Genomic DNA, 72,089 nt, shown 5'->3' with positions numbered 1-72,089 from the left:
GGGCGAGCAGGAGACAGGCGCCGTGCAGGGCAGCCACCGCGCACGCTGCCCGCCATTACCGTTATACTATTAAGTATGATCCTCCTTATGCAGGGATCATTTGCGGAGGGGGGGCGGGCCGGCGGCGCCATTCGACCAATCGGCGCCCGGAGCATGAGCTCCGGTGGCTCCGCCCTCCCTACGCCTCTGAAGGGGTCCCCCCCTCCGGACTTACCTGACCAGGCTGAAGCCTGGACCCCACGCTGGGTTTTTTTTTTTAATTTATTTATTTTTTCTATTTTTTTTTACACCTTGCAGCCTGCACGGATCTGACTGATCCGTGCAGACTGCCAGAAACATTCATATTAGTGGCCGTATATATGGCCAGCTAATACGAATCATTACACCATCGGAGGGTTACAAAGCAGTCGTATCTGACTGCTTTGTACATTCCCCTCCGGAACACGACTTTGCATACGACTGAAACAGTCGTATGCAGTCGTAGGGGAAATACCAATACGAAAAACTAGGTTTTTCATATTGGTAAATTTCCCCCATAATGTCTGTACATGAGGCAGATTGTTCCCTGACAGTGCATAATAGCTACAGTATAACCATGGCCAGCCTAGAAAGGCTGACCCTGGCTAAACTGTAGTTAATATTCTGATTGAAAGGTAGTTTCAGTTTGTGTCCATTTGAAATAATGGAGAATTTACAACACGCAGACAGCAGATTTCGAAATCCCGTAGAGTGTTGGAAGGTTTATTTGTGAGTAACCCTCCCCTTTCTACTAGGCTTTCTTGTCAATAGTTATAGTATGACAGGTGTTAGAAAATGCTGCAGCTTAAGATGTTTGTGAATGTGTGTGGGTTGAGGAGAATGGCAGGCAGGGGGTATGAATAATGTTGATCATGCAGTTTTACATCTGTTATCTAACTGCTGTGAAATGATATAATAATGAGTAGGATTTAACATTTTCATGTAAGACTGCACTTATTTATGCCAGGAATAAAGTGCAGAAGAGGTTATATGCTCAGTGTGGAGGATACTAGAGCTGTGTGTTCATTGCAGGACATTTGTAGTACTTATTGCATTGCATTTTTTTATTAATTGTATCAATGCACTTTTATTCCACGTTTGTCTAAATCACTATAGTTTAAGCATTATTTAGAATATTATATATTTTTACAAGGGCCATTTGTATGGGGAAAACATCCTGAATAGGACGGACAGTCTCCGGCTGCTGTTGATTATGAGGAATCTCACCAGGGCCGGCGCTACCCGCTCAGCAAAGCCTGCAAAGCAGGTAGGCGCCGGACCTGAGAGGCGCTCCCTACTCCCTGCCGAGTGACAGCTTTAGGGGGCACCTGTTTCATTTATTGTCCCCAGATGCTTTATAAGACAAGTAGAGTCCACCGCATCTCTACCTTTTTCACATGACAGCGGCACGGGCACCTTCCCTTGCTGCCCGCACACTCACTTTTTATCCTCTCCCGGCGGCTCCTCAGTCAGGCATGCAGCACAATGCAGCCTACAGAGTGCCAAACCTAGGACACAGCGGGGGAGCGCCGATCAGCATCAGCGTGGAGCTCCCCCTCTGTGTCCTAGGCTCGGCGCTTTGCAGGCTGCACTGTGTAATGTGCCTGACTGAGGAGCCGCCGAGTTAGGAGAATAGAAACAGTGAGTGTGCAGGGAAGCAAGGGAAGGTGCCGGTGCCGCTGTCCCTGCATGTGAAAGAGGTAGAGCGGCGGTGGACTCTGTGTGCACTGTGCAGGAGGTTGACGCAGTGTCACCGTCACTGCTTGCGGAGGAGGGAGAGCAGCTGTGGACTCTACTATTAAAGCAGGGCGTACAAGAAGGGTGGAGATCTGCGGCAAGGCATCACAGCTGGACCCCTGGTAGGTCTCTGTCCCTGCAACCCCCCCCTGGTCCCTGTGGCCCCCCAGTCCTTGTCCCTGCGCCTCCCCCCTGGTCCATGCATCCTACCCTAGACCTGCATCTTCCTGGTTCCTGTGTCCCCCTAGTCTTTGTTCCTGCGTCCCCCCAGTCCTTCATCTTCCCCCGGTCCCTGTCCCTGCGTCATCCCCTGGTCACTGTCCCTGCATCATCCGACGGTCCATATCCCTGTGTCATTCAGCGGTCCCTGTCCCTGCGTCCCCCCCCCCCGGGTCCCTGCGTCCCCTCCGGTCCCAGTCTCTGTCTCCCCCCTGTCCCTGCATCCCCCGGTCCCCGTCCCTTCATCCCCCCTGTCCCTGCATCCCCCCTGCCCTGATCCCTGCCTCCCCACGGTCCCTGTGTCCCCAAATTATATGTAAAGTATGGCTTAATCCATGTGGCAAAACGTGAATTTTTTTTTAGATCCATGTAGCATAACATAAATTTTATCTCAATCTGGGTGGCATGCAGGGGAGCCGAGAGGGGGGGGGGAGAGGGTACTAATTACCTGGGCCCGGGCTTACTGGAGGGGCCCGGCAGGGGCCCTGGTTTGACCCCCTTCTTCGTCCATCCCGGGCAGCAGCATACACCTCTACTGCCTGCTGTCGGCACAGTACATGCTAAAGGTGTGTGTGCTGCTGCTGCTAGGGGGGGCATAGCCTCCCACGATTAGCCTCCACCTCGAAACATTTTTGAGGCATAGACTCCCGCGATTAGGCCACGCCCTCCACATTTTACCGGGGCCCGGCACACCTCTCGGCTTCCCTGGTGGCATGACCTACATTTTGGCTCAATCTGGGTGGCATGATGTGAATTTTAGCTCAATCTGGGTGGCATGATGTGAATTTTGGCTCAAACTGGGTGGCATGATGTTAATTTTGGCTCACTCTGGGTGGAATAATGTGAATTTTTGCTCAATCTGGGTGGCATAACGTGAATTTTGGCTCAGTCCGGGGGGCATGATGTGAATTTTGGCTCAATCCAGGTAGCATGATGTGAATTTTGGCTCAATCTAGGTGGCATAACGTGAATTTTGGTTGTCGGGGTGGCATAACATGAATTTTAGCTCAGTCCGGGGGACATGATGTAAATTTTGGCTCAGTCCGGGGGCATGATGTGAATTTTGGCTCAATCTGGGTGGCATGATGTTAATTTTGGCTCAATCTGGGTGGAATAATGTGAATTTTTGCTCAATCTGGGTGGCATAACGTGAATTTTGGCTCAGTCCGGGTGGCATGATGTGAATTTTGGCTCAATCTGGGTTGCATGAAGTGAATGTTGGCACTTTCGTTGTGACATAAAGGTGCCCATACACAGAGCGATCCTGTTTTGCGAGGTGATAAGCGGTTCTCCCACATCGCAAAGCACAATAAGTATGCTGAATGTACTTTTTGAACTAGATCGCACTGCATCTATGTCAAAATGACGCTGCTTAAGCGCATCACATATGTTTTAACTAGATGCAACGCGATCTAGTTCAAAATGCACGGAGCACATCCCTCCATGTATGGGCACCTTAACGTGAATGTTTGCCATCCGGGTTGTATAATGTGATTTTTGACTAAATTTATTAGAATTTTGGCTCATTGTGTGTCCGGCAAGTATTATGGGGTCTACTATTGTGTTTTATAATGTGTATAAGAGGTATATGGTGTGGCACACTACACTCAAGAACATGCCCCTTTAAAGTGGCCACGCTATTTTTCTGGACCGTGCCTTCGCCATGCGCATAGCAACATCCTTCACTTTTCCATACCCCCCTTTCAAGTTTCCACTTCAACCCCTGGTGGACATTGTGTGTAACTTGCACTACTCTGGTTGTTATGTGTAAGCCACATTACTATGGGCATTATATGTAAAAGGAACTATTACTGTTGGTATTATATATAAGGGGAACTATTGTGTTGCATAATGTGTATAAGGGACACTAGTGTGTGGTTTAATGTAACACTAACACTACATACAGTGCAATATGAATAAGATTATGCTACTGTGTGCTGTAATGTGAAAAAACACTCTTTGTAAGAACATACCTCCTTTTTTATTGTGCGTACCTCAAGCATGCACTGTCTCTATGATAAGGTATGGGAGGGTGCATATTTATAGTTTGCAGGAGGGAGCCCAACACCCTAGCACCGGCCCTGAATCTCATGAGAACTTCCGAGCTCTCACAAGATTTCCCCTGTACTTGACTCACGACAAAGTCCCTGGGCGGCCACTCAGACCGGCTACGGGGGCCGTATATGGCCCGCGGGCCGGAGGTTCCCCACCCCTGCCGTAGAACAATATATATATATATATATATATATATATTAAAAAAAATTTAACATTACATTTTTATTGTGAATTTTTCATGAAAATAAAACATTATGGGGAGCATTGTTAGAGTATTGGTTAGCATTGTTTCTTCAAAAATTATCTGAGGTCATGGGTTTGATTCACACCATGACCCTAATGCTGGGTACACACCAGGACGACAAGGGCCCGATTCTGTCAATTTAGATCCAATTCCGACCGGTTGTATGCAGATTGTATGTACTATCGTGTGTTTTTGCCATTTATTTGATCCGATTCCGATCCAATGCGCGTACACGCCACTCGTTTGGTCGCATCTTTGGTCCTACGTGCTGCAGGTAGGATCCGGCAATCCCAGGCCGACCGACCGTCAATCGTATGCAGATCGTGAGTGTTTTTTGCCGCCTCCGTCGTCCGTCCGTCGGTGCGTCCGTCGTTTGATCCAGCCTATTTGAGTGGCAGCAGCCTTTACATATCTGCAGCAGACATCCTCTGCCACACAAGGGCCACAGTGTGTTTTTTTGTATTTTTATATGCTGCTACCTGTACCTGCATTACCAGAGGGAGAACAGGATTCTCCTCAATCTGGATAGCAAACTCCATTTATTGCCCTTTTGTCTTTGCCTTTGTATGGGGTACTGTGCGGCAGACATGGTCTCCGCTGCAGGTATGTGATGGCCACTGCTCACATGTCGTACGGCGCACATCAATGGGGCGGGGGCCATTGCATCTGCGCCATGCGCCATGTGGGCCGCAGCCTTTACATATCTGCAGCAGACATCCTCTGCCACACAGTACCTTATCCCTACTGTTGTAAGTGCCTGTTCCAGAAGTTACCAGAGTGTGTTTTTTTGTATTTTTATATGCTGCTACCTGTACCTGCATTACCAGAGGGAGAACAGGATTCTCCTCAATCTGGATAGCAAACTCCATTTATTGCCCTTTTGTCTTTGCCAATAGTATGGGGTACTGTGCGGCAGACATGGTCTCAGCTGCAGGTATGTGATGGCCACTGCTCACATGTCGTACGGCGCACATCAATGGGGCGGGGGCCATTGCATCTGCGCCATGCGCCATGTGGGCCGCAGCCTTTACTTATCTGCGGCAGACATCCTCTGCCACACAGTAGCCCGTACTTATTGGGAAAGTTTAAACTGGGTCATACATACTTAAATCTTTATATATAGTGTTTTTGTACAATATCTTTTATATATGGTATTATAATATATTTGTGTTGACACAATAAATCTATTTACTATTTTACATGTTTTAGCTATGAAAGGCCTAAAAAACCTGTTTCTGTCCTAGGCCTAAATTATAAATAAAAATATTTTGTTTGCACAATAAAGTGTACGGTGTATATTTCATCCTTACCTTGCAATACTGGTACTGCAGCACCTTCACAATGGCTTTGCAGGTCTCCGGGATGATGAGGCCCAAAGCTTGCGGGGAGATGAGGGATCCAAACTTTAGGTCAGCAAGAGACCGTCCTGACGCCAGAAACCTCAGGGTCACCACCAGCCGTTCCTCAGCAGGGATAGCCATGCGATACTTGGTATCCTGCTTCTCGATGTGGGGAGTCACCAGACGCAGCAATTCCTGGAATGTGGCATCATCCATCCTCAAGAAGTTACGAAAATCGTCTGGGTTATTTTCCCTGATGTCCCTGAGCAGTGGCATGTGCGAACGAGTCTGACGCTGAAGTAGCCACTGCTTTGTCCAGCATGATCTTTCTCTCCTGCGCTGGGCTCTCTGACGTCTGAGCTTCAACACTGCATAATAGAGCAGGTACTGTTGCTGGTGACTACCCATCACTGCATTCTCCATAGTGCAGGGTTAAAAGACACTTTGTAATGGCAGGCAAAACAAAGTAATGTGTAAATAGCTATGTCCAGCGTTCAGCAGGTATAAACCAAGCCTCACTAGTAACAAAGCAGAAATACACTGGTTTAAAATGGCTGCTGCTATTCCTATCCCCCTCTGCTAGTCCTCCCCCTCTGCTAGTCCAGCCCCTTCATTCAAATTTCAAAGGCCAATCTGACGACGGTCGCATGTGTTCTTGCAAAAAAACAAAAACCAGCGATCCGACCATCTTAACGACCATTGCGGGCGCATCGGGATCGGATCTGGATCGTTCCGCCAAAAAACCACAATTTTTGCTAATCGTTTGCTGGGGACTGCCTGGGAGCTCCCGCGAAGTCCAAGGGAAATCGTTCCATGGTCGTCTATCGGTCGTGGACGACGGTGGTCGTCCTGGTGTGTACCCTACATTACTGTATAGAGTTGTATATTCTCCCCATGCTTGTGCAGGTTTTCTCCCACAATCCTAAAATATACTGATACAGTAGATCAATTGATCCCAACAATAATAATAAACACAAATTGAAAGCTCCTCTAGGGTTGGGACTCATGTGAATGGACAAATGTTCTCTGTGACGTACAGCAGAATATGGATTGCTATAGAACTAACTGCTAACAATTAAACTTAATATTGTCCTTTTCTTTCCCAGTGTCTGTACACTTTACTAAACAGTAACTTTCTACGTTACTATCATACATGTCGAAAAAATGGCTGCTCCCTCCAGTAAGGGGTCAGCACAGTGGGGGGCATGGTGCAGCAGGAGGCAATGTAGCAGGGGGCATAGTAAGGGACGTGGAAACAAATAGGGGTAGAACCGGGTGTGTGTCACATCATTGTAGCCTCACCTCTCTGCACAATACTGAGATTAAGCATTAGGCAATGCTTACTCTCAGTACCACATTTACACAATACCACATTTACACTGTGTGTGGATCTGAGCCCTCAAACATTGCAATTGACAAGAGAGCAGCTGCCAGGAGGAAAAAACAGTAGCCTTACCATGAAGTGGCAGATTGTGAGCTTAGAAAGTGCAGTACTGGTTCTATTGTGTTTGTGTATTTATTTATGTAGCCTATACTATAGACCATCTGTACTGTTAAAAATTAATTCTGTATTTCACACAGTATCCAGTGTAAAAAAAAGACCAATTTTCAGGGCTGTTACCACTCCCCTAGACCCCTGTACTTACTTGAATGCGTTGCAGAGTGGGAGATTTTGGATAACATTTGGAACTCCCCCCCCCCTCTAAAAATCCAGCATTTGACACTGGGTGGGGTCATGAAGATGCACTGTCACGCCCCTGTTTCCCTACATCCAGTCTCACATCCCTCACACTGGGACCCCTCAGATGCAAGTACCACTGGGAGGTGTGTTGACTACAGGCTGGGAGAGTCCGGCTGAGAGTCTTGCACACTCTGAGGCTGGGAATGCCACATGATTTTTGAGAGCCTCCTGGCCATTTCATGATAGTAGGCAAGTATGAATACTATTTCTAGCTGTACTTATTGGAGATATGTGCTGACCCCTGTATTTTGGTTTTGGTTTTCAGAGCAGCAGTAGCAGCAGCAGAGACCCACAGCTGTTATTTCTATTTAAAAATGTTTCACAAATTAGTACTGAATTAGAGCAATGACCTATAAAAAAAATCATGAAAAGAAAAGTGGTACAAGACATAATTGTCCTTGGGTCCTCCAACCATTATGTTGTACAGTATATTAAAAAAGATCATGTCCATTTTAACAAACCAAGCACTTCAGCAACATGTACAATTCCACACCCAAGAGGTGGCTTCTGTGGTCTTATTTCAGGCATGATGATGGCTTTCTATTTATCTTGGTCAAGAACTACTTCCACTGGTGTCTCATTTACACATTCAACATCCCCATCCTCAACATCTTCATTAATGGCACCAGCTACCCAAATACCCCCCTAATCCTGTTGCACTTCAACAGTGGCATCCTCAATTTCTATGTTACAATCTATACTTCTGCTGGAAGAAGGCTTCTTTATGAGCACAGTATCTGAAATGTAGACACACACATAGCTAACATGAACACAATTAGACATTCTGCAGCACACATCTACCCCACCATGTGGTTTTCCTGTAATGTGTACCTCCGCAGATTGCACACCCTGCTAGCTCTGACCTATGCAGTGCACCAAGCTGGTTGCCTCAGGTGGTTTCTCTGCGGGCAGGATTTGGATCACGTGGATGTTTATGTACAGGGTTTATCATACTAATGCACAAGTATTTGCTTTCCAATGTATGCATTGGGTCCTTGTATGGCTCGCCTCCTGCAGTGTTACCTTCGTAGTGCTCCCACCATGGCTGCATCATCTGGTGCACTTGTGGATGGGATGAAAAATACATGGACCTGAGCATACATTAAAATCACCCATTTTGGGTAATTTCTTTTAGTAGTAGTAGTAGTAGTAGTACATTTATTTACAAGGCACCGCAAAGTGTCCGCAGCGCCGTACATAGCAAACAAAAAAAAAAAATTACAAGGTAACGTACAGGGTGTGTTGAAAAATACAGTATAAATAGGGGTATAGCTGGTAGAACTAAAATCAGCATCAGTTCAGAAGTAGGTGTGGAAATTGTCGAGGAGACTGAAGATGAAGTAGAGGAAGGGAAGAACAGGACAGGAGCACAGGTGAGGTAATGAGGTAGGGTGAGTACGTGAGGAGGGAGGACCCTACTCATAAGAGTTAACATACTAAAAAAAGGGGGGTGGACGAACGAAATACAATAGGATAAGTAGGAACGGAGGGGAACGGAGGCAGGATAGGAGGATCAAAAGAGGTTAGGAGGAGGGATAGGCTAGTCGAAAAAAGTGGGTTTTGAGGGAGCGCTTGAAGGAGGTAAGGGAATCAGATAACCTGATGGGTGGCGGGAGGTTGTTCCAGTGCAGGGGGGCAGCGCGAGAGAAGTCTTGGACACGGGAGAGGGAGGAGGTGATTAGGTGAGAGGTCAGTCGGCGGTCAGCGATGGAGCGAAGAGGACGGGAGGGAGTGTGGATAGAGATCAGTGAAGAGAGGTAGGGAGCTGTGGAGGAGGAGAGAGCCTTGTAGGTGGTGGTGAGGAGTTTAAAGAGAACTCGGAAAGGAATGGGGAGCCAGTGAAGAGATAGACAGAGGGGGGAGGCAGAGGTAGAGCGGCGGGAGAGGAAGATGAGCATAGCAGCAGCGTTAAGAATGGATTGGAGAGGTGCGAGGCGGGTGAGAGGTAGCCCAGAAAGAAGGATGTTGCAGTAGTTAAGGCGGGAGATGACAAGAGAGTGAATGAGAATTTTGGTCGCGTCAGTGGAGAGGAATGGTCTGATGCGTGAGATGTTGCGTAGGTGAAAGCGGCAAGACTGTGAGAGAGCACGAATGTGGGGGGTGAAAGAGAGGGAGGAGTCAATGATGACACCAAGGCAGCGCGTTTGGTCAGTGGAGGTGATCTCGGTTTCACCAATGCTGATGGAAATAGTGGGAGAAGAGGGGATGTTCGGGGGATGGAAGATTAGAAGTTCAGTTTTAGCCATGTTTAGTTTCAGGAAGCGTTGGGTCATCCAGGCTGAGATGGCCGTGAGGCATTCGGAGACCTTGGACAGGAGTGATGGGGATAAGTCGGGGGAGGAGAGATAGATTAGGGTATCATCAGCATAAAGGTGGTAATGAAAACCATAGGAGCTGATGAGGGTGCCCAGAGAGGTGGTGTAGAGGAAGAAGAGGAGAGGGCCAAGGACTGACCCTTGGGGAACACCGACTGGCTGCGGGGTAGTAGGAGAGGAGGAGCTCGGAGTGGAGACGGAGAAGGAGCGATCGGAGAGGTATGAGGTGAACCAGGAGAAGACCGTGCCAGTGATGCCAAAGGAGCGGAGGGTGTTGAGCAGGAGAGGGTGGTCAACAGTGTCAAAGGCAGCCGACAGATCAAGCTGGATGAGGATAGAGAAGAGGCCTTTGGATTTAGCCGATAGTAGATCGTTAGTGACTTTGGTCAGGGCAGTTTCAGTGGAATGTAAAGGGCGGAACCCGGTTTGGAGGGGGGTCTAGAATGGAGTTAGCAGTAAGGTGGCTTAGGAGACGATTATAGGTCAGACGTTCTAGGAGCTTGGAGGCAAAAGGGAGGAGGGAGATGGGCCTGTAGTTGGATGGAGAGTTGGGGTCCAGATTTGTTTTTTTGAGAATTGGGGAGACAAGAGCGTGTTTGAAGGAGGAAGGGAAGATCCCAGAGGATAGGGAAAGATTAAAGAGGTGAGCCAGGTGAGAGCAGACTGACGGACTGAGACGACGGATAATATTGGAGGGGATAGGATCGAGTGGGCAGGTGGAGGGAGAAGCGGATTGAAGGATAGAGTGGACTTCAGCAGCAGTGGTGGGGTAAAATGAGGACAGGGGTTGGAAGGAGGGGAGTGGAGATGGAGGAGGGAGAGGGTGAGGTCATGGCAGCAGTGATGGCAGTCCTGAGAGAGGAGATTTTGGTTGAAAAGTAGGTAGCAAAATCAGCGGCTACGATGGAGGACGGAAGAGTTGGAGGAGGGGGGGAGAGCAAGGAGTTGAAGGTGGCGAAGAGCCTGCGGGGATTGGATGATTGCGAAAGGATGAGGGACTTAAAGTAGGATTCCTTTTAGGGTTAATATATTCCATGCAGGGTAATCCTACGCAGAGCTGCCGCCCCTGGTACCTTATTTGGGTGGAGTACACAACCATGGATGTTATTATTCAAAATGCTGCACCAATCCTGCATTATGCTTACTGTGTGCTCAAGGGTTTGTTTTGTCTGTGACTTGTCTGTTACTGTACTACCTACATCCTTTGTATTGTGTGCATTGTTATAATGTCTGTAAAGCGCCTTGAGTCCTGTTTGAGAAAGTGCGCTATATAAATTAAACTTACTTACCTACTTACTTACATTCTTAAGAAATATGTTACGTTTGTGAACACACTGTTTGTTCTTCAGACTTTTTTCTGCGCTGATTTGTCTGTTTTACCAATAACACCTCTTCAGTGGCGTGCGGTGGGGTGAGGCAGGTGAGGCACAGCCTTTCCTGTCATACTAGCATATATGCCGGCGTTTTGAATTTATAAAGTATGTCAAAAATACAAATAATTTATAACAAAAAATCGGTACTTGTGTATTATCACGGCGCCCCCGATATTAAGTAGCATGACTTTTAATCGCATCGCATGCCATACATCGGATGCACAGCAATGCGATTCGATGCGATTTAAAATTGTATAAGTCCCCTATACGATTTTAAATTGTATAAGCACCCTAATGGGTGCTTACAATGTTAGATGCATCCCTACACCACCCCCAGTATGAACGCCAACCCGAAGCGTGGCGAGCGGCGGCGGTACGCATCCTCCGACCTTTTCATACCCCCACTATCCACGTCGGCGTGGAGATGACTTTATATAGTGTGGCGAGCGCAGCGAGCCACCGAGCCCAAAGTGTGGCGAGCGCAGCGAGCCCCACGAGGGGACGCGTATTACTTTACATGTATTCCGCGGCCCCTCGCCACGCTTTGGGCTTGGTGGCTCGCTGCGCTCGCCACACTATATAAAATCATCTCCACGCCGACGTGGATAGTTGGGGTATGAAAAGGTCGGAGGACGCGGTCCGACGCCCCTCGCGGGCTCGCTGCGCTCGCCATGCTTCGGGTTCACGTTCATAGTGGGGGTGGTGTGGGGGTGCATTTAACATTGTAAGCCCCCATTAGGGTGCTTATACAATTTAAAATCGCATCGCATTGTATGGCATTGTATGCCATATACAATGCTATACAATTTTAACATTGTATGACCGGGGGAAATCGTGTCGCATCGCATACCATCGCATGCCTTATGGTCTGCGATGCGATGGGCGCCGTGATAATACGAAACCATACGAGTACCAAAAAATCTTATTTTTATTATTCTAATCATTTTTATAGTCAAAACTCTGGAGTAAAAAGTATATGGCAGGTGAGGCAGTGCCTCACCTGGCTACCTTTTCTGCACATCTCTTATCAAAACTCAGCAAATCTCCAGCAGTACAGTATATACTGCTTCACGTGTGTATAATGCTGGCATGTACCCCATGGCTCATATATTGTGTGCATATCTGGCTCTGGTACTTGCAGGGCCGGCAACAGAAATCTTGGGATCCGGAACACTGATATCTCTGAGGCCCCCCCCCCCCCCCCAGCACCAAATGCGGATTTTTATTACATTGCATATTGAATGTATTTTTTTTTATTAATAGAGATATACAGATAATAATTATTCACAATGCAATATAATAGGAAAGGGCAGATGGGAGGGCACAGCATTGTGCGTTGTGTGGTTTGGTGTGTTGTGTCATTAAACTCATTAGTACTGTACCGGCAGGGCTATTTTTCAGCAGGCTCCAGCAGGAACTGAGGCCCTTATTCTAGTTCACGCTTTCTGACAAAATATTTCTTAGATGGACAAAACCATGTGCACTGCAGGTGAGGCAGGTGTTACTTGTGCAGAGATAATTAGATTTGGGTGGGGTAAAACCTGCCTCACCTGCAGTGCACATGGTTTTGTCCATCTAAGAAATATTTTGTCAGAAAGAGTGAACTAGAATAAGGGCCTCAGTTCCTGCTGGAGCCTGCTGAAAAATAGCCCTGAGTACCGGTAGCCAGACAGGTGAATACACAGTCATGCTTACAGACCCCGAGTCCCTCAAAGCTTTGGGGCCCCTCAACTGGTCGGGGCCCGGGACCAGTGTCCCCTTTGACCCCCCCTGTCGCCTGCCCTGGGTACTTGCCAGAGACTCGAGTCATTCACCTCATCGCACGTCCCTGCACCTCTTCTAGATGCTGAGTGAGAAAAGTTTGCATCATCATGGCCCTTATTCTGATCTGTGCGGATATTCCCGCATTCTTACGGTGCGGTCCGCACGCCACGGTGTTCTGCCGCGTGCGGCCATCGTCCGTAGAAACGCCCACGGGTCCTCCGCATTCGGACGGACTCACTCTTTAAGAACAGGGCGTGTTTACGGACGACATACAAACCATGCGTGTGCGGGAGAAACACTCAGATTCTGCACGGTATTACAGAGTATTACAGAGTATGCTCGGGAATACCGCATCCGAACGGGAGCCAAGCGGTGCTACCGCACGTAAGCGGAGTATTTACGCCAAACAACCCACTATTAAGTATCTTCTGCAAGACATCACATGACCCACTTATTCAATTACCTATCCTCATAAAAATTATTTATTTTGCTACATTCCTGCCATGTTGTTTATTTTTTTGATTTTGTATTTTTTGGTCATTGCATCACAGTGGCATTGACTGTGACATGTATATAAATAAATTTTTTTACTTTACCCAAAAATGTGTGGTTTCATGAGTACATGTCGAATACACATGTGTATTGCTAGTATTAATATTCTGTCATGTCCATTGTTAGCAGTTTTAAAGTGTCTGACAAGTACAGGATATGTGGGTGTTTAGGAAGGGTTCCTTGAAGCAGCAATGGTTTCAATTAAAGCACTGACAAGCGGCCTATTAGTGAGTAATGAGTAAAGGAGTCGATTCTATTGGGTTCAGGTGTTAATGCTTGTAGTCATTAGGCGTACGTTCGCCTACCGCATGAACGAGTGGTGTCCGCAAAGCAATAGTACACTTGTGGACACCGCACATTTCTTCCCCTTTTGATCGCGTGCATTCGGAGTGCTATCCGAATGTACGCCCCCCAACATAAGTGTACTCCCCCGTGTCCGCCCATGTTTCCGCCCCGTTTTGCCCACTTTGAAACTACGCCCATGTGTCATTCCGCATGACGCCCATAATACGCCCATATTTCCCGACTGATTGCGGGGAACAGTTTTGTACGGGATTTGGCCGAACTGGTACGGAGTCAAGGCGTGGCACATGCGCGTTGCGTTCTCCACGCATGCGCAGACGCCGAAAAGACGCGATCCGTAAGAATGCGGTAAAGTCCGCGTCAATCAGAATAAGGGCCCATGTGAGGTTACAGAAGAATAACTGTTTCAGAACCACCAACTGCTTTGAATGTTTTTCCTTTAACATTGATAAATATTGCTTGCTTTCAAACATTCTTAAACCGTCTATGCCCTTAAGCATTAACTTTAGTAGAAATTGAAGCACTAGTATCATCATCATGACTGGAAAAAAAAAACAGAACATAGCCATGAACACACACACACGTGGTTATATTATTAACACAGTGGCAAGGGGAAGCGGTCATCTATTAGAATGAACTTAGGTCTACAGTCATTAGGTCGACCCCACTAGGTCGACTGGCAGGAAGGTCGACCTGACTTAAGGTCGACATGGGCCAAGGTCGACATGACTTAAGGTCGAATTTGCATAAAGGTCGACATGAGGAAGGTCGACTGATCATAAGGTCGACATGGGGTTTTTCACTGTTTTTTGAGCCGACATGTGCCGACAGGCGGTATTTCATGCCCTACCATCCACTAGGGCGTGGTGGGAGAATAAAATAGTGTGCCGAGCGCAGCGAGGCACCGTGCCCGAAGCATCGCGAGCGAAGCGAGCGATGCGAGGGTCCGATTCTCATTGCCAACTGTGTCCATGTCTACTGTGTCGACATTCGGATCAAAAAACAGTGAAAAACCCATGTCGACCTTATGACCAGTCGACCTTCCTCATGTCGACCTTTATGCAAATTCGACCTTAAGTCATGTCGACCTTGGCCCATGTCGACCTTAAGTCAGGTCGACCTTCCTGCCAGTCAACCTAGTGGGGTCGACCTAATGACTGTAGACCTAAGTTCATTCTGACAGATGTACCGATTCCGTGGCAAGGCACCTACACAGCATTATTGTAACAGTGCAAATGTCTGACCGTATTCTATTTATTATTATTATTATTATTATTATAATACACTCACTGCTCACTCACCTTTATAGCAATGGTGTCAAACTGGTTTCTTGGAAGCAGCTACAACTTTTGCAATCAGTTACAGCACCAGTGTGCACCCAAAAAAATGTTAATGCTGCCCTGTACTACTATTAGTAGCTCCGGACTGCACTGTGGGAGCTCTGTGCTTTACTGTGTGCAACTACAGCACCAGTATAGGGTTCATCCTACCTTTTGACTGTCTGAAAATACCCTGATTGTTGTATCACGGTCTCCTTTTGTAAAGCGCAACGGAATATGCTGTGCTATATAAGAAACTGTTAATAAATAAAATAAATATATAATGCTGCCCCTGAATTAGGAGCACTGGGCTGCACTGCGGGCAGTTACGGGGCTCAACACAAGTGTGACTTGGCACCAATAAGATGATAATGGTTAATGAAATGCTACTTTTTATTATTTAGGAGCTCTGGGCTGTACAATATGCACCAGAAAAAGATTAATTTATAATGCTGCACTGGCTGTCCAGTGTAATCTCTGTCTAACGCCCTGTGTGAAATGGCGCTGGAATTACCACAGGAGGGATTTATGGCAAATTCGAAATACAAGAAGTTCAAAGTTGAGAAGTTGACATTTTGCCTCATTTTTTAATCTGAACACAGGGTTACAGAATAAACTGACTCGTACAACTATAAAAGGGGTTGCTACATATTGTCTTACACAGTGCTGTTCATGTTTTTTTTTAGTGTAGGATTCTGTCATCTTCTATCACACACCTACTTGTTTGAATCCATAAGAGACCCATTTATCTCCCAAAGCCTGGATGAGGAGATCGGGCAAAACCAGTGGTGTAGCTAGGTGCCACGGCGCCCGGAGCAAGGGCATGTTTCGCGCCCCCCCCCCCCCCCCCCAAAAAAAAAAATTTGAAGTAGGTGAGGCTAATGCGCAGTGAAAAGTGGGCGTGGCCCAACATTATACCACACACCATAATGCTCAAGCATACTGTAGTAGTGGTATGGAGCAGGGAATGAGTGATAGGGAGGGTGGGAGTGATAGTGCGGAGCAGGGAGGGAGAGGAGAGGGTGCCTGGGTTTGAGAGAGAAAGAGAAGAGGGGGTACAGAGATAAAGAATCATGGATAGAGAGAGACGGGTGGATGAGAGAAGTGGTTAAATGAAGTGGGGTGAGATAGGGTGTCAGGAATAGGAGGGCCTTATCAGGGCAGATGGAAAGAGAGGGGTGAGAGAAAGGGAAGAAAGAAAGGAGGGGGGGACGAGAGATGGTGTCTCATGATAGAGAGAGAGAGGGGTGAGAGGTTGTAAGGAAATGAGAGAAAGGGGGATAAGAGAGAGGGGGGTCAGATACAGAGAAAGAGAGAGGGGTAAGAGGGGAGATCAAAGCTAGAGAAGAGGTGAGAAAGAGAGGGATCAGGTACAGAGAGGGGGGTCCGACTCAGGTAGAAAGAGGTGAGAGAGCGGGGAGGGGCAGGCAAAGAGAGAGATGAGTGAGAGAGAGAGCATGTCAGGCAGAGAGAGACAGTGAGAGGGGGGTTAGCCAGAGGGGAGGTTGGGGAACTTCCTTGTGTCAAGCGCTGCTGCCATCATGGTGGCAGGATCTCGGAACAGGGCAGTCCGATGGGGAGTTGCTGCTTAGCTACATTGGCCTGGGGTGGCAGCAGGCAGTGCCTGGGTTATGTGGCACACAGTGGTGACCGTGATGGGGGAGGGGAGAAGATGTGAGACAGCCGCAGGGTGTCTGGGTGTGAGACTGATGCTTTGTGGGCTCTGACAAAAAATACAAATAACAAAAATCAGTGCTTGAAGAAAGTGCAGCACTGAATACACTCCAAAAATTCACATATACATGCTCCCATATATGCACATCCCCCCCCCCCCATATAAACGTATATATGCTCCTTCCTGCACATATACACATACCCCTCCCCAATTAATTTATACATCCATGCTACCATAATATCAGCCGGGGTACCTCCATGGAGCTGTGCTCGGTGTCATCAGTAAGGTGTGCTCGGTTTCCTGCACTAAGTAGTGCAGGAAAGGTGATACACAGGGGATGAGGAAGTTGTGGTCAGGGGCTAAGGAGCCCTGCCCCTGCAGCTACTACCAGCGGGCTGGGTGAATAGGTAAAAACACAGAAGGGAGAGCAGGGCAAACGGGGACCTCCAGCTACGCTAATGTACCTCTAGCGCCGCGCGGCTGCAGCTGGTTTGCTGCTAGAGCAGCAGCCTCATCTGTTTGACACGCACTCTCGTCTGGCGGCGAGTGATGGGGAGAGGGAGGCTCGGAATACCTGCTCCGGCTTGAGCATTGAAAGAGCAGAAGTGCTCCTTCAGGGCGCACAGCCTCCGTTGTCTCCCGGATTTCTACCACTACTGGATACACAGGGAGTCCGGGCATGCAGTGTTGTAGCTAGGCGCTGTATGATATCCGGGAGACGTGTACCGTCACTGTGCCAGTGGTGCTATTTAAAATTCACATCTCACGCTGGACCGCGCTAGCCAATAGGCGCTCGCGGTCCAGCAGCCGCCAGTTGATTGGCTGCTGGACCGCAAGCGCCTATTGGCTAGCGGTCCACCGGGAGACGTGAATTTTAAATTGCAGCACGTCTCCCGGACAGTGAGTGGACACAGCGGGGAGCAGGGACGGAGCGGGCGGGCAGGTGGTGCAGGCACGGCTCCGGCGCCATGTTATCTTCCTGCGCCCGGAGCTGGTGCTCCACCGGCACCACCCTTGCTACGCCTCTGGGCAAAACTAAAATGTTATCGATTTTGATCATGATGTTTTCCAGATAGAGTTCAGATCTACAATTGGTGGATCAAATCAGCCCACATTAATTATTTATTATACAGTAATGTAATTTATGACACAGTGCATGTAGTAGCAGGCATCTTTTCAGTAACACATTTGTGAGCCTATTTATTAAACATTTATTGTTTTAGGAGAACTTTGAGGCCCAAGTTTTTACCATGAGGTTATGACTCTATGGGACTCACCTTCCCAGTAGGAGACGCAGAGGGGGTTATTGAGCATTTAGAAACCTCCCCAGCAGTAGAGAAAGCCCAGGAATAATATTACTATGCCCCTCCAAATTGCCATGATTTGCAGGTCAATGGTCAGGGAGTGTAGCAAATATAATACACTTTCATTAGAATGCATCAGTTCGACCCCTCATGCTAATAGAACCACTAATCATGACATTTTGCTGTGAGGGGGTGGGGCTTAGTAATATTGCATCCAGTGTCCTAATCTCCAATATGTCCCTCTCTGCATCCTCCCTCTCACCCATTGCTTCCTTTTTATCTGTAATTCTCCCACGCTGCATCCCCTGAGTCCTTCCTCTACCATGAGTACCCCCTCTCACCCAGTGCCCTCCTCCTCTTCTCTACCCAATATATCCCCTTCTCACCCTGTATCCCTCTCCCACCCAGTGTTTCACTCCCCAATAAGTTTTCCACCCACCCTATGCCCACCCTCTCAAACAGTGTACCTCACGCTCTGCCGTTCTTTTTTGAGAAATTGCTTTTGATTGATCACTTATTTTATTTTTAAAATAATGGAGGTGTGTTATTGTATTTGTAGGATGCTCAGATATTAATTTAGTATAACCTGTAAGCTCTCATGAGCAGGACAATCTTCCCTCACATGCATATCCCACCCTTATCTATGTCATCATAGCCTACCCATTACCAACAATTACCCTGAGCCTTTTGACTCAGCCCGTGCTTCTTTTGCGATTATAATGATTGCCTGTTCAATAGTGATAACATTTCGTATATACCGTGTTAAGCATTGCCATTTGCCACACTGTAAGCCTTTTGCATTTTTCTTTATTTGTTTGCACTGCTTTAATAATGATAATATGGTTCTACTGCTTGTTTCTTATATTAGGGGTTGTATGATTGCTTTGTCTTCATTTATGTTCCTTGCTTGTCCTTATTCTATCTGTCTGCCTCAGCATTCAGCCAACAGGAGAGTGGTAAAACCTAACATTTTAAATGTGCTGCATAAAGAAGAACATTTATTACTCACACTAGAATATTTGCTGTGTAGACATATGCGTGGGTATCATTATAACAAAGTACTATTAGACATTTTTCTCCTTATACTGAACCTGAAGTACTTGTAACATACACAATGGCCCTTATTTAGATCTGATCGCAGTACAAATTTGTTCTCAAAATGGGCAAAACCATGTGCATTGCAGGTGGGGCAGATGTAACCGGTGCAGAGAGAGTTAGATTTGGGTGGGGTGTGTTGAAACTGAAATCTTAATTGCAGTGTAAAAATAATGCAGTTAGTATTTACCCTGCACAGAAACAGAATAACTCCCCCAAATCTAACTCTCTCTGCACATGTTACATCTGCCCCACTTGCACTGCACATGGTTTAGCCCATTTTGAGGACAAAGTTGTACTGCGATCAGGTCTGAATAAGGGCCAATATTATTATTTCAGCTTGGTCTCTATAGAAGATTGCCACAATTTTGATTACAGTTAATTATATTTTAGTATAGTAAATACATTAAATATACCTCGCTACAGGATTTTTTTCATTGTGCCAATTTATTAAGATTTGGGGTGTGTTTACTAAGATGGGAGTTCTATTGAAGATGTGATGTTGCTATGAGCAACAATCAGAAATTGCAGGGTTTTCAATCTGGGATTCCGACTGTTGAAACATTCCAACAGTCGGAATCCTGGCCTGTTTGCGCTCTGCTCAAAAGAGACTTGACAGGCGGAAAGTAGTCATGTTGGCAAAACGGCCTTGGAATGTCATTAAACGGCCGTGAATTCGACAATCCCTGGCCGTTTCCAACAAAATAGTTCCGACTTGTTATGAAGTCAGATCTGTTTTGTCAAAATCCGTCTTCAATGCTGTTGGAAACTGCAGAATTGGCTAGGGGGCGGTTGCTATTTCCCTGTTGAAACTAGTAGTGCCCGACATTGAATACACCCTTTATCTATTATCTTCTCGAAAGTGGATGTTTTTGTAATGGATTTATATACAAATCAGGTAAACACATAAACCTACAGAAGTACTGTAGGGACATCCCCTTTTAAAAAGGCAGTATCAATGACCAAGCATTGGGTGTGTACTACCATGACACTGACATGTAGTCATTCCTGACAAGGGTTTAAAAGAGAAGCCAAGAAATGAATTGTTGCACTGCAGACAACAAATAAGTCTATTTTAAGGGGCCCATAACCCAGCTGAGGGCGATCATCTGACCTGCTGGAAGCTGTGATTCGGTGAATGGATGCACCCATCTGCGAGAACAGTGATCATCAATCTATCTGTAACCATGAACATTAAGCATGTAAAAAAAGGTACTGATGGTACTTGTGTAGTTTCACGGCAGCACTGTGCTGTGCTCCTTCCTTGCTGAGAATACCGTTAAGCTGTGTACACACAGTGCAATATATTGCTCAGTGTCACCCAGTGACGTGCGGTGAGGTCATTGCCTGGGGAGGCAATGACCTCACGGCACGTCACTGTATATTCTATATGGCCTCACAGGCATGGGACACCTCCAGCCTCTCTCCCTGCACGGCGGCCCCAAGAATTACCTGCAACAAGTGGCAGCCCGTCAGCTGCTCGTGTATCAGTGCCAGGGGTGCCGAGAGAGGGGGGGAGCAGGTACAGTTTACCTGGGCCTGGGCCTGTCAGGGGGGCCCTGGTCTGGACACACAGTTCCCATTCCAGCCACCACCAGCAGCAGCAGGTGCCAGTGCCATGTCTCCAGCCCAGCAGTCCCAGACCTTGTTCCCCACCCATGTCTAGGTCACTGTGTTCCAAGGTGGAAGGTGGGTGGCTGGTTGCTCTGTGTCTGCTGCCTCCCTGCATGCTGCTGGGGCTGAGATCCGACTCTGGAAGTCAGCATGTAACCCCTGACAGAGCATGTACTGTAACTCCATGACATCGAGCATGTTAACCCCTGGAAAGCATATAAATCCATGGCAATGAGCATGTTAACCCATGGCAGAGCATGTATATCCATGGCAACAAGCATGTTAACCCCTGGCAGAGCATGTAACACCTGGCAGAGCAGGTTAATCCAATGGCAACGAGCATATTAACCCCCTAATATGCGATGAGCATTACGGTGTTTGGAATAATGTGTAATGGGCATTATGGCATGTGGTAAAATATGTAATAGGTATTACGGTGTATGGCATAATGTGTACTTCCCACTACAGTGTGTGGCATAACATGTAATGAGTATTATGGCATGTGGTATAATATGTAATGGGTGTGTGACATGTGTAATAGACATTACGGTGTACATTTTTGTCCCTGTATCCACCTTGGAAGCAGTGGCGTAAAACAGGTCCGCAGAGGAGCTCTGTCTGTGGGGGCCCCAGGAAGTTATTGTACCGGGGCCCAGGATTTCTCTTGGCGGCCCTGATCAGTGCTGCCACAGATCGGACTGTTCCGGGCCGATGAGGGAGAAACCGGGTTCGTTTGTTGCTGGTGGCCGCTGTGGTGTTGAAGTTGAAGGCGGACGGACAGCTCCCTGGCGCGGGGTCAGCAACAAGTGTAATCTGCGTCCTAGGGTGACTGAGTCATGTCACTCCATGACCGGATTTATCCGGCGGCCTTATCCGCGCTGCAAGAGAGGGGGGGAAGCCAGCGGCCATAGCTCCAGTCACCACCAGCAACAGGCACCGGATAGCACATCGACTATCATGGGATGCTCAGCGGACTATCATGGGATGCCCCCCCCCCCGGACATGGCGGTGCTACATATGCAGCGGCCGCCGGTACATGCGCCCCCCCCTCCCCTCCCACAACCCGGCGGACTCACCTGTCCTCGGCGGTGGCGGCGGCCAGTCCTCTCGGCGGTGAGACGGGTGAGTGACATCTGCTTTCTCCCTGCAGGTGCTCTAAATTCCATGTTAGCAAATATGTGGGGTGGATGGGACATTTTTTTTTTTCGGAAGCCAATCCGGGGATTCCCTGGAATTTCCAAATTGAAAAAATGCCCTGGGATTGGCTTTCCTATTTGAAAGGTTAAGGGGAGCCAGTGTAGAGCCTGTAGGAGAGGGGAGCCAAGCATAATACGTTTGGAGAGGAAGATGAGTCAGACAGCAGCAGTGAGGACAGATTGGAGTTGAGGTTGTTGGTTGTCAGGGACCCTATAAAGGATAATATTACAGTAGTACAATCTGGCGATGGCTAATGAATGGCTAAGGTTCTTTGTAGCATCCATGGTGATAAAGGGTCTGACCCTGGATTTTTCCGATGGAAATGGCAGGAGTGCGAAGGGGGAGGAGTAGCTAGCTGCACTGGCGTAACTATAGCACCGCAGCCCCCGCCACAGCGGGGGGCGCTGTGCATATGGGGGCGCCGGGGGCTGCGGTGCTATAGTTACACCTCCCCCCAATCCCCCGCAGGCTTACCTATTTCGCTGGTCCCGGCGGCTCCGTTCTTCTGCTGAGGACCACCACAAAATGGCCGCCCCCATATAGCACACTGTTCTCTGAAACTGTCTGCTGTATGGGGGCGGCCATTTTGTGGTGCTCCTCAGCAGAAGAACGGAGCCGCCGGGACTAGCGCGAAAGGTAAGGCTGCGGGGGATTGGAGGGGGTTTGAATGGGCGGCGGGGGGCGCCCCCCCCTAACAGCGGGGGGGGGGCACCCAAAACGTAGCTACGCCGCTGGCTAGCTGGCTAAGGGTACATGTCTCTGCAGCCTTTTAAATCCGGAACCCGAGTCTCATGCTGAGTTAGGGCCCTCCCTATTTGCGGTGTTGCCATTCATACACTACCAACCCCATCTATAAAGAAAGCCTGTGCTGGACTGGTTGTCTTCCAGTATGTACAATAAATGCTTCCTTATAAGTATAATACTTCTATAACTTGCAGTTCATCCTCTAAACAAAATATATGACAAATCTGGCTGCACATACACAGTCATGGTGTGTTAAATATGGATCTACCTGTGCACATAGGCGAATCTAGGGGGTGGTCCGGGGGTGCACAGGACCACCCATTAGCCCATTGTAGCTGAGGGATGGGGCTTTCCAACAAGCCCAGCCCTGTGTCTCTAGCCCCCTGGGAACCGGAGATACGGACAGGCAAAGCTGGAACGTTTTCCCTATAGGATAACATGGGACCCACTAATTGCGACCCCCACCCAGTTGAACGGCTGCCAGTTCCCCCTTCCGCATCACTGAAGTTCGAGGTTGATCTCAGTCGAACTCAAATCGCTGGGCCTTCAATCTGATACCAGGCTGAATCCATATGGGTTAATTGGTTCCAGCAATATTGAGATTAAACCGTTTTTTTCATTTCTTAAATGTAATTTCATGACTGTTTATGTTCTTTGAGGGCAGATTTCTCTGGAACCAAACAGCCCAGTTTCACGGGACCAAAATTATTCGAAGCCAACTTAAAAGTTCTTCAATATGATACTGTCTCATGTAAATGGGTCAGTTGGTTCCTAATATATAGCTGGGGGGTAGGGAGAGGGGAGTGGTTGTCTCTCCCCCTTACACCAGAAAATGCAGGGACTAGGCTGGTGTATAAGGGGTCAGCCTGGGAATGTCCCTGCATGATCCGGGGACCATATTCCCGGGTAAATCCCTGCATTTTCTGTTGTGAAAGGGGTATTATTTCAAACAGCCGTGACCGCCCCCCGCTGCCCGGAGTTTTAATGTTAACAGCGGGAGGCACCTCTCCCGCTGCCTCCCACCCTCACATGCAGCAGTGCAAGAAGGTGGGAGGCAGGGGGAGAGGTAGAAATGATGAAAATAATAAAAGAAGATATATAAGAATCTCCTTCTTATTATTATCATCATTATGACAGGGGAGGCTCTGCCTCCCCTGCCTCCCCTGACTGCACGTGCCTGGTGTCACCTGTTCATCAGCGACCAGAGACGCAGAGGGAACCAGCGACTATTAGGAGGCTGAACAAGGGAGCGCACACCTGGTGATTTATCACTGCAGCACAAACAAATAGCTGCCAATATGGTCTCTCCAGTGGCGTGACTATAAATTTTGCTCCCCCCAGCCAAAAAGTTTGTGGTCCCCCCCCCCCTCCAGACTCCTCTTAGCATGTTTCCCCAGCATGTGATGTGATGACGTCACACGCATAACGGAGAAGCTGAAGCAGAAGAGAGACCAGCATACACTGCTGCTTCCCTTGGCTCCGATGCATCCGAGGCCGCCCTAGCAAACCCATCCGCCTGCCCATCCTGTACATAGTAGCCAATAGTCGGCTCTGTGTACAGTCAATTGAATCAGTGGGGGAATTTGTCATCTCTGCCATGGCCCCACCCGCGCTGTGGCTGACTTGCCTCCAGTGCTCAGTCAGTGTGCAGCGGAAGGCAGCAGCATGTCAGTGCTTCGAGCGGGTGCCGGCACCCACACAGACCCTGCTGCTGCTTGCTCCCCCAAGCAGCTGCTGGGGCTGCTTTACAGTAGTTACGCCACTGGGTTGCTCAGCGACCATATTGCACTGTGTGTACACAGCTTTAGCTACGCTGACAGCGCAGCCTTCCGGGTTCTCATAGAATACCATTAGCTATGCTGTCAGTGGAAGCTGTCCATTTTCCATCCATTTACTTTATAAAATCATCTCCACTTCTTTGTCGGCAGTTGGGACAAGAGTCAGTGCAGGAAAGCGGGTCAGAAAGGTCAGGTGACATTGTCGAAACCATTGTGCTGCCCGGAGACCGACCTTCTTCCCGCAGTTTCGATGTGGCAGCGCCATATACTATCCTTTACGTTGAGCCTCATAGGATGCCCATTGACACATGTCTGTGTCTCCGGTAACAAGTGGTGGCGTTGGAAAAACTCCACCAACTCCTCCTCCGTCTGCGGCAGGTTGAAAATGATTAATGCTTCTGCAGCCATAGGTCTGTATTTGTGTGGAAAAGTAGGAAAAGCCATTGCAAAAAGCATAATAACAATACTGGAAGCTGTAAACAGGGAAGACAGAGCGGGGTTTGCAGCTAAACAGGAAAGAAATAGCATAAATTATAGAAAAACCAGCGCTACGAACATTGCATAGGCTTGTATTCCTGACAGGACGTAAGTACTTGTACGTCAATGTAAGCCCTGTCAGGAATACAAGTTTACGCAATGTTCGTACCATTTCTGTTTAAGCGGGTGCTTGCGGTAAAAAAACACAGAAAACTGCTCAAAAAACACTGCTGTTAATGCCAGACAGTGGCGAAAACCGCAAATAGCTAAAATGAGCGGTATGAACATTGCGTAAGCTCTGCTTATGCGCGAACTCGGAAGTAGCGTAAGCAGAGCGTGAGGCCATGAGGCTACACAAGTACCGTATTGATTTTGCTATCCCCATTGGTAATGGGATTTTTGGTTAATTTTAATATCCCCAATCCTCTGATAAGACTGCTAGGGGATCGGGGGATTGCCAGGATACACTGCTGGTGTATGGTTTCATTAATGGCACTTGTGATATTGCAGCAATCCCTGGTAGGGATTGCGGAATTGTGCCTTTTTAGCATGCTTTATATCCACAATCCCCTGACAAGTGGCTAATCATTGCTGCCCGCGCATCCAGCCAGCAGAACAGCAGTGACGGCGGATTACAGTTACATTGAATCATCAGCGCCATTTCCCAGCACTTTACCAAGTATAGTAGCTCTTACTAACTGCTTTGGGGCTCATCTACATGAGGATATGTTATTTTTAAATATTTCTCTCAGATGTAGCAGTACACACCCACACTTCTAGGTGCCACGTTCACAATCTCTTTTCACAATCTCTCCATATATGGAACTAGACACACCCTTTGGGTGGAGCATGACACACCCCCTCAATAGGGCACTGTGTAAAATTCTACTAACAACTATAATCTCCCTGAAACTAGTTTTTAAAAGTAGGCAAGTATGCCTCTCCCTCTAGTCTCCTGTGTGAAATGGTGCCTGATCATGAGGGAGGGACTAATTGTATATGTAAAAAAACATAGTAGATACAGTGCTGGGAAGATGATGTTTTGCCTGCAAATGTTAGTCTGAGGCTTCCACTAATATGTAATTCAGACAGACAGGAAGTGGTTCTTTCTGACATCGCAGACTCTCTTCAAAAACACCTAGGCACACCTGTGTTTTCATTCAGACACATACAGGAAATGACAGGTTTCTGCTCCCCCAATTGCCGGCTTCCTGTCAGTCTACCTCTGTCCACATTGCTTTTATGATCCATATGCATTTTCAGTCGCTAATGCCCATGCACAATGAATAATGTACACATGCACAGTCATTTGATAATTGTTTGATTTGCAAATTCTCTGATTAGTGCTGAATTATGCCCAGTGGCGGATTCAGGGGGGGGGCACCCGGGCACGTGCCCCCCCTGTCATTTATTTTGTAGCTGGGGACCAGGGCTTTCCAACGAGCCCAGCCCCGTGTCTCTAGCCCCCCGGGAACCGGAGATATCGCCTGGCAAACCTGTAATGTTTTTTCCCCATAGGATAATATGGGACCCGTCAATTCCGACCCCCACCCGGTTCCGACGGCTGCCAGTTCCCGCTCTGGCATCACAGAAGCTTGAGGTTGATTTCATTAAATTTCAAATCGCTGGGCCTTTAATATGATACCAGGCTGGTCTAAATCGGTCAATCATTTCCAGAGATATTGCGTGTAAACCGATTTTTTTATTTTTGAAATGTAATTTCATGGCTGTTCATGTTTTTTGAGGGCAAATTACTCTGGAACCAAACGTTCCAGTTTCACTGGACCAAAATCATTCAAAGCCCACTCAAAAGTTCTTCAATATGATACTTGTCTCATGAAAATGGGTCAGTTGGTTACGAAGATATAGCCTGTTAAATGAGATAACTGGTTAAAGGGGGGAGGGGTGGTTTTCTCTACCCCTCACACCAGAAAATGCAGGGACTAGGCTGGTGTAAAAGGGGCCAACCTGGGAATGCATTTTCTGGTGTGAAAGGGGTATTATTTCAAATAGCCGGGACCTGCAGTGCTCTGAATACAGCCAGGCTCTGCCACTGTCAGTGGCTATCACTTCTGCCTGGCGGCGGCTGTCCCCCATTTACCACGAGCATGTATTCCCCCTTGGCAATGAGCATGTAATCCCACATGGCAACGAGCATGGAACCTCTGACAATGAGCATAGAACCCTTGGCAATGAGCATGTAGAGAAGCAGCACTTATGTAGCATAATTTTTAATAGGCATTATGGTGTTTGGCATAACACATAATGGACATAATGGCATGTAACTTAACGTGTAATGGACATTATGGTGTAAATGTTTAATGCAAGCCTTTGGTGGACAATGTCCCTGTTTATGAAGTGTATTGTGAATTTTGGCTTAATCTGTGTGGCATTATGTGAATTCTGGCTCAATCCATGTGGCATTATGTGAATTTTGGCTCAATCCGTGTGGCATTATGTGAATTTTGGCTCAATCCATGTGGCATTATGGGAATTTTGGCTCAATCCATGTGGCATTATGTGAATTTTTTCCCAATCCGTGTGGCATTATGTGAATTTTGGCTCAATCCGTGTGGCATTATGTGAATTTTGGCTCAATCCATGTGGCATTATGTGAATTTTGGCTCAATCCGTGTGGCATTATGTGAATTTTGGCTCAATCCGTATGGCATTTTATGCATTTGGCTCAATCCGTGTGGCATTATGTGAATTTTGACACAATCCATTTGGCATTATGTGAATTTTGGCTCAATTCTGTGTGTGTTATTATGTAAATTTTGGCTCAATCCATGTGGCATTATGTGAATTTTGACACAATCCATGTGGCATTATTTGAATTTTGGCTCATTCCATTTGGCATCATGTGTAAGGGGCAAGTATAATGGGGTCTAGTATTTTGTTGCATAATGTGTAGAAGTTGTATATGGTGTTGACACGCACCCTGTTGAGTGGCCACACACCCTTTTCTGGAGCGCGCCTTTGGCGCGCGCACAACTACATCCTTCACTTTTGTCGCCATGGTGGGCCTGCGTACTTTAAATGCCAGGGCCTATTTTTAATTCCATTACCACCCTCTCCTGCCTCTCTCTTAGCATGTACACTGGCACCACTAACACCGCCCCTCCCCCACCCAAACCCTTTTTTATCATGGTGCCCCCCCTGTCATTTTATCCTGGATCCGCCCCTGATTATGCCCATAGGGTAGTAAAATGTAAAAGGAAAATGTGGCCAAAAATCTGAAAATTACTATTTTTGGCTGCATTTCACATAAATACCATATGACAAAATGCAATACTCTCTCGAGTTTGGTCCAGGTGGGTAACTCCATTTTTCTGTGGCATCACCCAATAGAAGCTTATGGGCTGTTTTTTTACACTAACACTGCCTCTTATCCGATCAAAGATGAATGGTACATAAATTCTGACTTTATTACATGTGTTATTATTCTACATATGATTTTTTTTTTTATCATACTGGCATTTGTGCACCACACAATCTGCTTTCCATATTGAGATTGGAGAAAATGGCATCCCATTACAAAAAGTACAGGTATGTATCTATTTTCTGCTACCAATTTTCTAAGCCTGACTCTAACCTCCCCTCCTGTATCCTAACCCTAACCTTTCCCCTAGTGCCTAAACATAACCTGCACCTAGCCCACCCCTTCTGTCCATGAAGAACGTCAATATTTAAGATGTCCAAATTTAAGATGACTATATTGTGATCATGTTAACATTCTGAAAGTGTCAACATGTGCAATGTCAATATTTAAATAACATCGACTGCATACATGTCAGCAATATAATTATCAACATGACTGGATTCTGGTTATTTGGTAAGTGGAGGTTCTGCTCATGTGTCCACTCTCCCCCACGTTAAGTATCTGCTCTTCTTGCACTGTGAAATCTAACATTGACACATACAGTAGTACTTACCTTACAACACGGGCTTTAAATAAAGTTTGCAAACTCCAAGACATACAAGTCATAGCCAACTTAACACTAATACCCCGTTCACTCTGTAAGCAAATTCGACCCGGAAATTTGCCTTTTAACACAGGTTTTTTTGCAGTGTGAACGGGTCGCATACCCGGAACTCATGCATGGGTAAAACCCTTCTTTTTACCCGTGTACAGGTTGACCTGTTCTCACTGCATAAAAACCCATGTTAAAGGGCAAATTACCGGGTACAACTTTTTCGCCCGGAAATTTGCCTTGCAGTAAGAACGGGGGTCCGTCCCTGCAGTCCCCAGCATTTTAATGCTTGGTAAAAGCTGTATATTTCTCACTCGCAGTGAGAACACGGTATAAGCTAAGTACATATCCTGGCAGGGACAGCAGGATTTCTATTTTTAAGTAAATAACAGCAGTTGAACACAGATCCAGTCCATGTTTTGGTTGAGGTCATAACTGCAGCCAAGTTGATTACTTGCACTTGTTAGCTTCAATTAAGAATGCTATCTGTATACAGGGATAATGCTCCTGATGCTGGATTAGCCGGCCAGGTGATAGGTTGGGTGTGTCGGGGTTACGTCAGGAGCCATTGGAGTTTATACCTTTACTGATTGTCAGAACACGGAATATAATGTTGTAACCTACAGAGAACGACTGTTATAATCATGTGAGTGACCTAACTGCTGAAAGAATAAAACCTGCTGTTTAAATTTTACCTGGTCTTTATAATCCTTCCACAGTATAAATGGATATATTTGTTCCAACATTGGCATGTGATACAGTGTCTTTAGTGTTCTACCTCACATTTAAACTGCATTACTAATGGGCCTTATTATCTATAACTCAATTTCCTTTTGAAGGCATTTCTGGCAAAATAAATGCATATATATATATATATATATATATATATATATATATATATATATATATATATATATATATATATATATATATATATATATATATATATATAGAGATGAGCGGGTCCGGATCCCCGAGATCCGACAGATCCGAATATCGGGGATCCGGGTCAGATCCGAGCCGGCTCGGGAGTTCCCGCCTGAATTCCGGACCAATAACGAGGCCGAACATCATCATCGCACTGTCGGATTCTCGCGGGAGCGGGATCTTATAAAAGACGCACGCGCGCCCCGCCATCTTCACTCCAATCTTGGAGAGGGAAGAGGGTGGTTGGGAAGCTCCGTGTGCTCCGTGCTGTGCTCTGTGCCATGTGCTCCGTGACCTGCCCTGTGCCCTCACTGCCCTGTGCTGTGCTCCGTGCCATGTGCTCCGTGCTGTGCTGTGCTCCGTGACCTGCCCTGTGCCCTCACTGCCCTGTGCTGTGCTCCGTGCCATGTGCTCCGTGCTGTGCTGTGCTCCGTGACCTGCCCTGTGCCCTCACTGCCCTGTGCTGTGCTGTGCTCCGTGACCTGCCCTGTGCCCTCACTGCCCTGTGTTGTAGACTTGTATTGAGAGTCAGTGACTGTTTATAGGCCTGAGCCCTGTAGTGTGATTTAACTAACTAGGTGCTGCAGTGCTCACACGCAGGGGCTGCAGTGTCCACTGTCCAGGGGCTGTCCTGTGGCCCGTGCCCTGTTGTGATTTATTTAGCCCTAAGCCCTGTGTTGTGATTTATTTAGCCCTGAACCCTGTGTTTTTTGTGATTTAACTAACTAACTCAGTGCTGCAGTGCTCACACTCAGGGGCTGCAGTGCTGCTGAGTAGTACACTGTGTACAGGGGCTGCAGTAATACAAGGGGCTGTGTCCAGTGTGACGGCCTATATCTTATCCATTGTCCAATGTCACGAGTCACTCACAACATATATCCTGTGTCCTGTGTGACGACATGTCCAGTGTGACGACATATATCCTGTGTCCAGTGTGACGACATATATCCAGTGGCCAGTGTGACAACAATATATCCTGTGTCCAGTGTCACAAGTCACAACATATATCCTGTGTCCAGTGTGACATGTAATGTGTGCCGGCATATATCCTGTGTCCAGCGTGACATATATCCAGTGTCCAGTGTGACGACATATATCCAGTGTCCAGTGTGACGACATATATCCAGTGTCCAGTGTGACGACATATATCCAGTGTCCAGTGTAAAGTAAGAAAAATAAATAAAAGTAATAAATAAAATAAAAACAAATTTTTGGAGGATGATGGAGGAGGAAATAGTGGGAGTGCTGAAGCTGCTACCACCAGTCATGACAAGGCCGATACCTCTTTGTATTTGCTGTTTGGAGCATTTCTCTTTTTTTGGGATAGTTTATTAAACTGCCACCCTGTCTGCCCCTGCAGTGCCGCTCTGCCAGGTTGGAAGTGTAAGGTCCACATGTATGTGATGCCGACTGCTGTCGCTTAGCTTAGTCATCCAGCTACCTCGGTATACCCTTTTGGCCCAACTACAGTAAATGAAAACAATTTTGTAAGCTGTGAAGCGATCAAAATTGACTAGAAATGAGTGGAAACTAATGTTATTGAGGTTAATAATACTTTAGGGGCAAAAACAGGCCCAAATTCTGTTATTTTAGCCATTTTTAGCATTTTTTCATAAAAATCCAGATCCAAAACCAAAACCCACAAGGGTGGTTTTGCCAAAACCAATCCAGATCCAAAACACGAAGGGAGATCCAGATCCAAAACCAAAACCAAAACCCGAAAAAGTGGCCGCCGCACATCTCTAATATATATATATATACATATATATATATATATATATATATATATATATATATATATATATATATATATTCTGTATCCTAATACAACATTTTATGACAAGTGAGAAGTTGCTGACAATTTTATTGTAAACAAAATGATCTTATTCTGCATAAATTGCTATGTTAGAAAGTCTTGTTATCTGTGCCACACAGAACATCATGCATCTTTTCCTATACCCAAAAATATTGGACATATGGGACCACAGTCCTTTGGAAAAGAGATAAATAATGCTATTAAAGTAGAGTAAAATTGGCAATATGCTATTTTTATGTGTCACTTTCTACCTTTGTCAGTGCCACCATTCACCCCATCTGTCACCCACCATTTATAAACCCACACCCCCTAGCCTTTCTGGAGGCATCACAGGACATAGGTCCCTGCTTGGACTTGCTAATCTAATGGCACAGCTGCTGTATCAAAGGTCTCGTATCTGTCACTGAGTTTGAAATCCCTTTCGGCTGTCTCAGAAGTAGTGTAGCTGTCACTTTCCATTCCTTTCTCCCCCTCTCTCTATACAGCTGAGCTCTTTCCTAGTACTGCATAAGACGATGACAGCAAGTTATGTCAAAGAGTTTACATTTAATTCTTGATTTTCTTTATCTGTGTGTGCGTGTAAGTAAAATTATGTTTCCATTCTCAAATGATTTACTAACCAGTCAATAAACACATTTTCAAGTTTGAAATGTATATTTGGTTAATGTTGCAAACTCTGTGAGAACTTTAACATTATGTAAAGGTAGCAGCAAATTAATGTATATCATACTTGCTTACCCTCCCAGAGGCTGCGGTAGACTAACGATTTTTGGAGTAGTCCATCCACAGCCTGGAAGAGTAGGCAGCTCTCCCACATCCTGCCTGCTTCCTAGTGAAGCGGACAGGGCAGTGTGATAACCACTGGCAATTGCAGGTGAGTGAGGGAAATGGGGTGAGGTTAAATGACTAGTGACTTCATTTACCTAAGTTCCCTAATGGACCTATGAATTGTAAATGTTTCCCTGTTTTGGAGGCGGGGCCTACTGACAACACCGTTTGTACCGACTCCCCTCAGTGTCCTACAGTGTCTCCTCTCTGGCCTTCTCCAAGAGCGGAGAGTAATACAGTAGGTACAGTAATTATCATGTATGTATATTTACACAGCCATACACAGTGATGAAACTGCAGAAAATAAGTATTCTTCAAATTTGAGAGCAGTTAGCGCAATTTTACTTACGATCATTATTTAACAAGTAGATAAAAGTGTGTAATAGAAGACATGCATTGGAAGTGTTTATGAGGGAAGTAGAGTTTCAAATATAGAAGAAGCCATTGCTTTGATGTAACATTTTTATCTTTCAAACACTATAAACATAGATCTCTGAAACCAATGAGCATGCAAAACAAGAACAAACAAGATGTACTGTTTGCTGAGGCATCCAAGCAGTTAAATGTGCATTTAAGACACAACAAAAGAAAACTTAAAAAACAGGTGTTAAAGTGCAGGTCCTGAGCTTTGTGGCATCATTCAAAGGTCAGTGTCATTGGCGCAGATGTATTAAGCCTTAACAAGAGATAAATGTAAGGGTGATAAGGAGTACAGCCAATCACCCGCCAATTGCCATGTTACAGGCTGTGTTTGAAAAAAGTCAGTAAGGAGCTGATTGGCTGGATGTTTATCTCTCCTTATCACTGTTGCATTTATCTCTTGTTAAGGCTTAATACATCTGCCCCATTGTTACACATTGGACATGACTTGGCAACAACATTTGTATAGCTGAGTGTGCCATCATGTTGAGCTGATTTGATGTTTACTAGGGTAAGGTGAGCACACACTTCTGAAAAATTAGCTCTTTCTGGAGTCTGGGAGTTCCCATGCTGAGTATCCCAGACATTCCCTGAATGAATTCAACTATATACTGAAAGTGCATGGGTCTGAGCATTAGATAGAGTCATCCAGAGGTGAAGCAGCAGTGTGCCACTTAGCTAAGATCAGCTGGGGCTCATAGGTGCTCTCCGCAGGTGATAAGCCACCCCCTGGTCCTCTGGCCAATAGGCTAGCTGTCTAATGCTAGGTACTGTACATTGATTGTACGATCGTATCATGATCTGTTGAAGCACACAATCTGCACACGATCCAAAACCAATCCGTACACAGTTGAAGGGGTTGTTTTCAAATCCTACGTTCCTACGTATCACAACGTATTCACATGTTAGATGCATATTCCAGGTACTCCATCTTTTCCAAAGGTGAACTATTTTAATAAGATTGCTTTTCGTAATATATATATACAGGGGCGGATTGGCCCGGCGGGAAACTGGGCCATTTTCCCATGGGCCGGCCCATGAGAGACCAAAACCGGCCCCTGGCTGGGCAGTGGACCGCGATCTCAGCGGCCGCAGCATTTTGACCACATCAAAAATGGCTACATGCGCAGCAGGGTGATTTTGACAGTAGTTAAAATGACCGCGGGAGGGCTGCTGCGCTTGCGTGGCCGCAAGCAGCTCCTCCCACGGTACTTTGTTGTGGAAGCAGAGTAGCACAGTAAAGCCGCATGGCTGGAAGTAGAGCGGCTCCCCTCTGCATACAATAATATTTAAAGCTGTGGTGCCCAACAGCACTGCGTAGCTTTTCACTTCTCCAAGATTGCTGCAAACTGAGCATGGCTTTCAGGAAGAGCACTCAGAAAGGACGGAGGAGCACTGTGCAGCTGCTAAGAACGCTGCAGCAAGGCTTCCTCCCAGACTGAGGCTGCCCGGAGGAGAAAGAGTAGTAGATAAGTGGAATAGCCTCCCATCAGAGGTGGTAGAGGCAAATACTGTACAGTAGTATTGATATCTTACAAAAAAATAAGGATCAAATATGGTTTGAGGTAACATGTTTAAAAAAGAGGCAGACTAGATGGGCCAAGTGGTTCTTAATTGCTGTCAAATTCTAAGACCTGCCTGGCTGCTACTGTGCGTCTCAGGGAAGGACATCTGCCCGTGGACCTGCCTGTAAGCTAAGGAGTTGAGCCTGCCGTCTGCTGAGACCATGGTGTGAGGCCAGGTATTAGTTTGTGGAGGAGGGGTTTCGTTTATTTGGGTTGTGGGCTGTCAGTGTGTAGGGAGATATACATGTGAGAAGTTTGAGGAGGGGGCTGTAAAGATGTCATTAGTGTCAGGGGGAGGGGAGGAGGATGAATGAGGTGAGTTCTCATTTGGGCATATCTTCCAACTTTTTAGATAGGGAAAGTGGGACAGCGCGCCAAAATAATAACATGCACACCCCTGTTTTCGCCGATGTGGGGGCCTGCCCAGCGGCTCTGTAATCTGCTGGCCAGCCCCCAGCCTCTCTACTGTGAAGCCAGTGAACACTCTGTCAACTTTCTAGACATTTCCATCAGTCTGCATAATGGACAGCTCAGTAATACCTTATTCCGCAAGCCAACAGATAGGAATACCTTACTTCTTGCAACTAGTCAGCCCCCACTTGCTCTAAAGAACAACTTGCCCATCTCACAATTCATGCGCGTCATGCGCAATAATTCCGATGAGATAAGGATGGAGATACAACTGAGAGAGATGTCCCAGCGATTCCGTGAGAGAGGCTACCCTGCATCTACAATCAACAGTTGCCTGGCAAAGGCAAGACAGAAGCATCTCAAACAAAAACCCCGACGGGAGGGTAAAACCTGATAGGATGGTCTACGTGACCACCTTCGACAATATGGCACCAAAAATTAGCAAATCACTTTGCTAACATTGGCAGATTGTCAAGTCGGACCCCCAACTCCATCTTTCTAAGGTACCACCGGGTCCACCGCCCATGATGGCCTATAAAAAAGGCCCCAATCTAAAGCAACTTCTGATGAGACCATCCGCACAACCAGATAATACCAAGAACAGTACATGGCTTATGGAGAGAAGACCTGGTTGCTTCCGATGCAGCGACTGCACCACATGCAGGAGCATGATCACTGGACCCACATTCCCCCATCCCCATACTGGACAACAGATTAAAATCAGGTATAAACTACACTGCATGGTGGACCACCTGATATACATCCTAACCTGCCCTTGCGGCCTCTACTACGTGGGGATGACGTCTAGGAAATTTAGAGAGAGGATGGCCAATCACAGACTATCCATCCGTCAAGCCATCGACTCTGGCACAGAAGATCTTCCTGTCCCCAGACATTTCATCAAAGCTCGACACAACACACCGGACCTAAGGTGTAAACTCATAGATTGATACCACCACCACCAAGAGGAGGGGACCGCACCCTACTACTACGTAAAGCTGAAAGCAAGTGGATCTATAGACTGGCCAGATTGCCCCACGAGGGATGAATGAAAATAACCCTCTATCCATTTTTCATGATCTTTTCATGAATCCTTAACCCTTTTTCGGACTCTTCCCCCTGGACATTTTTGCTTCCCCCTTTTTTCACTTCATCCAGTTATCACGCGACGCACGCACACGACGGTAACGGACGTGCACCCTTGTTAGTACGGTTGGGCCCCCCCATTTCTCTATTCACCTCACCATAATATAATCTCACCCGGGTCTTTTTGACCCACAGTATATAAACCCAACTACCAGGGAGGCATTCATGGAGACACCCCCCCATATAATTGTTTACTGTGACTGTATCCCACTGTGATTGAAGTGGTGAAACTATCCATGCATTTATTTTGTTTATTTTTAATTTTCATATTTCTAATTTTTATTATTTTATATATTTTTTTATTATTTATTATTTATTTATTTATTTTTCATCATCTTTTTTGTGTGCAGGTGTATGCACATGGTTGTATACACTGGGACACACACATGACGATGTGCCTTATGTGCCTCTCTAAATGATCAGTTGATATAGACGGGGCAGGCCTCTTCCTTGCTGGCGAATTGCCAGAACGTCAGCGCTGGCGATCCGCCAGCGGCCTGCCTCACCATCTGACTGAGACGCGCGTGCGTGCGTCTCAATCTCCGTCGGCGGGGCGACGGGAACCCTGTCCGTCTCCACCTCAGGGAGACGGACAGGGTTGGGGGGGGTGCGGGCAGGCGGCGGGGACCCCGGGTTACCGCCGACAAGCTGGCGGTGACCCGTGGGAGCAGCTGGAAGCGCCGTCGGAAGGGGACGCGCACCTCCCCTTCTCACTATGTAGATGGCGCTGGCGGGGGATGGCGGCTGGAGTCGCCATCGCCATCCCCTGCCAAGATGGGACGATTTTATGCACACTGAGCGCCGCAGTGCGCCATGTGATGCCGCAGCACCCTTAAGCGACAGTGCTTGAGGCAGAGCCACCCTCCTCTCTAACTCACTCTCAGAGCCGGCCCTAGCCTAAATGACGCCCTAGGCAATATTTTGGCTGGTGCCCCTAGCACCGCCACTAGTTCCGCCTCTGACCCTGCTCCCCTTTCCCAGCACCATCAACCCTCATCATAGCAGTCATCATTTTGGTGCTCCTACCCCCCCCCCCCCCCCAATATTTTAAATAGAAACAGTGCACACATTCGGTGCCCAGCCCAAACAGGGGTGTGTTCTTGCTGGGAAGGGGCATGGGCACACAATAGCACCCCCCAATTTAAATTATGCCACACAGTAGTGCAACTTTATTCACATTATATCTTGAGATGGTGTCCCTTATTCACGTTACATCACACAATAGTACCACTTTACCTTATGTACATTACTCCTCACAATATTCACATTATACCCTTAGAAAAAAATCCTGAGAAAATATTGTATTTTAAGCACCTCCATGGCCACACTGCAACCCAGCACAAAGCAGTGTGTGCTGGGCAGAGGAGAAGAGCTGCAGCTGCTGCTGTCACTTAAGGGGAGGGGGCCCAGGGCCCCCACTGGGCCCTTCCATCAGACTCTGGCCTGGGTAATTTGTACCCCCTACCCCTTTCTCTCTGTACCCCTGATAATACCACACAGTAATGCCCCTTACACATGACACACATTATTAATGTCCTTATAACCATAATGCCCCTTACACATTATGCCAACCTTTATTAATGCCCTTCATACACATAATGACACACATAATGCCCCTTACACATATGTTGCACATTATTAATGCCCTTATACACATGACACACATAATGCCCATTACACATATGTTGCACATTATTAATGCACTTATACACATGACACACATAATGCCTGTTACACATATGTCGCACATTATTAATGCATTTATACATGACACACATAATGCCCCTTACACATATGCCGAACACTATTGCACAACCATCCCACCCGCAGACAGCACTCGCACAGCCGCTAACACTGTGACCTCTGCCTCTGCTTGGATACAGATGTTTCCTCATACATCTTGCCTCAATAGACAATGCAGCTCCTGACCAGTTCTGCTAACGTTGGGTGCATTTTTTTGCTGAAAATTCATCTTATTTGCATTGTTATGACCAGCACACACAAGGAGCTTCTAATGATTAAAATGATATGCGGCATGCCTATATTCTGTGTGCGACTGTGGCTGTACCTGCATACGGAATGCTATGTTACAGTGATTTCCATGAATACTCTATTTCATATGCAGATACAGCCTCACTCACACACAGAATATAGGCATGCTGCATATCATTTTAATCAGCAGAAGCTGCTGATGCCCCTAGGCATTCCAAATGCCCTAGGCAATTGCCTAGTTTGCCTATGCCTAAGGCAGGCTCTGCTCACTCTGGGGGTTATTCTGGTTCGTACGTTATTAACGTACGCCGGCGGATCTGTTTTTTTTTTATCTGCACATGCGTACCTTCCGCAATGCGCAGGCTCGGCGACTTCACAACGCTCACGGACGGGTCTTTTCCGTGCGAAAAAACCTGTCCGCAAGAGTACGGTCATTGTGGGCGGCATAGGGGCGTGTTGAGGGGAGTGGCCAAAATAATGAGGGAAACTGGGCGTAAACATGGGTGTACACGGGGGTGTGCACAAAAAATGTACGGTGCTACTACCGCTCGATCGGCGAAAGCACCATGCATTTCAGACACAAAACAGGCGGCTTCCACCGACACCTCCAGACCACCCCTACAGAGCGGACGCCTGGGTCTGCTAATTAACGCTGATTACTGGTCAAACACATACACCTGAATGTAATAAGCAATGCTGCAGCTTATTAAGTCCAAACCATTATTTCACTACCTGCAAGCCACACACAGCCCTCAAACACATTGGAAGCATATCTTTCTACACTTCTCTACATGTAAAGGTTGGTTTCATTTTAGCTAAGATTAATTTTAAGACCTGCTTATATATGCCAAGGTAGTAAGTGTTTTCATATACTTTAAACAGCAGCACACTCAATCTACACAAGTCGACATGTGTCAACCTTTTCACTCTTATACAAACGTAGTTTTTTTTAATTATGATAAAAATACATAAACCACATCTAACAGCTACAAGGATGTTTCAGCAATGTTTTAAGGCCATGGCCACTATTTAGTTAAAATGTATTTTTATTAGGGTGTTCATTAAGGTAGACACTTGAGGTAATAGAAAACAATAATTGAATAACAATTAGAATAATTCATTTAATTGCCTTAATCATAGTTGAAAGGCTAGATTAGCAGGGCCATATATGTGAAGGGTATGCCAGCGTGCACGGACATACGCTCACTCTCACGATGGGTGACATACGCTGAGTTTTCCATTAAAAACTGGCAAGACCCGTCCGTGCACAGTGGCTTTACGCTCAGACAGCCGTAAGCTGTCGGTGTGTTAGCAGAGGAGAACCGTCCGTAAACGTTGGCATACGCTCTATTGTACGCCCGTTAGCGGTGTCTGAGAAGATCCGTCTGTGTACGGTGGCGTACGCTCAAGTGTACGCCACTCCCCTTTGTCGGTCTTTGTGGCCGTCCGTATGCGGATGTTTTGTGGGTGGACTTTCGCTTACCGTCCGCGTACGGGAAACATACGGTGATGTGGAACGTACGTACGTTTGGCCGGCCGAACCAGAATAAGGTCCTCTGTCCTGCTGATGCTTCCGGTCTGCGCCGCCTGTCACAGTGTGTATTACAGGCAGCGGCATCGGAAGCCTTACTCAGCCAGAAGCTGATCTGTCCCTCCCATGCCCGTCCGCACAGGCAGTAGTAACTGCAGCGTCTCCCTGCTGCTTTATGAGTTTCTGTTCCTGCTACTAAGGGGGAGATTCTCTAAGAATCTCCGCCCCCTTCGCCACCCATCGCATTTATAATTATCGCATATGTTCTAACATATGCGATAATTATAGCAAAGGACAGCTCTTGCGTTAAGAGCTGTCCTTTGCGGTGAGAGTCGCCGGGTTCCAGCAGGTCCCGGTGGCTCCCCCCTCCCTCATACACCCGGTGCTGCTGCTGCTGTGCCAGGCTCTCCTCCTCCCTGCACCCGGAAGAGGATCAGTGCAGGGAGGTGGTCAAAGGTCCGGGCAGCACTGCGCTGCCCGGACACAGGTGAGGGAGGAGGGGGCGATGCGGGGCGGCGGGGGTCAGTGCGGGGCGGCGGCGGGTCGTTGCGGGCGGCGGTGGGATGCGGTAGAAGCCCATTGGCTTCTATGGGGCATCACCAGCTTTTTCTGGCGATGCCCCCCGCCGCGTTAACCCGGCAGGGGATGCTTACAGCATCCCAAAATGCGTTAAAACCCCGATAACTGGGTTTTTACCGCATTTCTTGCATAGAGAATCTCCCCCTAAGCACACAATGCTTCCCCCTGCACTCCGATTACAAGCCCTCCCCCTCTACAAGCTGCTGCTGCTGCTGCACCACAGGGAACCAGATAGAGGACAGGCAGATTTAACCCTCTCGCATCCGGTTCTTCTACAGTAAGCTCCACAAGTGTGTTCATTTCATTTATGTCAGCTAACATTGACATCTACAGTAAGAAGAAAGAAGAAAAAAGAGTGTCCTTTTGGTGGGTGCACCTTTAATGAATTGACTGTTAAGAATGAACCTTTATTGTTTATTTATTAAAAGGCTGCGAAAAAATATTAAAAGACATATATAGACATATACAGTTAGGGATGACACACATAAAATGAAGGTGGGGGGCAGGGATTGCTCTGTTATAATCTTTATTGACAAATAAGTGAGATGTAACGTTCAGCAGTGTTACAGACTAGTTGATCCGTGCAGTGGGTTGGTAGTGTCAATACTAATGCCAACCTCTTCCAACTGCCTGGATCTATGTATGTCTGAACTGGGTAATCGTATCCCATTGTATCACAATTACCTCGAGAGAATATAAGTGTGGAAAATGAGGGTTATTGCCCATAAGTGGCACCCGATATTGTGGGATGCACACTGGGGAATAAACCCGGTTCTCCCAGCTAAAAGGTAGACTAGAGTATTGCTGTATGGACCTCTGCAGAAAGCCAAAAATAGGGGCTATAATGGTGATATCACTATATTTTTAGGGGTCGTTCAAGCTGCCACCTTAAAACGGTAATCTGCAGGTTGAGTGACTTATCCAGGATAGACAAACACTGCACTGAGTGTAGTACCGACCAGTATCTTATATTAGATTATATTATTGCACACACTGCCACCAGACGGTAATCTGCAGAGAAAATGTGCATATGGTCTAATGCTACTGAGTGGGGTGTCGCTCTGTGTAATGTCAGAGGGACCTCAACCCCTGGATAAAGTCTCAGATAGAGAATATCTCAGTGCTGGATAAGTCAAGGTGTATTGCCCTGTTACACAGCTCACTGCCACCATGAATGGTAATCTGCAGATAGGTAGGTATAGTAAAGGCAAAACCACCGGGAGTGTCCCACTGATGGGTATCAGGGGAATCTCTTGCAGGTCTCTTGCTGGGAGCACACTACAAAGTAAGAGCCCTGATAAGGGCTTCAGTGATAAATCACAGCTGGTACGTACAGTCAATCAAAATGCATTGTATGAAAAATAACAAAGAAAACAATAACAACTGCCCGCACACCGCTAGCCGGCACGCGCTTCGCAGTTCAGCTTCCTCAGGGCCAACCTGCCTGAATGCCTGAGGGGTTTTTATACCTGTATTAAGAAAAGTATGGTCCAATCATGGCTGTGGCTCAGGGCGCGCCTCTGGGAAAACGCCCAGAAGACCATGCTGCCTATCAGTCACTGATTCCCAGGTGTGAGCGTCTGGGTTGTCATGGGTACCTAACACGCTGTTCAGCGTGTCTAGGTACGGAAGCCTGGTGTCGGCTTACTCAATTGATAGAGTCCGTCTGGTTACCGTGGTAACCCGCGTCTCACTGACGCTTGGAAGACGGAAGCCTGTCTGGTCCAATTTGCTAAAGTTGTTTAAAAAAATCCACGTCAGAGTCTTAGTTGCGTGCTGTGTGGATACGATCTAATCATCAGCAGTGAGCTTATCGGTTTAAGTCGATGCCAGTCTGGTGTCAAAGAGTTAATGGGCATGCTCAGTGGTCATGTATCCACTCCCAATGAGGGGTAAGGGGGATGTTAGAGGATGAATTTGTGTTGTGAAAGCATAAGATCCACCGGAACCCTCCGTACAGAGGTGAGTATTAGGTATCATGCCTTTTCTGCACTGGAGCCCTTGTGTCCTTCCCATAGGTTTTCGGCTTCTGGAATGTTATCATTTTGTTTTCTACTCATCGCATGTATTATTGGTAAGTATATATTAATTTCTCTCCAAGGACGGTAGACGGTCCGTCTTCTGTGTTATTATAGGGTGACCTCCCATTCTGTACAGGTGATAGATATGTCAGCTGTTAAGCTGTGTCGATTAGAACATAGTGTTGTGATTATGATTCTATTATGGTTGAATCGTAACCTCAAATCCCTCTCACTCAGACATCCAGGATCAGACATCTGAGGATTAGGGCAGATGTTCGTGTGTCTAACAATATATTACCATTGAAAAATAGTAAGAAAAATAGTATGACAAAAAGATAAGAATATCGACCCATCGTGTATAGCAATTGCAATTACGTGTCTGATTGATGTGGGTTCATACTCGTATCATAATCTTCTTCTGGTAAGGGGTGACATAATACTTGTGTCTCCTTATTGGCCCCTAGTTGTATAAATTATTGAAGATTGTTATCTAGTACTCATACGTCTACATAATTGGACATATAGATGTGCGCTATAGTAAATTTGTGGCGTACAAAGAAAATTCAAATTACTATATATGTAGTATAGGTAGTGCAGATAAAGAGTGATACATGAAAGTTAAAATGGTGCTCTGACTGATACGGAGGTGAGAAGATAATTGTGTAATGTCATAAGAGGACATATTAATTCATCTAAATACTGTGACTTGGTCAATTCTAGGGTAATCGTGTGATGTATTTGTATCATCTCATAGAGTGTTCTAATGATGATACACAAAAATGTGATATTAGGGCTAGTGTCATTCTTGGATACAATAGGTGAGCCATATAATAAAGATGGCAATGTAGGAGTGGGGTCTATTCAGGATGTGACAACTCATAGAATCAAAAATCAAAAAATCAACCATGGTGAATAAACAATTATAACTAAGAATAGAGTGAGCCCCTCCTAAAGACAATAAAGGAGCAGTGCGAGTGAGGGTGAAGATTATGTGAGCATATTATATTGCCTGGATCAATGGAAAGGGATGCTATGGATAGCGCAACAAATATAATATTCCTCTCTGTGATGAGGCCATGTAGATAGTGGGTATACCCATTAATAGAGAGGAAAAGAGGCGAAAAACAGAGGGAAGAGGAAAACAGGGGAGAAAACAGGGGGGGGGGGGTTTAGTTTATTAGGGGTAGAAAGACACTATGTAGGTGATTTGATACTGGATGGACCTATTTAGAGAAAAGCAGAATAGCTGTTCTCTTCGTTGAGGCCCCCTGGTGTCATAGTGTTCATTAGAAAGATGAGACGGGTTTCATGTTTGAGTAATTCTGTGTCAACATCTCCTCTTCTAATCCCCAAGTCGACCTTGTGCATACCATATGCTTTTAGGCCGGTGGTCTTGCTTTGGTGGTATCTGTAAAAATGTCGGGCGATTGGAGTAAGGATTTTCATAGCTTTTTTATCCTTCTCTGCATTTTTAATGCTAGACAGGTTCTCCAGGATCCTTTTTTTGAGTGGTCTGTTCGTCTTCCCTATAAAGCTTTTATTACAGGGGCATTCTAAATGATATACAACTCCTGTTGTATTACAGTTGATTTAGTGATTGATCTTCCATGTATGCTGAAATTTGTCTGTGTACTCATGTGTCTGAGCCATGACTGTACAGGCTTTGCATGAGCCACATTTGTAGGAGCCTGTCCTAAGTGGAGTAGATTTATTGATTTTGTCCAGATGACTCTGTACTAAGATGTCTCTAAGATTTTTGCTCCTGCGCCAACTGAGTTGAATTAGATCGTCAAGTATTCCAGCCAGATCTTGGTCAGTCTTTAGAAAATACATGTGTTTATTCAGGATGCCCTGTATCTGTTTCCATTCCTGACAAAAAGATCCAATGAAGCGTACAGGTTCTTCAGTCTTGCTAGTTTTGTGAATATTGGGTATCAATAATCTGTCCCTCTCATATGCGTTAGCTTCATTATATGCTCTTTTTATCCCTCTCTTACTATAACCTCTATCTTCGAGGCGGGAGCTGAGTTCTTTCGCTCTCTTTTTGTAAGTGAGGTCGCTGGAGCAGTTCCTCTTGGTCCTCAAAAACTCCCCTTTAGGGAGCCCCTTTATTACGGGAGGAAAGTGTGAACTGGTGTGATGGAGTAAAGAGTTGGTCGCTGTTTCTTTTCTAAAAAGATCGGTGGATATTGAGCCATCGTCCTCAATTGTAATATGTAGGTCCAAATAGTTAACCGCCTTTTTAATTTCAAAAGTGAGGTGTAGATTCAGATGGTTCTTGTTGAGAATTTCCATCATTTCTATAAATAGATCCTTATCTCCTTCCCACAGGATAAGGAGATCATCTATATAGCGTACCCACAGAAGGATGTGATCTGTGTACTTCTCATTCTCCTCACAAAAAACAACCTCACGCTCCCACCACCCCAGGTACAGGTTAGCATATGTGGGGGCACAAGTGCTCCCCATCGCAGTCCCCCGTACCTGGAGGTAGAAGTTCTCATTGCAAACAAAATAGTTTTTTGTTAAGACAAAGCATAACAGTTGGATTATGAGTTCGTGAAAGTTGTCTTCTTTACCCATTTTAAGAAAATACCTGACTGCTTCGAGCCCATACTGGTGGTGGATGCTAGTATATAGACTCTCCACATCGCAGGTTATGATCCATGTGTTCTGGTTTACAGTAATGCCCTGGAGTTTGTTGAGTACCTCCATTGTGTCTCTTACATATGATGGTAAAGTGAGGACATATTCTCGGAGGTACGCATCTACAAACTGACTGGCTCTTTCAGTCAAACTGCCTATGCCAGATACTATAGGCCGGCCAGGTGGTATCTTATCATTCTTATGGACCTTAGGGAGGAGGAACAGAGTGGGGATCCTAACGTCATTAACCTGTAAAAATTCTGACTGCGTTTTGGTTAAGACGCCTGAGCTAGGTGCTTCTTTTATGATTCTTGTGTAAATTGCCAGAAAATCCTGGGTGGGGTTGAACATTAACTTCCTATAGCATGTGGTATCATTAAGCTGTCTGTCTAGTTCTTTCACATATAGTGTCCTAGACCATAGGACGACATTGCCGCCTTTATCCGATGGTTTGATGATAGTGTCTTCCCATTTTTTTATTTCATTGAGTGCTGACCTTTCCTCTTTATTCATATTATTCTGATGTTGGAAAACATGTTTAGAGGATTCCAACTGGTCAAGATCTTGGCTAACCACATCTATGAAAGTTTTCACCACAGGGCAGGTTTGGAAATTAGGATAAAATTTAGATTTTTTCTTCAGTTTTAATAACCGATTTCCTTCTTGTTCTTCTGCATTGGTACTGGGTGTTTCAGGGGAGACTCCTGTCTCCAATTCCTCAAGGATACTTAATGCTAGTTCATCTTCTCTTGAGAAAAAGGATGGAGATGGCTCGGTTTCGTACCCAGAGGAATTTTGGTTGTTATCGATGGGCATTTCACTTGTGTTGGTTTTAGTACAATAGAATTTTTTAAGGAGCAGTTTCCTCGCGAACAAATTTAAATCCTTTTCAATCTCAAAATGATTGAATGAACAAGTTGGGAAGAAAGAGAGCCCTCTTTGTAGTACTTGGATCTGTGTGTTGGTGAGTGTGTGGTCCGAGAGATTGATGATTTTAAGAGCATCGGAATCAGATGTTATTTCCGGTATCTCTGATAATCTCTCGGATCCTCTCTCCACTCTCTCGTGGCTCTCTTTTTTCTTCTTCCCCCTCCTTGTCCTGCGGTGTCCCAGCCTAAACGGTCTCTCGTGTCTCTGGGACTGACCCCTAAAAAATTCCTATGTGGGTGTCTGCTGCCAGTGTCTGATGCTGTCTCATTTTCAGATGAATCTATATCTGATGTACTATAGTTCAATGGGTTTGCCGGCGGTGGTCTTTTATTGTGAGAGGTATTCCATTTGTAGACCCTATTTGATCTAAAATCTTCGATGTCTCTCTGAAGTTTGTTTTTCTTTCTGCTTATAACCTCTTTCTCCATACCTTCTATCTCCATTTTAAATTTTTGATAAGTTTTCTGGAACTTATCGAGACCTTCAAATTCTTTGAGTTTGTTGCTCAGTCGGGAGAACTCAGCCGAGTGTCTCTCTAACATAATTTGGTCATGCTTAATCAGGATCCCAATAAGTTCCAAAGAGCATTTGGTAAGGGTTTTCTCCCAGTCTGATCTTAGAGTATCATCTGCTAACTCAAATGAGGGGAAAACACGCGGTCTTAGGCCACGGGGGGTAATGTTTTGTTTAAGATAACTTTCAAAGGTCATCTTATTCCAGAAAGTTTTCGATTGTTTAATGAGTGCAAATGTTAGCAATTGTAAGTCATTAAGCCAATCCTCCTTAGAGGTATTTATCTGTGAGATATCTGTATTTAACATTGACATCTAGTCTGCTATTATGTAACATTATATATACTCACTGGTATATTATATAGCCAGCGGGTATCTTCTAGTTGGCTAGTATTATCTTGGCTAGTGCTATCTAGTTGGCTAGTACTATCTTCTAGCCTGACGTTGTGTATCATTACATGTATCCATTTATAACATCTTAACAGACCGATATTCATTAACATTTAGAATTGACTGTACAGTTGAAAAAGACATCAGTTGGAGAGGTGTTACATTGCGCCCTTTGTTCTGGTATGTACATTTTACTATTGTGCCCCACCTAAAATGCTTGTATGATTGTAACAACATATTGCATGTAACCCAGCTGTTACTATGAGACTGTGTGAAAAATGGACCTATCAGCATTCTATTGGTCCTTATGTATCCAGGCGATCTATTTATTCATTAGCACTGCATTGATTTTCAGATATCGTTACATTTTTCATTAAGTGGAGCATCACAGGGTCATCAGAGTAACAACGGTGACCACACCTCCCTAAATAACTCCTAAGAGTGTATCTCAATATACTGTACATGTACTTAATCAAGGTATAAAAAGTCTATAGGTATGTTTATTTCATATACCCCCTTTTCTCACTAAGGTGGACCTGGCAAATGATGGTCTGCACTTCCTTTTATAGTTCCATGTGAGGAACTACCCACCCTCTTCTCTCTTCTCTTGTTCTTCTCATTTGTTCCTTCTTCCAGCCTCCTATGTCCTGAATTATCTTTTGAACCTGCTCTAAAGTTCCATTCCTTTAAGGCATTGTTTCACCACCTTTTAGATCCTGGTGTATTACCCCTGAAGAAGTCCCTAGTGGACGAAACGCGTAGTGTTTCTCGCATGATCATTCTACACCTATGATCGAAGTTATATTGAATCACAATGATCCACCGAAAATCTTTGTAAACAATTTCAAACAAATGTATTTTAAATTGTTTTATTGTGTGGAATAAATATTTTGTATTTTTACAATTGTGGACTGGTGAAACCACCTTCTGAGCGCACCTCTACACCTTCTTTTTTCATCCTTTACATCAGACTCCCATTAGCGGCGGAGCCATGAGTAGTGCTGCTCACCTATATGCGCAGGATTGGGTCACAACCCCCCCCCCTTCTTTCTCTATTTTTGTGGACCTAGGTTCAGCTGCTAAGTGTACCCCACCTGCTGCTAGTCATAAAGCCGTTTTATGATAGATCAAAAAGATCTAAGAGTAAAGAACATTTTTTTTGGAGGAAGAACATTTGATTGAGACAGAGGAGGATGATTATTACAACTATCTTAATATAATGGAAAAACTCACCCTAAGGGAGCTAAGAAATTGGTATGACATCAGCACCCTAGAAAAATACCTGGAGGTGGGACGTATCCCAAGAGGATTGAGAATTAGTAAAACCCCAACAATGGGTAGTAATAATAATGAAGACTTCATGACACATTGGAATGCCATATTGGATGAGTGTTCGTCTAAACTCATAGCACTCATTGTAGATGAGAGAAAGAGAGAAATTCTAAAAACTGAAGAGGAGTTAAACAAAATTGAGAAATTATTGGAGAAATTCGGTGAGAGCGAGGAATTTAAATGTGACGTCGCAGATATCCAACATAAATTGGATGAAGAAGAAAACGAGTTAATAAGTAGAAAACAGAAAAAATTCATACGTGATAAAAACGACTACACGAATGGGAAAATAAGGAATTGGTCGAATTTTGAAAAAAGGACGGAACAAAATCAACAATACACAAGACCAAAATACTATGAAGGTTCCAGATATTCCAACTACCACCAAAGGGATTCCCGACTCATAGAAGAACCCAAACAACGTAGAAATACGAGAAGAGATAACCACAATTGATGGCAACAACCAGTGTTTAATCAGAAAGTCCCAAGTTCTAATAATTATTATATACACCCTCGAGATCGATCAGGTCGTAGAAACCCCAGAGACCACTCAGGACCTAGGAATTATAGGGATAGATCTGATCCTAGGAGACCACAAGCTTATCGCAATCGAATCCCGTCCGAACATAATTATTATAGAAGTAATTTTAGATCTCCTTCCCCTGCCCCACAATATTCCAAACGTTTTTTAGGAGGGAATATGGCTCTTCAACGACCCATCTTACAAAGAGAAGAAGAACTCCATCGTATGATGGACTCCCCCCAGGGCACGAAGAGAATTCTCAACGGAGAAGACGAGGATGTAGAGGTGGAAGAAAGAAGCCCCAAAAAAAGAAAAGCCACATTGGGAGCAACATCACAGAAACAGGGGTTATTGACCTCACTGCGCGGCAATTACCTACAACGCAGATCACAGTTTTAAACAAAGGTCTGAAGTTTGCGCCGAACACCCACGTAAAAAAATTCAACCTCTTTATAGATTTAAACAAATTTATAAGAAACTTAACATTGCAGAGACACTTTATAAAAAATTCCATTCTTGAGACAGAAGGTGGAAATAAAATTTTGTCCCGAGTGGCCCCCCCGTCGAAGTTCTACCCAGTGGAGTCCAGAGGGAGTCATATTGACATTTTCTATGACTCAGTGAACGAAGATTTTCGGAAACTGAAAATAACAGATCATAAATTTAATAACAATCTGAACACCCAAGAGGAACGGGCTATCAAAACCTTGAAGAAAGACAAGGAAATTATCATTAAAAGGGCCGACAAAGGAGGAGCAGTGGTTCTACAAACCACTGAGGCATACTTAAAAGAAGCATCTAACATCCTTGAGAACCACTCCACATATATGAAGCTCCAGGAAGACCCCACAGCCAAATTCCAGGAAGAATTATATATGCTGTTGACAAACGCACTAAGGAATCAATTGATTACTAAAAAATAATTTGAATACCTGTACCTGAATACCTGGGTCCTGCCCACGTCAGGTGGGCCTGTGTGCTCAAAATGCCAGGGCCTATTGCTGGTCCCAGTCCGGCCCTGGAGAGATCTATAGAGCTCTGCACTCATGCTGTACCTGTGTGCAATAAGTAACTGTAATATTGTTGGTGGGTGCGTCACAGCAGTGAACGCTACAGTCTTTGTAATGTGTAAAGACATTTATTCTCAATGGTTCCAGGCTCGTGGCCCCATTGTCAGGAGTGTATGAAACAGAGAGAGACTACAGTTTACTTTAAAAACCTTTAGACGAGTCTGATTGGAGACACCCTTCTAAAGGTTTTTAAGTTGAGATGTATTCTTTGCCTGTTTCATCCTGACGATGGGGCCATGGGCCCCGGAACATTGAGAATACATTTCTTTTTATATTACTAAACCTGTAAATTCGATTTCTCCGTTCACGTGCTGTGTCGGCTGCCTAATTTCCCTTTTACTTTACAGTTGTTCAAAAGAAGGGGTATTGGGGGGTCCGTCGCACAAGACCATAGCTGTATGATATATAGTAAATGGAATAGGCCCCCTGCTCACTTCAATGACAATAGATAATGTTCAGTAGATATGCAGGGGTGTGCTACCACGGACAAAAATTTATTATGAAGAATGGGGATAAGGAAAAGTTTGTCACATAAGTGGTGCACCAAAAGAGAAGTAAATACAGACTTAAAATATACCTTTTATTAGGGTTAAGTACAAGTGGGGCAGCACATCCAAACACCAAACGATAGTGCTCCGGTGCCAAGCTGGGAGATACCGCGGTATCCAGAGATAAAAAGATAGACAAGCGGCACCCGGAGGCTATTTCAATAAATCAACGCAGTCAGAGCTGGATCAAACGTTTTCGAAGTTTAATTACTTCGTCATCAGGATACAATACAAGAGTAAACGTACATACCTATATCAGGAACACCACACCACGTGAAGTCATCCTGCCGGCCCCGGTCACGAATGACGCGCCCACTGATGACGCAATCATCCACCGCCCGTTGCCCGGACAACCATAAAGCATAAAACCAAAAAACCTTAAACAAAGTGCATACAAGAAATAAACATACAAAAGTCAAAACCAGTACAGTGGTAATGAGTCATAGTGGTCTTCTGTACAAACAACAGCGAAAAAGCTGGAGCGATCTAGAACATGGTCGCAGTTGCAGGGGTAGATGCAAGTGTTTCAAGGGTGCTGAGTACAAATGACCACTGTAAGCGAAAAAACGCAAAAGTATCAATACATGCGGGCATAAAGCAGGAGAAAATGGCAAAATACTAGAACAGGCAACAATGTAGTGCGGTAATCCGCAACTGTAGTAAGGTATAGAAATCTGAGTACGCAAAGCATGTGAGCATCATAGGAAACATCATAGGAAACAGTGTAATCCTGCTGACTCATTGAGCCCTCGGGGCGCAAGTGTGCCCAGGCTGTGGATCCAACGCGCTTCTCTTTGAAGCAGCCTTAGTGATCGATCCCCCCCGCGTTTGTTAACAGGTTCGTGGTCAATGATAATGTATTTTAACTGGCTCATGCTGTGGCCGGCCGTCACAAAATGCCGAGCCACTGGCTGGTCACTGTGTCCACTAGCATATGCGGCACGTAGGGTCGATTTATGTCCCGCAATCCTCTCCCGCAATGTGCGGTCGGTTTTGCCGACATAGCCTTTGCCACAAGGGCACAATATGAGATATATAATGTATTTCGTCAGACATGTGACTACGTGTCGAATGGGGATGCGTTTACCAGTCAGTGGGTGTGCAAAATCGGTACCGATCATGAGTGCTCTACACACTGCACAATTAAGGCAGCGGTAGCAGCCTGGTCTTTTGCTTAAGAAGTTGCTCTGTACAGATTGTGAGGAGTCAAGTCCACTGATGTCTGCCTTCATCACCCAGTCTCTAAGATTTTTGCCACGGCTGTAGCAGGGCACAAGTTTTTTAGTCCCTAGCTGCAAGTCAGGGTCAGTCTGAACGATTGGCCATAGACTATTAGAAATGGTACGGATGTCGTCACTGGCAGTGTTAAAATGATTGACCCAAGGGAATCGCGACTCCATATCTTTATTTCTGTTGGTAGGTTTAAGAGTCTCGTCCCGTTGACATCTGAGTGCTTTGTCTTTGGCCAACTGTAATTGTTTATCATCATAACCCCTCATAAGGAAGTCATGGATCATTCTGTCAATGTGGGCAGTGGCAGTGGTTCTGTCAGAACAAACCCTAATAGCCCTCAAAAATTGGGAATAGGGTAAGGAGAATTTTAATTTAGGGGGATGGAAGCTAGAAGCATGCAACGTGGTGTTTCTGTCAGGAGGTTTGCGAAACAGTTCGGTACAGATTTTATTATCTCTGATGCTCACCTGAACATCGAGATAATTGACCGTGTCGACACTGATGTTGTGTGTAAATTGGACAGGATGTCCAGAGTTGTTGTGATCATTGATGAACTTCTCAATACTCTCCTGTGGGCCAGACCACATAATGAACAGGTCATCTATGTATCTTACATAGAAGACCGCATATTGTACAAATAATACATTGGACAACATCAGATCATCCTCAATCATGTACATGTAGGCATTGGCGTACGATGGGGCCACATTCGACCCCATCGCACAGCCCGCTGCCTGTAGGTAATAGACACCATCAAATAGAAAAAAATTACATGTAAGTACAAGCTCCAGCAAGTCAATAATCAAATCAACATCAGGACCAGTGTAGGCCACATTGTTAGTCACGAGTCTGCGTACGGCGTCCAATCCCTCACGGTTGGGTATCACCGTATACAGACTGGAGATGTCCAGACTGCACAGTAACGATCCCTCAGGTATGCATGGGATCGCATTAAGTTTGTTAATAAAAGCTGTGGTGTCGAGTAAATGTCTCGGATGTCGTACGATGCACGGCTGTAGCATGGCATCAAGGTACGTAGATACCCGTTGGAATAAGCCGTTCCGGGCAGAAATTATGGGTCGGCCGGGAGGGTTGATCAGAGATTTATGAATTTTAGGTAACGAATAGAGAATCGGAGTTACCGGATTCTCATTAATTAATGCTGTTTTCAAGTTACTGGTGATAAACCCATCGTTGACCGCCCTGTTAAGCCTGTCCCGAAGTAGTTTGCTGAATTCAGCAGTGGGATCATGATCAAGCCTGTGATAAACCTCAGTAGCACTCAATTGTCTAAGCAGTTCATTACGATAGTCAGCAAGATTCTGCACTACTATAGCACCGCCTTTATCGGCTGGTCTAATAGTAATGTCTGTATACCCAGATAAATCTTTTAAAGCTTGTTTCTCCATTTTACTTAAATTAGGGTGCTTACCACGTTGAGATGTCCCCGATCCCAGAGTCTCGGTCATTTTATTATCCAACATGCGATTAAATGTCTTGATCGAAGGATTGTTGGTCATGGGTTCAAACCGGGAACAGGGCTGTAATTTCAGCAAAGATGGGGGTAGCGGGTCTTCAGGAGGGGTTGAAGGAGGAATGCGTGCTGCTGCTTTAGAACCTCTAAAATGTTCGTGCAATTTTAATTGTCTATGGAGTTTATACTTCTCGATAGTCAGTTGCATGCTGTTAGGTTGGACTGTCGGGACAAAAGACATACCTCGTTGCAAAACTTTTAGTTCAGTGTCCGACAGAGGGTGGTTGGATAAGTTGAATATCAGGCTTTCACCTTCCTGTATAGGGGTGGTCGTCCCGGTTGTCCTCGCCCTTTGGCCAAAGACAAAGCACTCAGATGTCAACGGGACGAGACTCTTAAACCTACCAACAGAAATAAAGATATGGAGTCGCGATTCCCTTGGGTCAATCATTTTAACACTGCCAGTGACGACATCCGTACCATTTCTAATAGTCTATGGCCAATCGTTCAGACTGACCCTGACTTGCAGCTAGGGACTAAAAAACTTGTGCCCTGCTACAGCCGTGGCAAAAATCTTAGAGACTGGGTGATGAAGGCAGACATCAGTGGACTTGACTCCTCACAATCTGTACAGAGCAACTTCTTAAGCAAAAGACCAGGCTGCTACCGCTGCCTTAATTGTGCAGTGTGTAGAGCACTCATGATCGGTACCGATTTTGCACACCCACTGACTGGTAAACGCATCCCCATTCGACACGTAGTCACATGTCTGACGAAATACATTATATATCTCATATTGTGCCCTTGTGGCAAAGGCTATGTCGGCAAAACCGACCGCACATTGCGGGAGAGGATTGCGGGACATAAATCGACCCTACGTGCCGCATATGCTAGTGGACACAGTGACCAGCCAGTGGCTCGGCATTTTGTGACGGCCGGCCACAGCATGAGCCAGTTAAAATACATTATCATTGACCACGAACCTGTTAACAAACGCGGGGGGGATCGATCACTAAGGCTGCTTCAAAGAGAAGCGCGTTGGATCCACAGCCTGGGCACACTTGCGCCCCGAGGGCTCAATGAGTCAGCGGGATTACACTGTTTCCTATGATGTTTCCTATGATGCTCACATGCTTTGCGTACTCAGATTTCTATACCTTACTACAGTTGCGGATTACCGCACTACATTGTTGCCTGTTCTAGTATTTTGCCATTTTCTCCTGCTTTATGCCCGCATGTATTGATACTTTTGCGTTTTTTCGCTTACAGTGGTCATTTGTACTCAGCACCCTTGAAACACTTGCATCTACCCCTGCAACTGCAACCATGTTCTAGATCGCTCCAGCTTTTTCGCTATTGTTTGTACAGAAGACCACTATGACTCATTACCACTGTACTGGTTTTGACTTTTGTATGTTTATTTCTTGTATGCACTTTGTTTAAGGTTTTTTGGTTTTATGCTTTATGGTTGTCCGGGCAACGGGCGGTGGATGATTGCGTCATCAGTGGGCGCGTCATTCGTGACCGGGGCCGGCAGGATGACTTCACGTGGTGTGGTGTTCCTGATATAGGTATGTACGTTTACTCTTGTATTGTATCCTGATGACGAAGTAATTAAACTTCGAAAACGTTTGATCCAGCTCTGACTGCGTTGATTTATTGAAATAGCCTCCGGGTGCCGCTTGTCTATCTTTTTATTAGGGTTATATATTAAAAAAGGCTGTGAAATTTAACAAACTACATGAAACATGAAACAAAGACATGGTGAGTATAGTGCATGTTAAAAATGCACATGCAGTGTCCCTTAGCAATTTCTTGAATTAATAGTAATAGTGTGTCTGTCCCTTTAATGTTTGGCCCTTATGGCTCATGAGTATTGTTGGAAACACTGTTGTATCAATGATTAATGGTCAGGTGATCTACTGTACGCAAATACCAATAAATCTTGAAGATCAATTATTCGTGTCTGTGAGCAATTTTTATCCCAGTCATGTCGGTTTAAACTCATGTGACAAACTTTTCCTTATCCCCATTCTTTACAGTTGTTAGACTCTCCGCTACAGCTGGAGCGTCAGTCTCTGTTGCCCACTTTACCCTTTGTTTTATTTATTTTTCCCAATGATTTACTTAAAGGTAGTACAGTAAAGTTACATAGGTAGTACAGTAAAGTTTTACAGTGTAGTATAGCTTATAAAGGGGTCAGTAATACAGGTTGAGTATCCCTTATACGAAATGCTGGGGACCACGAGCATTTTGGATAAGGGATTTTTTCGGTTTTTGGAATATTTTTTTAAAATACTTACCTGGTTCCCTGGTGGTGCCCCTATTGTCCCCCAGTGTCTACAGTGTCTCCCGGTGTCCACAGCGACCTTCATGGTATAGCGTGATCAGTAATGTAGTGCAGTGCATAGATGAGTCAGTAATGTAGAGGGGTCAGTAATATAAAGTAGTGTAGGGTATAGCAGGAACAGTAATGTAGAGGCAAGTATAGCAGTATCAATGTTGTAGCGGTGGGTATAGTGGGGTCAGTAATGTAATGGTGGGTATAGAGGGGTCAGTAACGTAGTGGCGGGTATAGCGGGACAGTAATGTAAGGGTGGGTATAGAGGGGTCAGTAATGTAGTGGCGGGTATAGAGGGGTCAGTAATGCAGTGGTGGATATAGAGGGGTCAGTAATGTATAGGCAGGTATAGAGGGGTCAATAATGAAGTGGTGTGTATAGAAGGGTCAGTAATGTAGTGCTGAGTATAGATGGGTCAATTATGTAGTGGTGGGTTTATATGGGTCAGTGATGTAGTGTAGGGCATAGAGGAGTCAGTGACATAGTGTGTGGTATAGAGGGGTCAGTGACATAGTGTGTGGTATAGAGGGGTCAGTGACATAGTGTGTGGTATAGAGGGGTCAGTGATATAGTGTAGGGTATAGATGAGTCAGGGATGTAGTGTAGGGTATAGAGAAGTCAGCGATATAGTGTAGGGTATAGAGGACTCAGTGATGTAGTGTAGGGTATAGAGGAGTCAGTGATATAGTGTAGGGTATAGAGGAGTCAGTGATATAGTGTAGGGTATAGAGGGTCAGTGATATAGTGCAGGGCATGGGTCTTCAAACTGTGGCCCTCCAGATGTTGTGAAACTACATGCTCCAACATGCATTGCCACATTTTCCCCTATAAGAGCATGCCAAAACTGTCAGGGCATGCTGGGACATGTAGTTCCACAACATCTGGAGGGCCGCAGTTTGAAGACCCATGGTGTAGGGTATAGAGGAGTCAGTGATGTAGTGTAAGGTATAGAGGGGTCAGTGATATAGTAGGGTATAGAGGAGTCAGTGATATAGTGTAGGGTATAGAGGAGTCAGTGATATAGTGTAGGGTATAGAGGGGTCAGTGATATAGTGTAAGGTATAGAGGGGTCAGTGATATAGTGTAGGGTATAGAGGGGTCAGTGATATAGTGTAGGGTATAGAGGGGTCAGTGATGTAGTGTAGGGTATAGAGGGGTCAGTGATATAGTGTAGGGTATAGAGGGGTCAGTGATGTAGTGTAGGGTATAAAGGGGTCAGTGATATTATGGTGTACGGTATATAGGGGTCAGTGATATAGTGTAGGGTATAGAGGAGTCAGTGATATAGTGTAGGGTATAGAGGGGTCAGTGATATAGTGTAGGGTATAGAGGAGTCAGTGATGTAGTGTAGGGTATAGAGGAGTCAGTGATGTAGTGTAGGGTATAGAGGAGTCAGTGATATAGTGTAGGGTATAGAGGAGTCAGTGATGTAGTGTAGGGTATAGAGGAGTCAGTGATATAGTGTAGGGTATAGAGGAGTCAGTGATGTAGTGTAGGGTATAGAGGAGTCAGTGATGTAGTGTAGGGTATAGAGGAGTCAGTGATATAGTGTAGGGTATAGAGAAGTCAGTGATATAGTGTAGGGTATAGAGGAGTCAGTGATATAGTGTAGGGTATAGAGGGGTCAGTGATATAGTGTAGGGTATAGAGGGGTCAGTGATATAGTGTAGGGTATAGAGGGGTCAGTGATATAGTGTAGGGTATAGTGGAGTCAGTGATATAGTGTAGGGTATAGAGGAGTCAGTGATATAGTGTAGGGTATAGAGGAGTCAGTGATATAGTGTAGGGTATAGAGGGGTCAGTGATATAGTGTAGGGTATAGAGGGGTCAGTGATATAGTGTAGGGTATAGAGGGGTCAGTGGTGTAGTGTAGGGTATAGAGGGGTCAGTGATATAGTGTAGGGTATAGAGGGGTCAGTGATATTATGGTGTACGGTATATAGGGGTCAGTGATATAGTGTAGGGTATAGAGGAGTCAGTGATATAGTGTAGGGTATAGAGGAGTACAAGGAAGGCCGCAACTGCATGCAACTCTTTAGGAGATTTCATTAGTCGGGATCCGCCCCCTCTTGACAGACTCCACCCCCTCAGCAGACCCCGCCCCCAGGGCTGCTTCCGTAAATTTTCCGGGCTGGATTTACATCCCAATCCACCCCTGTATATATAGCACAAATTGATTTATCTCTGAAATATTTAATATAAATACTCCATTCTCCACATGCATCTTATCCCAATTAGGTAGGAGCCTGTTTTACTAAATAGGGGAAAAGGGAGTTCTTATAGTTGTCATCCAATTACTTATAATTCTCACCCAAAATTAAAAAGAAGCTGTTAAATTACCAGAGCAGGTAAAATTGCTTTTTAATCAAAAGGTATAGACAGGCATGGTCTACACCAGGCATGTCCAACGTTGGCCCTACAGATGTTGTGAAACTACACATCCCAGCATGCTTTGCAATAGTTTTAGCATTCTCTAATAGCAAAACTGTGGCAAAGCATGCTGGGATGTGTAGTTTCACAACATCTGGAGGGCCAACGTTGGACATGCCTGGTCTACACCTTTTGATTAAAAAGCAATTTTACTTGCTGTGGTGGTGAGTGCCCTCTCTGGCCTAAAAACCGGACTTGCTGCTATTATTGGGAATTTTACTTCCTTAGGGGTGCACCCCATATTTATATACCCCTGGATGTGTGGATCCCTGGACAATATATATATATATATATATACAACGAAAATGGAAGTGGCACTCCAAAGGCTTCAATTCAAAAGTTTAATAAGCAATCACAGCAACGTTTCAATGCCAGCTAGGGCATTATCTTCAAGGCTAACAGCTACAAAACATAGACATACCTTATATACATGCAAAGGACTCTGCTTTGCCGCGAACGGGACCACGCACCCGAGCGGCGGCGCAGGAGAAGTGACGTCATTCCGCCAGCGCCTCGCCTAGCGTCAGCGGGGAGCGTCACTAAGCAACCCTGTAAATAAAAACAAAGAAGAAAAGAGAAAAACACATTTAAAATTACATAGAGCTCAATCAAGACATAGCAAAAGTCGACATAGCATGAACACAAACGTACATATGTCTAAAGTCTGCCCCAATAAGTAGCAATATATGGTAAAAGGGTGATGCCAACATGGGCACAGTTATATCAAAACAGTAATCACGAACGAACAACGGGCACCCAAGCAAAAAGGCATAGCTACCATGCTTGCTAAATAGCCAAATCTATATGGCTAGGAAGGGGCAGGACAAAAGGGTGCAAAGAGAATAACACAAGAAAAATACAAGAAAAATACAAGAAAAATACACATGAATGGAAAATATTAGGTGGACAGTATACTTATTCCCGAATGTTCATTAAGACCATTGGGGGTCACGGTACCCAACCTGAGTATCCACCTGGCCTCACATTTAAGTAGGCTCTGAGCCCTATTGCCACCCCTCAATGATCCAGGTACATGATCTATCATGCGATATTTAAGTTGGGACATAGTATGGGAAGTGGTGGACCAATGGCGGGCTACAGGTTGCTCACTTTTTTTGGTTAACAGGGCATTTTTGATAGCTGACCTGTGGGCTGTCATACGCTCCTTAAAGGTGCGCTCGGTTTTACCGACATATGACAGCCCACAGGGACAGACAATCTGATACACCACGAAGCGGGTGTTACATGTGAGGGTATGATTGATATACATGGTTTTCCCAGTCTGCGGGTGTGGAAACGTGTTACCTGTGATTAAGAACCGACAAGTAGTGCATGTGCAGCGAATGTTACCTTTGTGGGCAATTTTAATGCTAGGGCCAATGAGGATATTAGTTTTCACCAATGTATCTTTAAGATTTCTAGGTCTTTTATAGCATGCCATGAGATTGGTAGATTGTAGGCCCAAGTCAGGGTCAGATTTGACCATATGCCATAGCTTCTTGGAGGTAGAATTAATCAAAGGGCTACTAGTGTTGAAGGTAGTTACCCAGGGCATACGGTTACCCAATTCTTTTGCTGTTATTTTGGGCATCAATAAATCTTTTCTGTCAAGGGCGTCAACTTTTTTACGGGCTGCTTCTAAGACCAAAGGGGGGTATCCCCTATCTTGAAATTTAACGATCATTTTATCCATCTGTTCATTAGCTGTACTTGGGTTGGAATTAATACGCTTAGTCCGCAATAATTGGGAGTAAGGTAACCCCTGAACCGAGGCTTTAGGGTGACAACTTGAGTAGTGGAGTAAGTTGTTTCTGTCGGTAATTTTGGAAAAGAGGCTGGTGGATATCTGGCCAGCATCGCATCTAATCTCAACATCTAAGAAAGTAACACATTCCCTGCTATGCATAAATGTGAATTTAACAGGGCTAAGTGTCGAGTTATGCAGTTCGATGTGCCTGATGAGGTCCTCTGGGGGGCCCCTCCAAAAAATCAGCAGGTCATCTATATAGCGGGTATAGAATATAATTCTCCCCGCTATATGATGATCACCAAAAAATACCTTTTCCTCTACATCAAACATGAATATGTTTGCATATGAGGGAGCTACCGCCGCCCCCATAGCACATCCAGTTAGTTGGAGGAAAAATGATCCATTGTAGATGAAAAAGTTTTTCGTCAAAATGAGCTCAAGGAGCTGTAGAACAAAATCCACACTAGGGCCACTATACATAGGATGATTAGTTATGTAGTCCCTAACCACGGCCATCCCCACATCGTGGGGAATGACCGTGTAGAGACTACACACGTCTACAGTAAACATGCTGATATCACCCTCTATGGATCCAAGAGATTGTAGTTTGCAAAGAAGGGACGTGGTATCTAACAAATACCTGGGGTGGGTACGTATACAGGGCTGCAACACACTATCCACAAGAATAGAGGAGGGCTGGAACAGGGATTCCCGGGCTGCGATAATGGGGCGGCCGGGGGGGTCCACAAGTGTCTTGTGTATTTTAGGGGTGGTGTACATAAGAGGTACCAATGGATAAGCAGGGATTAAAGCATCTTTCACCTGCTGGGTAATTATTTTCTTGTCAACTGCTAACTGGAGGACTGCAATTAATTCTATTTTAAAGGTACTAGACGGGTCAGACTCCAATTTTCTATAGGTTAGTTCATCATTGAGGTGCTCCATGACTTGTGCATGGTATTTGTCACGGTCTTGCAGGACAAGGGCACCCCCCTTGTCTGCTGGACGGAAGATCAGTTTATCATTTTTGGACAAGTCCTGTAATGCTGATCGTTCGGCTTTAGAGAGGTTGTCCCTGGTAGGTGTCTTCTTGGGGATTTCAACTTTAATTTCATTGTTGAGCAACCGCATATATGTTCTGATGGTAGGGTTAAAGGACTGGGGATCAAAATTAGACTTAGGCAGTATCTTCTTCAGTTGGGGGGGTATAGTACCCCAACCACTATGTTCGACCTGTGCACATGGTGTCACGTCCCTAGGTTTGGAAAAATAGTCCTTCAATCTTAATTGGCGTGCAAGGCGGTGCTGCTCAATATGCCAGGTATCCTTATCAAAATGTGAGGTAGGGGCGAATGAGAGGCCTCTAGATAAGAGGCTAGTTTCAGCTGGAGTGAGGGGGTAGGAGGACAGGTTTATAACTAATTCCTGCCCCTCCCTGCTGGTGGTTTTCTTCCAGCGTTTTTTCCTTTCGGCCTGGCCCCCTCTGCGGGTATATGGGCGCCACCTCCTTGAGGGCTGCGCCGATTGCGAACCCCTAAAGGGTGAGGCAGGCTGACTGATGAAGGTTCCCCCCCTACACATTCTCCTTCACTGTTTGATGAATTGAATTCAGTAGAGGACCCCTGGTACCTCTCTTGTCCACGTTTGTACCTTCGGAAAAATGGTTTTTTAGACCCACTTGCTTGTTGTGGGGCTGTCCACTGATAAACCAGATTTAGTTCATAGTCTGTGTCGACTTTGATTTTCTTTTCCCTCTTAAATTTAATCAGATTCCTTTTGTAAGCTTGCAATTGCTCATTCAGCTTTGCATACCAGTCGGTAGTGGTGTCTTCACTCAAGCTAGTTTTATGGCTAGCTTCAAAATCAATGATTTTATTTTTGGCCAACTTGACTTCTTGTGTGGAATATTCGATAATTAGAAGCATCAAGTCATATGAGCATTTGTTCATAATGGAAACCCACTTCCTACAGAAAGTAGGGTCATGCTTGCCAATTGTAGGGCCATTTTTCATACGAAGACCCCTAGGGATTTTTTTGGCCCTATAGTACTCGCTGAGGGAGAGTCCGTGATAATAGTAATCTATCTCGCGTTTCTTTAGCTTTAACAGATCCCTGTAAAGCTCCTCCAGGGACGCAGCCTCTGATAAATCATCCAGTAAGCTGCTATATAGGATGGCCTCGGCGTCCTCAGGAGTGTAACTATGAGCCGACCCCAGTGGGTATATCGTAGGACAATAACCACCAACCGACTGATCCGATGCCGCCTGTGACATGCTATGTTGACACTGTCTGTGTCGACCAGGACCCAAACGGTCCAAAAGTGGTTAAAAGTGAGCGGGGAGCACTCACAACGCCAACCCGTTATCCACGGGTGGCAAAAGCAGTCCTTATCCGTGTAACAAAGTTAAAGGTCTGGGGGTGCCTGGACAGGGGGATACAGATGCGAGTCCGTTTTCCTCCAATGATACAAAGACAGCGGGGTCCGGCACAGCCTCCTGTGGTATAAGTGCTTGGGTGCCTCCAGCAAGGGGGGTAGATACAACGAAAATGGAAGTGGCACTCCAAAGGCTTCAATTCAAAAGTTTAATAAGCAATCACAGCAACGTTTCAATGCCAGCTAGGGCATTATCTTCAAGGCTAACAGCTACAAAACATAGACATACCTTATATACATGCAAAGGACTCTGCTTTGCCGCGAACGGGACCACGCACCCGAGCGGCGGCGCAGGAGAAGTGACGTCATTCCGCCAGCGCCTCGCCTAGCGTCAGCGGGGAGCGTCACTAAGCAACCCTGTAAATAAAAACAAAGAAGAAAAGAGAAAAACACATTTAAAATTACATAGAGCTCAATCAAGACATAGCAAAAGTCGACATAGCATGAACACAAACGTACATATGTCTAAAGTCTGCCCCAATAAGTAGCAATATATGGTAAAAGGGTGATGCCAACATGGGCACAGTTATATCAAAACAGTAATCACGAACGAACAACGGGCACCCAAGCAAAAAGGCATAGCTACCATGCTTGCTAAATAGCCAAATCTATATGGCTAGGAAGGGGCAGGACAAAAGGGTGCAAAGAGAATAACACAAGAAAAATACAAGAAAAATACAAGAAAAATACACATGAATGGAAAATATTAGGTGGACAGTATACTTATTCCCGAATGTTCATTAAGACCATTGGGGGTCACGGTACCCAACCTGAGTATCCACCTGGCCTCACATTTAAGTAGGCTCTGAGCCCTATTGCCACCCCTCAATGATCCAGGTACATGATCTATCATGCGATATTTAAGTTGGGACATAGTATGGGAAGTGGTGGACCAATGTCCCAACTTAAATATCGCATGATAGATCATGTACCTGGATCATTGAGGGGTGGCAATAGGGCTCAGAGCCTACTTAAATGTGAGGCCAGGTGGATACTCAGGTTGGGTACCGTGACCCCCAATGGTCTTAATGAACATTCGGGAATAAGTATACTGTCCACCTAATATTTTCCATTCATGTGTATTTTTCTTGTATTTTTCTTGTATTTTTCTTGTGTTATTCTCTTTGCACCCTTTTGTCCTGCCCCTTCCTAGCCATATAGATTTGGCTATTTAGCAAGCATGGTAGCTATGCCTTTTTGCTTGGGTGCCCGTTGTTCGTTCGTGATTACTGTTTTGATATAACTGTGCCCATGTTGGCATCACCCTTTTACCATATATTGCTACTTATTGGGGCAGACTTTAGACATATGTACGTTTGTGTTCATGCTATGTCGACTTTTGCTATGTCTTGATTGAGCTCTATGTAATTTTAAATGTGTTTTTCTCTTTTCTTCTTTGTTTTTATTTACAGGGTTGCTTAGTGACGCTCCCCGCTGACGCTAGGCGAGGCGCTGGCGGAATGACGTCACTTCTCCTGCGCCGCCGCTCGGGTGCGTGGTCCCGTTCGCGGCAAAGCAGAGTCCTTTGCATGTATATAAGGTATGTCTATGTTTTGTAGCTGTTAGCCTTGAAGATAATGCCCTAGCTGGCATTGAAACGTTGCTGTGATTGCTTATTAAACTTTTGAATTGAAGCCTTTGGAGTGCCACTTCCATTTTCGTTGTATCTACCCCCCTTGCTGGAGGCACCCAAGCACTTATACCACAGGAGGCTGTGCCGGACCCCGCTGTCTTTGTATCATTGGAGGAAAACGGACTCGCATCTGTATCCCCCTGTCCAGGCACCCCCAGACCTTTAACTTTGTTACACGGATAAGGACTGCTTTTGCCACCCGTGGATAACGGGTTGGCGTTGTGAGTGCTCCCCGCTCACTTTTAACCACTTTTGGACCGTTTGGGTCCTGGTCGACACAGACAGTGTCAACATAGCATGTCACAGGCGGCATCGGATCAGTCGGTTGGTGGTTATTGTCCTACGATATACCCACTGGGGTCGGCTCATAGTTACACTCCTGAGGACGCCGAGGCCATCCTATATAGCAGCTTACTGGATGATTTATCAGAGGCTGCGTCCCTGGAGGAGCTTTACAGGGATCTGTTAAAGCTAAAGAAACGCGAGATAGATTACTATTATCACGGACTCTCCCTCAGCGAGTACTATAGGGCCAAAAAAATCCCTAGGGGTCTTCGTATGAAAAATGGCCCTACAATTGGCAAGCATGACCCTACTTTCTGTAGGAAGTGGGTTTCCATTATGAACAAATGCTCATATGACTTGATGCTTCTAATTATCGAATATTCCACACAAGAAGTCAAGTTGGCCAAAAATAAAATCATTGATTTTGAAGCTAGCCATAAAACTAGCTTGAGTGAAGACACCACTACCGACTGGTATGCAAAGCTGAATGAGCAATTGCAAGCTTACAAAAGGAATCTGATTAAATTTAAGAGGGAAAAGAAAATCAAAGTCGACACAGACTATGAACTAAATCTGGTTTATCAGTGGACAGCCCCACAACAAGCAAGTGGGTCTAAAAAACCATTTTTCCGAAGGTACAAACGTGGACAAGAGAGGTACCAGGGGTCCTCTACTGAATTCAATTCATCAAACAGTGAAGGAGAATGTGTAGGGGGGGAACCTTCATCAGTCAGCCTGCCTCACCCTTTAGGGGTTCGCAATCGGCGCAGCCCTCAAGGAGGTGGCGCCCATATACCCGCAGAGGGGGCCAGGCCGAAAGGAAAAAACGCTGGAAGAAAACCACCAGCAGGGAGGGGCAGGAATTAGTTATAAACCTGTCCTCCTACCCCCTCACTCCAGCTGAAACTAGCCTCTTATCTAGAGGCCTCTCATTCGCCCCTACCTCACATTTTGATAAGGATACCTGGCATATTGAGCAGCACCGCCTTGCACGCCAATTAAGATTGAAGGACTATTTTTCCAAACCTAGGGACGTGACACCATGTGCACAGGTCGAACATAGTGGTTGGGGTACTATACCCCCCCAACTGAAGAAGATACTGCCTAAGTCTAATTTTGATCCCCAGTCCTTTAACCCTACCATCAGAACATATATGCGGTTGCTCAACAATGAAATTAAAGTTGAAATCCCCAAGAAGACACCTACCAGGGACAACCTCTCTAAAGCCGAACGATCAGCATTACAGGACTTGTCCAAAAATGATAAACTGATCTTCCGTCCAGCAGACAAGGGGGGTGCCCTTGTCCTGCAAGACCGTGACAAATACCATGCACAAGTCATGGAGCACCTCAATGATGAACTAACCTATAGAAAATTGGAGTCTGACCCGTCTAGTACCTTTAAAATAGAATTAATTGCAGTCCTCCAGTTAGCAGTTGACAAGAAAATAATTACCCAGCAGGTGAAAGATGCTTTAATCCCTGCTTATCCATTGGTACCTCTTATGTACACCACCCCTAAAATACACAAGACACTTGTGGACCCCCCCGGCCGCCCCATTATCGCAGCCCGGGAATCCCTGTTCCAGCCCTCCTCTATTCTTGTGGATAGTGTGTTGCAGCCCTGTATACGTACCCACCCCAGGTATTTGTTAGATACCACGTCCCTTCTTTGCAAACTACAATCTCTTGGATCCATAGAGGGTGATATCAGCATGTTTACTGTAGACGTGTGTAGTCTCTACACGGTCATTCCCCACGATGTGGGGATGGCCGTGGTTAGGGACTACATAACTAATCATCCTATGTATAGTGGCCCTAGTGTGGATTTTGTTCTACAGCTCCTTGAGCTCATTTTGACGAAAAACTTTTTCATCTACAATGGATCATTTTTCCTCCAACTAACTGGATGTGCTATGGGGGCGGCGGTAGCTCCCTCATATGCAAACATATTCATGTTTGATGTAGAGGAAAAGGTATTTTTTGGTGATCATCATATAGCGGGGAGAATTATATTCTATACCCGCTATATAGATGACCTGCTGATTTTTTGGAGGGGCCCCCCAGAGGACCTCATCAGGCACATCGAACTGCATAACTCGACACTTAGCCCTGTTAAATTCACATTTATGCATAGCAGGGAATGTGTTACTTTCTTAGATGTTGAGATTAGATGCGATGCTGGCCAGATATCCACCAGCCTCTTTTCCAAAATTACCGACAGAAACAACTTACTCCACTACTCAAGTTGTCACCCTAAAGCCTCGGTTCAGGGGTTACCTTACTCCCAATTATTGCGGACTAAGCGTATTAATTCCAACCCAAGTACAGCTAATGAACAGATGGATAAAATGATCGTTAAATTTCAAGATAGGGGATACCCCCCTTTGGTCTTAGAAGCAGCCCGTAAAAAAGTTGACGCCCTTGACAGAAAAGATTTATTGATGCCCAAAATAACAGCAAAAGAATTGGGTAACCGTATGCCCTGGGTAACTACCTTCAACACTAGTAGCCCTTTGATTAATTCTACCTCCAAGAAGCTATGGCATATGGTCAAATCTGACCCTGACTTGGGCCTACAATCTACCAATCTCATGGCATGCTATAAAAGACCTAGAAATCTTAAAGATACATTGGTGAAAACTAATATCCTCATTGGCCCTAGCATTAAAATTGCCCACAAAGGTAACATTCGCTGCACATGCACTACTTGTCGGTTCTTAATCACAGGTAACACGTTTCCACACCCGCAGACTGGGAAAACCATGTATATCAATCATACCCTCACATGTAACACCCGCTTCGTGGTGTATCAGATTGTCTGTCCCTGTGGGCTGTCATATGTCGGTAAAACCGAGCGCACCTTTAAGGAGCGTATGACAGCCCACAGGTCAGCTATCAAAAATGCCCTGTTAACCAAAAAAAGTGAGCAACCTGTAGCCCGCCATTGGTCCACCACTTCCCATACTATGTCCCAACTTAAATATCGCATGATAGATCATGTACCTGGATCATTGAGGGGTGGCAATAGGGCTCAGAGCCTACTTAAATGTGAGGCCAGGTGGATACTCAGGTTGGGTACCGTGACCCCCAATGGTCTTAATGAACATTCGGGAATAAGTATACTGTCCACCTAATATTTTCCATTCATGTGTATTTTTCTTGTATTTTTCTTGTATTTTTCTTGTGTTATTCTCTTTGCACCCTTTTGTCCTGCCCCTTCCTAGCCATATAGATTTGGCTATTTAGCAAGCATGGTAGCTATGCCTTTTTGCTTGGGTGCCCGTTGTTCGTTCGTGATTACTGTTTTGATATAACTGTGCCCATGTTGGCATCACCCTTTTACCATATATTGCTACTTATTGGGGCAGACTTTAGACATATGTACGTTTGTGTTCATGCTATGTCGACTTTTGCTATGTCTTGATTGAGCTCTATGTAATTTTAAATGTGTTTTTCTCTTTTCTTCTTTGTTTTTATTTACAGGGTTGCTTAGTGACGCTCCCCGCTGACGCTAGGCGAGGCGCTGGCGGAATGACGTCACTTCTCCTGCGCCGCCGCTCGGGTGCGTGGTCCCGTTCGCGGCAAAGCAGAGTCCTTTGCATGTATATAAGGTATGTCTATGTTTTGTAGCTGTTAGCCTTGAAGATAATGCCCTAGCTGGCATTGAAACGTTGCTGTGATTGCTTATTAAACTTTTGAATTGAAGCCTTTGGAGTGCCACTTCCATTTTCGTTGTATCTACCCCCCTTGCTGGAGGCACCCAAGCACTTATACCACAGGAGGCTGTGCCGGACCCCGCTGTCTTTATATATATATATATATATATATATATATATATATATATATATATAGTCCAAAGTTCTAACGTGTCTCCCAAGGGTCCAGGATAGAACAGAGAGCGGCACTCAAACGGATTTCAGGAAATCAGAATTTAATGTTCAAGGTGGTATAGGTGGCATCACATGGGCATCATCATCGACGTTTCAAGGCAGTAAGCCTTTTCATCAGGATGCGCTCAAAGTGCATATAGTGCTATGGTGTGTGAATAAAACAGAGCATACAGCTCTCTTACCTTTATACTGTAGCTGAACAGTGTAATTCCCCAGGCACGCTGCTCCTGTGTCTGCGGGCGTCGTTTCCGGGTGCCTCGGCTTGGCCCGTCCCCCTGTGACGTACGGCCGTCGCCGTGGCAACCCTGAGAAGCGTCTGCTCCGTGTTAGCAGGGAGCGTGTCTCTGTGAAGGGGACAAAACAAAGCGTGAAAAAAATATATAAGACCAACAAAATATTTAGTTGGAGATGTGTGCAAGAAAAAGTTTTACTAGTTCAGCTACTGTTTGCTAGTGTATACATCTAGTGGATGTTTAAAATACGTGAATATTACAATTATAAAAGGAGATACGAAAACGGGCATATGTACAATGTAGTGACATCAGACTGCACTTAGTCTAGCCTGTTTGCTATGCACTATATGGACTCATCAGCATATTATGTTGTAATTTTCACTTATACATTACTTACAGATGTTATTTGCATATATACTGAAATATAACAATATTTTTTTCCAATAATGGATAATACACAGCAAGAAGCTATCTCTTTTGTGGACATACAAAAGCAATTGGATAAAACCTTCTCGTTCTCACAAGAACGTGTGCAATCTATTCTGTTTAAGGAGGAAGCAACCCCACTACAAACATCCCATACTCCGGATGACATCTATAATCTTCTGTTTAAATTGCATAAAAAAGAAATAGACTTCCAGCTACACGGATCAACTTTATCCGACTACTATCGAGCTCGCAAAATCCCAAGAGGCTTTCGCATAAGCAATATCCCGACCATAAGGAGAAATAACCCACAATTTTGCCTGCAGTGGATATCGATACTAAATAAATGTAGCCAGGACCCCATGGTCCTGGTGATTGAAGAATCAGGACATGTCCTCCATACCACCAAAACAAAAATTACATCTATTCGAGAGGAAAATAAATCCATCATGCAGGACAAAAAACAGGTCCCTCTGTGGGAGAAATTAGAAGCTCAGCTGCTGCAATACAAAACAGACTTAGAACAATTCAAGAAAAGAAAGTGGGATGTTGTACAGAATGATTATGAGGACGGGAGGGTATATTGATGGTTGAGCGGCTTGGAACCTAATCAAGGCAGAGCCAGGAACAATACAAAACAATCTTGGAGAGACAGACAGCAGAGAGACCACAGTCGCTATACTAGTGACAGTGACTTCGCTGTCGAAGACTCCGATGAAGGGCCATCATCAAGGCTCCCTTTAGGCCGACAAACCCGGGCCAGAACCGGCGGCAGAGCACCTGATATACCCGAAGGGGCGGCCAATTGGGCAGGATCCAAAAAGCCTCCCATCACAAACAAAAAGAGAACTTAATCTTTAACCTTTCGTCATATCAGCTAACCCTGGATGAACAAACAGTGCTTAACAAGGGACTATCGTTTGTGCCATCAAAAAAAACATAACAACTTTAATTGGGGTGTAGATCTGCATAGATTCGGACGATCCTTGAGAGTAAAATAATTTTTCCAGCACAAAAGTAATCAACACAATGATCCACATGAGGAGTTCATTAAAAAACATGCTCACTCATCATTTGATCCTCCTTCCACGAATGCGTCTATAAAAACATTCATAAAAATTATCGATGAATCCGTTCAGAGATTCGACAAAAATGCTCCAAGAAATTGGTCCAATATGAACAAAAGGGAAACACAAGCCTTAAAAAATCTGGCTCAAAATTCCAACATCACTATACGCCCCGCGGACAAAGGCGGGGCTATAGTACTACAGAACACTGATGCCTATATAAAACATCTCGATACTATACTGGCTGATTCTGCGACATACAGGAAATTACCTGCAGACCCCACCAACACCTTTAAAAAGGAGCTGGATACAGTATTGACACAAGCACACCAACAAGGCCACATCAGTAAGAAAGTATTAAAAACATTGACCCAGGACCATCCAGTTAGTCCGGTAATTTACACTATCCCAAAAGTCCATAAAGACCCGGTTAACCCCCCGGGCAGACCCATTATATCTGTTCGGGGGTCACTATTTCAACCTATATCTCAATTCCTCGATGTTTTAATTCAACCATACATCATGACGCAGAAGACTTTCCTCAAGGATACAACACAATTGCTCCTAAAACTCAACGAACTGCAAGACCTACCTCATCAAATTGCACTATGCACTTTAGATGTGAAAAACTTATATACGGTTATACCCCATGCACAAGCACTTTCAACCATGAGATGTTTTTTACACAAAGTACACTTTTCGGCACTAGATGTACCCCTCTTCCTGGAACTTTTCGAATTAACCCTGACGAGAAACTATTTTATACATAATGGCGGCTATTACCTCCAATTGTCAGGCTGCTCTATGGGATCGAACGTTTCGCCATCCCTAGCGAACGTTTATATGTTTGAGCAGGAAAACAATTTCTTTTTTTCAGATACCATCATCAGTCAAGACATCATCATGTACACTAGGTACATAGATGACCTGTTAATTATATGGTCCGGAACCAATGAAGCACTCATTAATGTGATCAATAACATCAACTCATATGACCACCCAATAAAGTTTACTTACAACATCGATAATCAAAAAGTGCATTACTTGGACGTCACAATAGAATGGGTCAACCATCAATTGGTAACATCGGTTTTTCATAAAGACACGGACCGGAACACTTTCTTGATTCACAGCAGTAACCACCCTCCAACGCTAAAAAGAAACCTGCCAAAATCCCAAATGCTCAGAGCAGCTCGGATTAACAGTGACAAGACCAAACTACAAGATGAACTGGACAGGATGGTTTCAAGATTTACAGCAAGAGGATACAACTGCACCGATTTGAAAAAAAACAAAAAACAGAAGTGCTCCAAATGACCCGCTGCGAATTACTGCAAAATAAAACTTCCAGACAAGCGGCAGACAAGATACCATTTGTAACCACTTATGGTCCAGCTACCACAGTGTTACCAAGGGCCCTGAATGCAATGTGGCCTATGGTAAAAATTGACAATCAATTACCGGGATTCAAAAACAAATCCATCATGTCCAGTTACAAGAGGGGTAAGAATCTCAGGGACATACTGGTTAAAACAAATATAACAAAGAATCCAGCCCCCACACTATTCAATGTCCAAACAAAAAAACCAGGGTGCTATAAATGCACCTCTTGCACAACTTGCAGCCATGTGACAGCGGGGTCGACATTCCAACACCCAACTACGGGACAAATATTCCAAATTAGGCATGTAGTACATTGCAAGACCCCATACATCATTTATATAATAGTATGCCCTTGCAGCAAATACTACGTGGGACAAACAATCGTCAACTTAAGAGTGTGAATGGCACTGCACCGTTCTGCAAGAACAGCCTGCCTACTTGGAAAAAACATCAACCAGCCCGTAGCAAGACATTTTAAATCTTGTGGGCATACATTATCAGATCTCACATGCCAGATCATCGACCATGTCCCTCCCTTGCCCCGAGGAGGTGATATGCAAAAAATCCTGTCACAAAGAGAATCCCAATGGATTTTTAACTTGGACTGTCTAGCCCCCAAGGGGTTAAATGAAATGATTGCCTGGAATGTATTTATTTAAACAGCAGCAGCGATTAAGCACAATATCTTATTTTAAGCACTGTTTATTCCATAAATATCCTTTGTTATATTTCAGTATATATGCAAATAACATCTGTAAGTGATGTATAAGTGAAAATTACAACATAATATGCTGATGAGTCCATATAGTGCATAGCAAACAGGCTAGACTAAGTGCAGCCTGATGTCACTACATTGTACATATGCCCGTTTTCGTATCTCCTTTTATAATTGTAATATTCACGTATTTTAAACATCCACTAGATGTATACACTAGCAAACAGTAGCTGAACTAGTAAAACTTTTTCTTGCACACATCTCCAACTAAATATTTTGTTGGTCTTATATATTTTTTTCACGCTTTGTTTTGTCCCCTTCACAGAGACACGCTCCCTGCTAACACGGAGCAGACGCTTCTCAGGGTTGCCACGGCGACGGCCGTACGTCACAGGGGGGCGGGCCAAGCCGAGGCACCCGGAAACGAGGCCCGCAGACACAGGAGCAGCGTGCCTGGGGAATTACACTGTTCAGCTACAGTATAAAGGTAAGAGAGCTGTATGCTCTGTTTTATTCACACACCATAGCACTATATGCACTTTGAGCGCATCCTGATGAAAAGGCTTACTGCCTTGAAACGTCGATGATGATGCCCATGTGATGCCACCTATACCACCTTGAACATTAAATTCTGATTTCCTGAAATCCGTTTGAGTGCCGCTCTCTGTTCTATCCTGGACCCTTGGGAGACACGTTAGAACTTTGGACTACATTACCTCATTGAGGGCACCACGGTAGTTGGCCGTATTGTCCGGAGTGCCGAGCAA

Source organism: Crinia signifera, chromosome 2 (assembly GCF_055691185.1).
Source record: "Crinia signifera chromosome 2, ASM5569118v1, whole genome shotgun sequence".
Taxonomy (NCBI): Eukaryota; Metazoa; Chordata; class Amphibia; order Anura; family Myobatrachidae; genus Crinia; species Crinia signifera.
Note: the sequence above shows the minus strand (reverse complement) of the source record.